The following is a 72,089-nucleotide window of genomic DNA, read 5'->3' as shown; positions in this document are numbered from 1 at the left end:
TCCACTGTAAGAAGTTCAGACAACTGAACTTGAGGACCATAAACTTCAGCCAGTATCTTCTCATCATCACTGTCAATCTGTACAGAAGGATCATCAGGGTGAATGACTCTATAAGGTTATGGTACAGACGCAGATGGTAAACCAGCAAAGTGACGGATGTAGTCAAGGCTCTCAGCCAAAGAGGTTGAAGTATAAACTGGAACCCCATCAAGTTGATCAGAGGAACGAGGGCTTGAGGGTCTGGCAGCCTCAATTTCAGACGACACCTTAGGAGAAACATCAACTGGACAAACTTCAATTGATGACTTTGCAGCATCAGATACAGGCAGAACAGGAATAGCAGATCTTGCAACATCAGCAGAGTACACAACTAGACTCAAATTGTCTACCTTATCATCTGAATCACTGTTAAGGACAACTTTTGTAGACTCCAAATTTTCAGAAGATACATGAAGAGGATCATCAGACACAGAAGATTTCACAGATAGAACAACATTCTCATTATCAGATTGTGCAACAGGCATAGTAGATTCAACATCATCAGAAATTAAATCATTGGGCTTATCAGGAGATATCTCAATAGGGGTTTCAGAAGTATTAGACCTGTTACGAAGAATGTCAAGATGGTGTTTGGCTTCTTCCTGTGCAGCTTGAAGATAGAGAGGTTGAGCTGCTATCCGTCGACGCGAGACTTCTTCAGATTCCAGAGCCCTCTGGGCGAAAAATTGGAGGAAAGCCCCAGCACAGTTTCCATCTTCAGGCTCAGGTATAGACGCAGGGCTAACATCATCACTTGCCTCGGAGGTCAACAACAAGAGATCACTTGTGTCTTCGTCGGACCAATCCGCATAGAACTCTGGGTAATCTGAGAGCACTGTGACCATGATTTCGTCGCGGAGAACAGGGTCAAGCTTCAACTTCTTCTTCATTGCGAGTTGGAGAAGAGTTTTGACGTGCTTCGTGGCTGTTTCTGGTGAATGAACTTTCCTTCCCAGCTTAATGATAATATTCCTCACAGCATCCGCCATTATCGTGTGATTTGGGAAGGAGAAGAGAGAAACCCTAAGTGAAATCAGTAAGCCAATAACAGAGAGCAAGGTAGAATTTCGAACTCTTCCTTCAAACGAATGAGACCCGATCAAATACACAATCCCAAGGGCGATGAACAGTATTTAATGCTATTGTCAGACTGCATGCAGTGGATGTGATTGACGAAATGGTATAGCTCCTTTTTAGGGATTAAACGGATGATTTGAATTTTTAAAAAGGCGAATTAATTTTGGTAACCAAGGTTAAGAAATAATCTTAACATAAACAGAAGGGAGATTAAAAAAGAAGTCAAATATGAAATTTTGACCCGTGATAAAGATTATCATACACTCCTTCTGTGTCATCATTCTGCCTTATAGATCAATCTTGCAGATTCCCAGAGCAGATCAGAGAATCTCAAACCAATTTGCGTCCAGAGGCTTAGTCAGTATGTCAGCCAATTGCTTATCTGTTTGAATATATTCCAATTCTATTTCTTTTGACTCTACCAAGTCTCTGATATAGTGATGTCTTATATCAATATGCTTCGTTCTGGAGTGTTGAACAGGATTCTTTGAAATGTTTATTGCACTGACATTGTCACAGTAGAGTGTCATAGTCCGTTGTGTGAGACCATAATCTAACAGCATTTGCTTCATCCAGACCAATTGAGTGCAACATCCTCCAGCTGCTATATATTCTGCCGCTGCAGTGCTTAGAGAGATTAAATTCTTCTTCTTGCTTAGCCATGAGACTAAATTCTTTCCAACAAAGAAGCATCCACCTGATTTACTTTTTCTGTCATCTATGTTCACTTCCCAATCAGCATCACAATATGCACTTAGGCTGAGTTCACTATCCTTGAAATACCGTAACCCATACTGAATTGTGCCCTTAATGTATTTCAAGATCCGTTTAGCAGCTATCAAATGTGACTCTTTGGGATCGGATTGATATCTTGCACACATCCCAACACTGAACATAATATCTGGGCGACTTGCTGTTAAATAGAGCAGACTACCGATTAGGCTTCGATAGACTGTGTTATCAACTGACGCACCAGTATCATCTTTTGATACCTTTGTGGAAGTGGAGATAGGAGTTCTGGGAGTTTTACATGATTCCAGATCGAATTTTTTTTACCAAATTCTTGGCATATTTTTCTTGTGAGATAAAGTAGCCTTCAGCACTCTGTTTGACTTGAAGTCCTAAGAAATAAGTCAGTTGACCAACCATGGACATTTCAAATTCTTCCTTCATAACCTTTACTAAGTCACCAGTATATTTCTGTAGAGTAGATCCGATGAAAATATCATGTACGTAAATCTGAGCTATAGTCACATGACTTCCAGTGGTTTTAACAAACAAGGTTTTGTCAACACTCCCTCGGCTATACCCATGATGTAGCAGATACTATGTCAGACGTTCGTACCATGCCCTTGGGGCTTGTTTAAGCCCATAGAGAGCTTTCCTAAGCTTGTAGACATGCGTCGGATGAACTGGGTCTTCAAAACCTTTAGGTTTTGCTACGTAGATATCTTCATGTAGATACCCGTTCAGAAATGCTGTTTTAACATCCATCTGAAACAGTGTGAAACCCAGAATACACGCAACTGCCAATAGAATTCTGATTGACTCCAATCTTGCAATAGGGGCAAACGTTTCATCATAGTCAATACCCTCAATTTGGGTATATCCTTGAGCAACCAACCGAGCTTTGTTTCTTGCAATATTTCCGGCTTCAATAGTTTTATTCTTGAAGATCCATTTTGTCCCAATTATGTTAACTCTCTCAGGTCTAGGTACCCGATCCCACACATGATTTCGGTCAAACTGATATAGCTCCTCTTGCATAGCCTTTTTCCATAGATCATCTTGCAAGGCTTCCTTCACATTTTTTGGTTCTATCTTTGAGGTGTAGCAGACGGATCCGGATATCTCTATCAGATTGCTTCTCATTCGACTTCTGGTTTTCATTCCATCAGTTGGATTACCAATTATGTTGTCTGATGGATGGTTTTTCTGAGTTCTGGTGGATTTATTCTTACCATCATCATCCGAGAGAGGGTTCTCCTGTTCAGAACTTACTTCATTTTCGTTTGACGCATCATGAGTGTCTGACAGTTTTGTTTCCTCAGTAGTTTTTAACGACTCATTGATAGGGAGTTCTGTCTCTGGATCAGGTATCGATGTTTCATCTGATTCTTCTGGATTGTCATCTATAACAACGTTCACTGATTCCATGACTGATTGAGTTCTTTTGTTGTAAACTCGATAGGCTCGACTGTTTGGAGAGTACCAAGAAATATGCCCTCATCACTCTTTCGGTCAAACTTCCCTCTTTGTTCCCTATCAATTAGTAAATAACATCTCGTTCCAAATACATGAAAATACTTTAAATTTGGCTTCTTCCCTTTCCATATCTCATATGGTGTCTTAGACGTACCTGGTCTGAGATGTACTCTATTCACAGTATGGCATGCTGTGTGTACTGCTTCAGCCCAGAAACGTTGTGGCAGATGCGATGCATATAACATAACTCTAGCCATTTCCTGTAAGGTCTGGTTCTTTCTTTCCACCACACCATTCTGTTGAGCTGTTCTGGGAGCTGAGAACTCATGAGCTATACCATTTTCAGAACAGAAATCCGAGTATAGAGAGTTTTCAAACTCTTTCCTATGATCACTTCTCAGCCTTTGGATGTTTATGATTGGTTCATCTTTTTCTTTCTGCACTCTTATGCATAGAGTCTTGAATGCATTGAATGCCTCAGATTTATCCCCCAGAAAGTATACCTAGCTGAATCGGGAGAAGTCATCTACACATACAAAGATGTATTTCTTTCCGCCAATGCTTTCAGTCTAAGTTGGTCACATGAGGTCTATATGAACCAGTTCTAGACATCTCTCAGTAGTTATCACTTTTACTGCTTTGTGAGAAGCCCTTATTTGCTTTCCAATGGCACATGCTCCACAGACTCCTTCCTGTTCTATTTTAAGCTTAGGTATCCCACGAACAACATCTAACTTGATCATTTTATCCATATCTCTTAAGTTTATGTGACCCAATCGTCGATGCCACAGTTTTGATTCATCTGTTTTAGATATCAGACATGCTGTTTCATTCGTCAGAACGTAACAATTGTCAGAGGATCGTTTTCCTTCCATTACCACTTGGTCTGCTTTGTCACTGACTCTGCAGCAGTCTCGATTAAAACACATGTTCCAATTTTGATCACACAGCTGATTGATGCTAATGAGAACTTCATCCAAATGTGATAGTCCTAGAATATTTAGGGTACCTTTTCCAACTATCTTTCCTTTTTGCCCGTTTCCATACGTAACTGATCCACTGCTAGGTTGAATAGACATGAGACACTCGACATTCCCAGTCATATGTCTAGAACAACCACTGTCAAAATACCATCTTGTTGCAGTCATAGAGGCGGTCAGAACGATTGTGGGGTAGCAGATTACTTCTGATTTCCTGACCCAAACTTGTCTCACGAAGGGAGTAATGAACTTGTTCTTATATTTCTCCTTCCTCTGATCTCTGTAGAAGAAGTAACATTCAGGTCGGGTATGCCCTTTTGTTTGACAGTAGTGACAGATAGGTATGTATTGTCTGACTTTTACAAGCTTGGTCTTGAACCTTGAGTATTGGGATTGTACTTTGAATCTGTCAGATTGAGAGTCAGTAATCCGAGTGTGTATGATCCCTTTCTGTTTTATCTGTGATGATTGACTTTGATCATAATTGTGAAAGGCCTTATCAACTAATGTTCCTTCTTTTATAAACATAGGTGCTCCCTTTGAGGACTCTACTCGTTCAAAACCAAGTCCCTTTTTTGTCATTGGGATTTCGACCAGAATCTAGGATTTTGTCTAATGTAGAGGTGGTATCCATCATGTTGAACTCTAAAGTGAAGTGTGTATATATATTGAGATAGAGAATACAATCACTTGAGTACAGAGAAAGCCTATGTTTATATACAAGCCAATGGAAACTCCTAACCACTTATTTCAAATTTCAAATGGGTAGTTAGGAGAATTCCTCTAACAACCTACTAACACTCCCCCTCAAGTTGGAGCATAGATATCAAACATGCCCAACTTGTTACATATATATGAAACCCGATTCTTACACAACCCTTTCGTGAATATGTCAGCCAGTTGATCACCGCTCCAAACATGTGTAAGTGATATTAGCCATTGCTCCACTTTTTCCCGTATAAAATGGCAGTCAACTTCAATATGCTTCGTCCGCTCGTGAAAGACCGGATTATTTGCGATGTGTATGGCAGCACAGTTATTACACCACAAATCTATCGGTAACTTCACATCAACACCCACTTCTTTTAGAATGTTACGCACCCAGACTATTTCGCTTGCCACATGAGCCATAGCCCGGTATTCTGATTCAGCACTTGAGCGCTACACCACATTCTGCTTCTTACTCTTCCACGAGACCAAGTTGCCTCCTACAAACACACAATAACCTGTCATAGACTTCCTGTCACCTGGTGAACCAGCCCAGTCTGCATCGGAGAATGCCTCAACACGCATATACCCGTGGTCAGCATAAAGAATCCCTTTCCCAGGAGCACCTTTCAAATATTTCACAATCCAAACCGCCGCTTCCCAGTGAGTCTGGGTCGGTGCACTCATGAATTGACTAACCACACTCACTGGAAACGCAATATCTGGACGGGTAATTGTGAGATAATTCAGTTTTCCCACTAACCTCCTGTACCTCTCCGGATCTTCAAACGGCTCCCCTTCTCCTGCCAATAACTTCACACCTTGATCCATGGGCGTATCACACGGTTTTGACCCAAGCAGCCCCGTGTCCCCGAGCAAGTCCAACACATATTTCCTCTGTGAGAGGAATATGCCCTTCTTTGAGCGTGCAACTTCAATTCCCAGAAAGTACTTCAACACTCCCAGATCTTTAGTATGAAATTCAGACCCGAGAAAGGACTTGAGTGCCTCGATCCCACTTGTATCACTGCCTGTAATTACAATATCATCTACATATACTATCAACAAAACACACCCATAGTTAGTATGTTTGTAAAAGACAGTATGATCATATGCACTTCTCTGCATTCCAAACTCAACAACCGCCTTGCTAAACCGCCCAAACCACGCACGCGGAGACTGCTTCAGCCCATATAACGACTTCTTCAGCTTGCACACCTGCCCAGACTCCCCCGGAGCAACAAACCCTGGGGGTTGCTCCATATAAACTTCCTCATGCAAGTAGCCATGTAAGAAAGCATTTTTCTCATCAAGCTGATGCAAGGGCCAATGACTCGAGGCTGCCAACGAGATAAATATCCACACAGATGTTAACTTGGCCACTGGAGAGAACGTCTCGGTATAATACGTCTGGGCGTACCCCTTGGCCACCAAGCGTGCTTTGAGTCTAGCCACAGACCCATCCGGGTTCATTTTCACCACATATACCCATTTACACCCAATAGCAACCTTACCAGGGGGAAGCTGCACCAGATCCCAGGTCTGGTTCTCCTCAAGGGCGTCTATCTCCTCTACCATCGCACACCTCCAACCATCATGGGACATAGCTTGACTCAAAGATTTTGGAACAGGAACAGACTCTAACTGGGACACAAAAGCACGTGAAGACGCCGATAAATTGGTATGTGACACAAAGGACCGAATGGGACGAACACAACGACGCGTACCTTTCCGAACGGCGATAGGAACATCTTGGTTTGTCGACGAAGATTCTGGTAAGGGAGGATTTACTGGTGGAACCTGTGGGGCTGCAAGCGTATCAACTTCTCTGGGCCGCCTATGAAAATCCTGCGTAACAGGAGGCCTAGACTCCACTCCTACGGAGTCCGGGATAGTATCAACATATGTCAGAAAATCATCTGTCTCGGAACTACAACCAGACGAACCAGGGGGCTCATCACTGAACAAAGTATTCTCGAAGAATGAGACATCTGCAGAAACTAAGTATCACCCCAAATCCGGGGAGTAACATCGATACCCTTTTTGAGTACTTGAATATCCCAGGAAAATACATTTTAACGACTTAGGATCGAGTTTCCCTCTTTGAGGACGAACATCCTGGACAAAACACGTACACCCAAACACTTTAGGAGGAAGGGAGAACAACGGTTTGGACGGATAGATGAAATGACAAGGACTCTGACCCCCAAGGACCCTTGTAGGTAGGCGATTTATTAAGAAACACGCCGTATGAACAGCATCTGCCCAGTAAACCCTAGGGACTTTCATTTGAAACAACAAGGCCCTAGCAACCTCCAACAGATAGCGTTTCTTACGTTCTGCCACACCATTCTGTTGGGGAGTGCTGACACAAGACGACTGATGTACCATCCCATTCTGACTCATATAACTCGAGAAGGAACGAGAAAAATATTCAGTCCCATTATCACTCCGCAAAACCTATATCATTTTATTGAACTAAGTTTTGACCATCGCATAGAAATTACAAAAGATCCCAAACAACTCATCTCTAGATTTCATGAGATATAGCCAAGTGTGTCTAGAGAAATCATCTACAAACATTACAAAATATTTAAACCCATATTTCGATACTACTCGACACGGCCCCCATATATCTGAGTGAACTAATTGAAATAAAGACTCGACTCTATTATTGACTCTAGGAGGGTATGGTTCCCGACAATGCTTAGCAAGCTCGCATGACTCACATTGCAAGCCAGACAGAGATTCTAATCCCGGACACAACTTCTTTAAGACAGACAAAGGCGGGTGACCATACCGGGAGTGCAACTGCAACGGAGACATATTTCCCAACAAACCAACCGGAACACTTCCAGAACCTTTGGACAGCTGTTCTAACACGTACGGCCCACCGACCTCATTCCCTTTACCAATAATCGTCTTCGTCAACAGATCCTGAAACATACAATATCCAGGGAAGAACATGACACAACAATTTAGGTCCCGGGTAACTTGACTAATTGACAATAAATTGAATGGGAACTTTGGGAGATATAACACAGAAGTAAGAGGTAACGACGAACTAACATTCACACTACCTTTACCTAAAACAGAGGTGGATGAACCATCTGCCAAGGTAACCGTAAGACCATATTTAAAGGAACAATATTCGGAGAACATACTTAGATTAACTGACATGTGGTCACTGGCTCCAGAATCAATGACCCACTGTCGAGACGAGGAGGAAACACAAGCAATAAGATTACCTGTTTGAACAAAGGTAGCTGACGGAGACGGCAATGACCCTGGACTGGCTGGACACTGTGAGGAAGACAGCTTTAACTGATTAAACAAAGCCATTTCTTCTTCAGTTATCACAACCGTCCCTTCCGGTCTCGAGGCAGAATTAGCAAATCTCCTATGGTCGGAGAGCTGTGGGCATTGGTTACGCAGATGGCCGGGATCACGACAATTATAGCAAGCCCTTTGCCCTCGACCTCGTCCGCGCCCTCTACCTCGTCCCCTGGACCGACCTCCTCAACTATTGGCACTATCAGTCCCACTATCTCCCTGTGAGAAGAAGACTTGTTTCTCCAATGTACTATCAGTACCAAGGTTCACTGACGCATTTTGAACCATAGAAAAAACTTGGTCGAGCGAGTCTAATTCCTTATTCCCCAATAATTGTGATTTCAAAACATCATACTCCTTATCCAACCCAGAAACCCAACTAAAAATATGCAACTGATCACGTTGTTTTTTCATTTGATCTACTTTATCAGTAATCGGCATAGCAGCACATAATGCCTCACTCACATTCTTGAAGTCATAATAGTAATCCCGGATGTCCCGCCCTTTTTGAGACGGTCGATGAACATCTTGGGATAACTGATATAACTTCCTCAAATTATTCACCCCGCTAAACCACTTATTCACTAAATCCCACACTTCTTTCGCACTCTTACAATGCTGTAAAGATAGGATTATCTTCCTATCAATACAATTTATTATACGTGAAAACAGGGCGTCATCATCTTTTTGCCACGCTTGGGCTTCGGTAGGGTCCGCCGGACATGTTCCAGTTAAATGTCCAGCTCTACCCATACCCTTCAAGTTCACTTCAACTAAGAACTTCCATTCCGCAAAATTGGACCCATCAGGTGCCAACACCAAATCAACCAATTTAGATTGTGTTGACACCACTGTAATGGTCCTATTTTCTGCCATAATAAACACACAAAAAAAAACCAACCTGGAGACACAGCTTCACTCCTATGCAGATTCCAAACCCAGCCCAGGCAGCAGACTCACGCAGCAGAGGTGGCAGATCTGGAAACAGCCCACGCGAAATCCCCTCAACACCGGATGGATATATTACCACAGGAGCGTCGGGCGCACGGAGACAAACCCAGCCGCGTCGGCGGCGACCGGAGGCGAGGTCGGAGGACGGCGCACGCGCCGGCGCGTGGCATCGGAGCCCCTGAAGTGCGGCGGCGCGTGACCCTTCCGATGACTGCTCCGTTCCTCCCGGCGGTGGCCCCTCCTCGTTCCGACCAAAGCCCACCAGCCACATCTATGGCTCTGATACCATGTTGTACTCTAAAGTGAAGTGTGTATATATATTGAGATAGAGAATACAATCACTTGAGTACAGAGAAAGCCTATGCTTATATACAAGCCAATGAAAACTCCTAACTACTTATTTCAAATTTCAAATGGGTAGTTAGGAGAATTCCTCTAACAACCTACTAACACATCATCTTGATTTTCTTCTTTAGATCCTCCAATTCCTTTATCAATTTTCCCTCTCGTGATCTTATCTGAGTAATGAGATCTTCTTTTAGGACGAGTTCAGTAGATAGTTTCTTCAGTTGTTCCCAACTTCCAACTAGTTTGGCAAATTCCAGTTCCAGTTGTGTATGTCTCTCTTCAAATTCATCTGATGATATGTAAGATTCTTCATCTGTGTCATTCTCTTCTGATTGATTTTTTGTTGCCGTAAAGAAAGCCACGAAGTTTTCCACATTTTCATCAGACTGATCATTTGTTGTTTCTTCTTCATCATCACTGAGGGTAGCCACCGACATAGCTTTCTTCCTTTTGAGAGAAGTTGCACATTCAGATTGTATATGTCCGAATCCTTCACACTCTCGACATTGCACTGATCTGTTTAAGGGTCTAGTTGTGTCAGTCGGATTACTTCTGATTTGTCTTGTTCGGCCACTTTGAGACTGACTGTTCTATGAGAAGGAGGGCGTTTCTGTTTTCTGATATGAGGAGGTTCCACTTTTGTACTGTGTCCTGTTGGGTTGTCCTTGACTCCTGCGGTTGAAACCTTTCATTATTTTCTTAAAGTTCTTTGTTAGTAGGGTCGAGGCTTCGTCATCAATATCGTCTGTGTCAGATTCTCGATCAGCTTCGGCAACAAAAGCTACTGACTTTCCTTTTCTACTGGTTACAGGTTCATCATCCGCTAGCACTTCAAGTTCATAAGTGTGTAAGCTTCCCATAAGTTCACCCACACTCTTTTTCTCCCAGCCTGAGTGTTCTTGAATTGCGGTCACCTTCATTCGAAAACGTTTAGGTAAAGATCGAAGGATCTTTTTGACCACTCGTTCATCAATAAATGGTTCACCAAGTACAATGGCTCTGTTCATCAAATTCTGAACCCGACTGTGAAAGGTTGATATCGTTTCCTCTTCACCCATCCTAAGAGATTCAAATTCTGATAGTACCAACTGATGTTTTGACTGCTTGACATCACTGGTACCTTCGTATATGGTTTCAAGAGTGTCCCATACACGTTTTGCTTCTTTTATTCCGGTGACGAGAGTAAAGAATGATTCATGCAGAGATCCAACAATAAAATTTAGAGCCTGATTATTTAAATTAGAGGACGTCATCTCTTCTTCAGTCCATGTCTCAATGGGTTTGGCCCCCGCAGTTCCATCAGCATTCTGAACTATCGGAGGACTCCATCCAGTGAGGACAATACGATAAACTCTGGTACCTTGTGCCTGAAAATAAATCTCCATTCGAGCCTTCCAGAAGGAATAGTTGTGCCCATCCAATTCAGGTGGTTTCATACTTGCATCCATCCTGAATCAAAAGACACACAGCCAAAAACACAGGCAGAAAGCAGACAAATACCCAACAGACAACAAGAGAAACAGCTTCTTAACGAGAGAAAAATGCAAAACAAAAACTTCCCGTAAGGATCAAGTCATTGTGTAGACTTAAAAGCTCTGATACCACATGTAATTTTGCATTTTCCCCGATTAAGATAATTATTAGCAATAAACCCTGTTGTAAACGACTGACTTATGTGATGACGTGAGAGGTCAGTTAGACAGATATATCGAAGATTGGTTTGTCGAGGAAAAAATAAAAGCAGACAGTAAAACCACACAAACGATGTTTACCCAGTTCGATACAGTGTGTATCTACGTCTAGGGGACGATCACCGAGGCGTCCAATCCACTAACTCATAATCCAATGTACAAAGGTAGAGAAACAAGAATCTCACCCAAGTATCCCACACAAGGTACGTTCCTAGTCTATAAAGGTTTAGTGGATTATTGAAGATGGAGAACCACGCATGCAGAAGTCCAATGAAATCCCTTCGGTTGGAGAGCTAACTCTGATGCAGTCCGCTTCAATGACACAGTCCCACGTTGTTCCCACAACTGAGTGATCTTCGCGTCCTTTCGTTTAAGCAACGATAATTCTTCTCAAGTTCTTCATCATATTCACCTAGAACATATATTCGTGAGAAGAGGCATAATCAAAGATGTAATCTTCTGTATAGCAAAGAGTGTTTTTTGTCTTATTAAAACGTAACCCTAATTCATGACCGAATGAGGGTACTTATACTTCCTTAGAAAAGCCACTCTCCAAAATATCTTTGATTGTAGATGGTAGGACGATTCGTGAAGAATGCAATCTTAGAGATTCGGTCCATACATTTCAAAATAGATCCGCTAATTTTCATTCCAAAAAAGTCTTCAAGCCGCGTTCAGTGTTTTGGAAACTTCTTCCATTATCAGATCTTCAGTGTCAGTGCGTTTGTTGATGTCTCTGATCAATCAGTCTTCTATAACAGCAAACAGACACCAAGCTAAACCCTATCTTAGTTTGCCATAATAATATTGCCAATCATATGTTGGGGTTTTTATGGAGAAAAATAAAACACTAACAGTTAATGTTGTTAAGTTTAATATGTGAGGTTTTTTTTTTTTTTTTTTTTTTTTTTTTTTTTTTTTGTGTAATCCAGAGTTTGAGATTTAAGGCTGCTCCATACCCAAAGTCGCTGAATTGTAGGCACCTCTAAGGATGGGACACCTGGCCTAAAGATTTAAGGTTGCTCCATACCAAAAGTCAAGGATTTTTGGTGAAGGATGGATGAGTCCCTTCCAATCAACTACACCCTCTAATCTAAGTTTAATATGAGATTTATAATAGAAATTCATTAGCTTAATGTTCAAATTAGGGATACAATTTGGAGGCTTATTCAAATTTTATCAAGAAAGTAAAAATATATTATCTCTTGAGCAATAAAAAGTTGTTGAACTAATGTAAATACTATAAAAAGCTCACTGGTCTTTGCTACTATAGTTTAAGGTTTCGTAATGTATGAGATTCTTAGCTTCCTGTCACAATGAATTTTATTGATTTTATATAATTCTTAATGCTCTCTTGTTTTTGTTTAAGTTTTGTTTTCCCTCAACTGCAAGGAAACAAGATGATCTGACATGTATCTATGAAATCATGAGTATTTCAACACTTCAGGCTTCTTACGGTGATAATTTTCAAATTTAATCTTTTGATTTTCACAAGAAACAATTAATGGAAAGAAAAGAAGAAATCATCAATGCAACGAACAGTGAAGGCTCTGTTTGGCAAACCTAGCTGAAAAGCTATAAGCTAGGAGCTGAAAGCTGAAAAGGAGCTGAAAGCTGAAAAGCTATAAGCTCGGAGCTGAAAACTGAAGAGCTGTTAAGCTAGCTGTTATGATTGAAAGTGTTTGGTTAAATTAGCTTTTTGATAAGCTGATAAATGTAAAAAGACTAAAAAGGACATCTTCATAAAATTTAAATTAGTTTGTTTACATATTAAAATTTAACATTTTGTCTTTAAAACAAATTTAACATTTTGAAATAAAACTATTAGTATCATGATCTAGCATCTCATAATGAAGTAGCAATATTGTTGCAAAACTCATAATAATAATAATAATAATAATAATAATAATAATAATAATAATAATAATAATAATAATAATAATAATAATAATATTTGCGGTGAAAGTTGTGGATAAAGGAGAAGAGAAAAGAGTTTTAATTAGGAAGGATAAATTATGTCATTTCTTTAAAATAATAAGGACAAAGATGGAAAAAAAAGTTAGGAAGCTAGGAGCTTATTTTGAAACGCTACCTTGGCTCTGTTTGGCAGAGCTTATTTAGGAGCTTATAGCTTATTTTAACCTCCTAATAAGTTATAAGCTCTGTATGGTAATGTTCTCAAAATAAGCTCCTAGCTTAAAATAAGAGCTTATTTTGGAAAACTACTTTAGGTAGCGTTTCAAAATAAGCTCCTAGCTTCCTAACTTTTTTTCCATCTTTATCCTTATTATTTTAAAGAAATGACATAATTTACCCTTCCCAACTAAAACCCTTTTCTCTTCCCCTTTATCCGCAACTTTCACCGCAAATATTATTATTATTATTATTATTATTATTATTATTATTATTATTATTATTATTATTATTATTAGATTTGCAACAATATTGCTACTTCATTATGAGATGCTAGATCATGATTATGCTAATAGTTTTATTTCAAAATGTTAATTTTTTTAAAGACAAAATGTTAAATTTTAATATGTAAACAAACGAATTTAAATTTTATGAAGATGTCCTTTTTAGTCTTTTTACATTTATCAGCTTATCAAGAAGCTATTTTTACTAAACACTTTCAATCATAATAGCTAGCTTAACAGCTCTTCAGTTTTCAGCTCCGAGCTTATAGCTTTTCAGCTTTCAGCTCCTTTTCAGCTTTCAGCTCCTTTTCAGCTTTCAGCTCCTAGCTTATAGCTTTTCAGCTAGGTTTGCTAAACAGAGCCCTTAGGTAGCGTTCCAAAATAAGCTCTTATTTTAAGCTAGGAGCTTATTTTGTGAACATTACCAAACAGAGCTTATAGCTTATTAGTAGCTTAAAATAAGTTATAAGCTCCTAAATAAGCTCTGCCAAACAGAGCCGAAATAGCACAATACTCTTCCACCATATGGGTAAGTTTATTCTTCAACTGGAATTTTAATTGAGAATAACTGATATTGGAAGATTTGTTATGATTATTTCAACTTTCAGCTTGAAAGGTTGTCTAGATCACTACATATTGCCTGCATAGTTTGATGAGTTTATCTCAACTTCCTTCTTTGTGGGTTCTAAAGCTTACAAATTCCGGAATGCATTTGGTGTAGAATAATAAATCAGAGGAGCCGGAAATATAGTTCAGAGCAAAGTTGACAACTTCAAATATCAGAATACAAAATTACTTACCCACCTAAGGACAATGATCTAACTTATATAGGAGTTTGAGAAGATTGGAAAATGAAATATTTAGGCCCTATTTGATAAATGGTTGTTAACTGATTGGGTTAGAGGGTATGACTAGTTGATAATATTAGCTGATTGTAAAAGACCGTTTAGTAAATTAGCTGTTAGCTGATAGTTGTTTGGTATAATTACTTTTTTTTTAAAGCTAATTGAACAAATTTCTTTGAGTAACTTTTTGGCCCTGTTTGGTAAAATATTAGCCAATCAGCCAATTTTGGTTTGTTTGACCACTATTAATTGTTTAACTTGGTTAAAAAATCAACTCCAAAATGCTAAAATTAAAAAAGCTGCTCAAATCAGCTTTTTCAATTAGCTTTTTGAGAAAAAAAATTATACCAAACAGCTAACAGCTAATTTTCCAAACACCTTCCTACAATCAGCAAATGTTATTAACTTGTTATACCCTATAAGGATGTAGGCACCTCTAAGGATGATTAATGTTGTTATGTTTAGGGAAAATGGCACTTTTCCCCCTTGAATTATATTATATGCTTATAACACATTTCCCCCCTCAATTATTCATGTAAGCATATTAGTCCTCTCAATTATTCTAAAAGTAGCGGTTCTTCCCCCTAATATATAAAATTGACATCTCTACCCTTAAAGTAGACATTTTATTTATTTTTCTTCTCCAACAAATTATTACTTATACGTAGGGATGACCATGGTTCAATTTGAACTGAACCGGACACTATAGCAATCGAATTGAAAGTTTCCGGTTATGATTCAGATCCAGAACCCAATATTTGGATTTCAGTTTATTCAAATCACGAATCAAAAAAATTGGATCCTGAACCGTGAACCGGCGATTTGAATTGGAACAACTACTAGCATTAGTTTAAAATTAGAATTATAATATTTACAAATATTGTACGTTCTTTTTTTACATTTATTCTGATTCTCACATATAAGTATATATAACCACGATTTGGTTTTGATTTTGAAGCGTTGGTTCATGGTTCCGGATTTAGTTTGAACTGTTGGTTCAAACTTTTTATTTTATTTTTAGAATAGTCTAAATTAAACAATAAATGTACTTTTTTCAGTTCAAAACATGCATCGGCCGTTCAGGTTCGCGATTTTAATAAACTCTAAATATCGAGTTTTGATTCTAAATTGTAATCGAAATATTTCAGTTTGGTTGGTATAGTGTCTTTTCGCTTTGAACCGAATCGTGGTCATTATTTGTTGGAGAAGAAAAATAATATTAAGGGTAAATATGTCCATTTAACATTTCAGTGGGAAAAACTGTCACTTAAATAATTTAGGTGGGAAAAGTGTTATAAGTATATGACTAAGGGGAAAAAATGTCATTTTCCGTTAAGTTTAATATAATTTTTTTTTTGGTGTAACCCAGGGTTTGAGATCTAAGGATGGTTGATGTTGTTAAGTTTAATATGTGAGGTTTTTTATTTTGGTGTAACCCAGAGTTTGAGATCTAAGGCTGCTACATACCCATAGCTGCTGAAATGTAGGCACCTCTAAGGATAAGACAACTGGCCTAAAGATTAGATTTAAGGTTGCTCCATACCGAAAGCAAAGAATCTTTGGTTAAGGATGGATGAGTCCCTTCCACTTAACCACACCCTCTAGGTTAAGTTTAATATGAGGTTTATAATAGAAATTCATTAGCTTAAAGTTCAAATTAGGGAGTCAATTTGAAGGCCTATTCAAATTTTATCAAGAAAGTAAAAATATATCTTTTGAACAATAAAAAGTTGTTGAACTAATGGAAATACTACAAAAAGCTCACAGCACTTTACTACTATAGTCTTGTTAGTAATAATATTATTGTCTATAGTTAATAGGTTAGTGGTGATAGTTTAATTGACTTTTCCAAGCCTATTCTGTATGAGCCTTTTGTGTTCCCTTCTCCTATAGGACTCTACTATTGTAACTGTATTGGTTAATTGAATTCAATACTGATCGACTTACTCTCATCTGGTATCAGTTAGCCAGAAACTCTCTCTCCTAAAAATTCTCCCCACCTCTAATGTCGACAAATTCATCCGAGAGGATGGTCAGTGCCGCCGCCGCTCCTTCTCCGACCACCACGAACTCCCTTTCTACCGCCACTACTACACAGCAGGCTTTTAACGTCGGCTAAATAGAGCTTTTAACGTCGACTAAGTTCCGTAGTTGTTACGGCCGACGTTGTAAATATTATCTATAACGTCGGCTATTTATATAGCTGACGTTATATATTATTTTAAAAAATAAATAAATAAAGTTTACAACGTCGGCTAATAGCATTTAGCCGACGTTGTATGGTATTTTAAAAAATAATTAAAACACTTACAACGTCGGCTAAAGGCTATTAGCCGACGTTGTAGGTATTTTAAAAATAATTAAAATACTTACAACGTCGGCTAAATGCTATTAGCCGACATTGAAGGTATTTTAAAAATAATTAAAACACCTACAACGTCGGCTATTAGCAATTAGCCGACGTTGTATGGTATTTTAAAAAATAATTAAAATACTTACAACGTCGGCTAAATGTTATTAGCCGACGTTGTAAACTTTATTTATTTTGGTTTTAAACATATTCAACGTCGGCTATTACTTAATAGCCGACGTTGTATATTTTTTTTTTAATATACAGTTTATTTGTCCATTTATACCCAAAAACCTGCTCAAATCTACTCACAACCACAACCACAACCACAACATAAACCTACTCAATTTCTCACAACCACAACCACAACCTAAACCTGCTCAATTTCTCACAACCACAACCAAAACCTGCTCAATTATTGCACCAGAACCACAACAAAATATGTAGAATCTAATATTTATAATGAAACAAGTATTAAAAGTAATAAATCTCACAATTTGATACTAATTAATAATACAAGTTAACATTATCAAAAGCTAATATCGATTTGTTTAATTTACATACTTAACCATACATCAATAAAGAAGTCAGCCCATACATCTCTTACTTGATCAATTTCTTGTTGAGTGTAGCTTGATCTACCAACTCTCTCAAGAATCTACAAAGTTGATAATTATTAAATAATTAGTAAGCTAGCATTTTTAAAATTAGAAAAAGAAAGGTATTATATTAAATTACATGCCTTATCCATTCCCGCACATGCTTCTTTGGAAAGAATTTCAAGCATGTATTTCATCACATAATATCCACATGCCGTACTTCCAACTTGTTGAGCACACTACATTTGAATTAAATTACATTTAAAATTTTATTTAATAAAAAACAATAAAATATATGTAGATTTACAAATGTATAAAATGCTTACCAAAACCTTAGTCCATTTTGGTGAACGAGTTGATCCACTGCTTCTCAACAACTTTGCTGAATTGACACACCTAAAATTATAAGAGATTAGTTTACATAAATACTTTATACTTTATTAATTATACATATTAATACTTATAAGTTCACATACTTTTCAAGAATATCTTTGATGTCATCACGTGGCTGGCCTCCAATTGAATCAAACCAATAGATTTCATTAAGTTGAGGACAAATTGCCATCAACATCCAATGATCACTACAAATCAATAATGTATTAGTTGTAAGTAAATATAATATATAATAAAAGTGTATTATATATAAGTTATTTTATTTTAAACAATTAAAACTTACTTTAAAATATATGGCGCTAGATAGCATTGTTTTTGGCCATATTGCATGGTGACGTTGATATACCCTGTCCGTTCATCTATAGTATTTGAAATTGGTTGAATGAAATGCGGATCTAAGAAGCCATATGTGGTCTTTGATGCCAATTCAAATTTGTCATAAAGACCCCTATTCAAAAATACAATCAATCATATATATCAGTAATATAATAAATGAATGAAAAATATTATATAAACAAATATAAGTAAAGAACTTAATTATTACCTTATAAAGAACTGCAATATGGAAACATCTAACGTCTCCATCCTTAAGAAACGCATAATCTCCAACGGGTCAAGTTGTAAGGGATAGTCAACATCGCCCACAATAGCACGCTCTATCTTTATCACAACATTTTTATCAAGTTTGGGAATAATTTTATATACCTTTAGACATCGAGGACTTAAAGAAGTCGGATCAGCTATATTCAGATCAGCAAAAGGTCGTTGCACACCGGAATCATAAGTCATTTGTACCTGTTCAATATAACTAACAATTACTATTTTTAAAAAGTAAATTAAACACTATTTTAAATTCAAAATTTTTTAAAATACATACCTCATCACCTTCGGTATACAACTCAACCAACTTCTTTGGCCAAATAATAAAGTTGTGTAATGCATCCCTTAACAGTTGAACCTCATCGGTAGGGAAGGGTACCCTTGCACTTGACACGAGAATTTCAGTCACGGTGACCTTCACTTGATCCGCATGTATTTGTATCCCGTGAACCCTTTCGGCCTTGTAAACTATCCCACGTGCAACTTTACGTCTAATGGGATCTTCCAAAAACAATTCACATCCGGCTCCTAACTGCATGAATTCATATTAAGAAATAGGTAAAATGTTTTTAATAAATAATAAGATTAGTTATAAATGATTACTTACGGCCGGTAAATCAGCAAAAAGGTCTGAAGAGCTTGCTTTTTCACTTTGACCATGTGGTTGGACAGCTACACGCATGTCTTCCTCCTGCCTTGATGGTACAGGTTGAGCCGCTGGAGTCCTCATACTACTAATTTCATCCCTCATCTCTCGAATGGCTGCTTGCAAGGATGTTTTATATTCCTCTCGGGCAACCGCTAACGCCTCAGCAACTGCTGTCTGAATCATATCTTTCACTTGTGGTGTAGACTGGCTTTGACGACGTTTTGCATGACCAAAGTAGCTTTTTAAGCCATGTGCTCTACCCATGGCTCTAACACGTCCGCAATGCTCATCTGTACCTATGGCAGTAGACAATATATCTTGTGTACCGGACTTAACAAACTCTCCTTGAGAAGCTTGCAATGATAGCAAATCCTAACATATAAAAACAATAATTAATAATGATTACTAGCTATCTTAATAATGTAGAAAATTTTAACATTTTACTTACAATCTTTTCCACGATCATTCTAGTCGCTTCGTTGTTGATATTTCCTGATTTGTCCATTCTTGCCCTCTTCCACTTTTCATGTCTAGCTGGCGGAGATGGAGGAACAACTACTGACGATGGATCTGATCTTGCAGCTTCTTCTTGTTCTTTCATCTTCTCATCCATCATAATCTTCTCCAATCTCTTATAGCCTCCTCGGGCTAAATGATGTGGATGAACATTCTTACTCCGTATTTCTTGATGTTTCTTTCTTGATTCCTACACAAAAAGAAAACATTAAGTAAAAATATATATCTTTAATATATTTGAGTTAATAAATAATTGATAGAAAAATTACAATATATACCTCAAACTCTACAGTTCTACGCCGCTCCACGTACGTTTTCCATGTATTTGGATCAACAAATGTGTATTTTTGACATGGAGTATTCTTTATTGGGTCTTCATTATGGAATATGTATTCCCTGTTCAATCTAGCTTTAAAATCTCTCCACCGTTCACCCGCATATGACATCAAAGAATCCTTCAGATCCACATCATCAGTGGGAATATCATAAACGCTCTGCAAGACAAGAGTACTTATTAGAAACAAATTAAATACAATTAATTCAATAGTTTTATAAATAAGTTGCATACTGTGATATCATCCCACACCAACGCTTTACTCTCTTCTGGGACCTCTTTCCAATCTTTATATGTGATTGGAACTTTTCTCCGTGCAACCAACGCAAAGTAACTTTTGAATTGGGTGATCCCTGGCCCAACAGCTTCGTGTTTTCTATTAAATTGAACCACTAATTTTGTGTCACCACGCCCAGAAATTAATTTTGTCATAACGGTGGCACCCCGCCTCTTCTTAGCTTTGGTATTAGTACCTTTAGCTTGGATGGTACTATCAACAGGGGGGTCATTTGATGAATCCATATGCCTGTTTAGCAAAGAAATTATTAGTGAATTGACAAAAGAATAATATACATAAATATAACTCTAAATATTTAGATATAGTAAACACAAGAAGAAGTTAAAGCATTACAAATAATAATAATCAATTCTCCCATAGCCCTTCATGATGATCATCACTTCATCTATCTCATTGTCTATAATAACTGGTAATAAACTTGAAGAAAAGGGTGGTATTTCCTCAATCTCATAACTAACATCTTCATTCCCTTCACCAGTAATTTGTCTCTTTCCATGAAGAACAACAGACCATTTTTTATCACTAGGATCAGTAACAAAAAATACTTGTTTTGCTTGAGATGCCATTATGAATTGCTCATTTTTGTGACCTTCCCTATTCAAATCGACAAGTGTAAACCCTAACTCATCAGCTTTAACACCGTGTTTACTATCTACCCGTTTACATCGGAACATCAGCACTTTGAACTGAACATAATCAACCTCCCATATTTCTTCAATCACACCATAATATGACAACTCTGCAATGACTGGATTTTTATCTTTCGAACTACTGAAGTGCACTGAATTTGCAACCAAAGAAACTCCACTGTTTTGCATAGTGTTCTTTTCATCTTCTTTTTTTGTATAAAAAGAAAATCCATTTATATCATATCCAGTATAACATATGACTTGCATACAAGGACCATGAGTTAACCATCGTACTGTTTCAGAATAGTTAGTAGCACTCAGAACTTTATTCTTGAACCAACTAATAAAAGTACGATTATGTTCGCTCACAATCCACATGTCTGTCTTTCTTGGATTTTGCTCTTTAATCAGTGCCTTGTGCTCATCTAAATATGGCTCGACTTCACTTGTATTATGCAAGATGTACAAATGTGTTTCATCAATATCTTCACGACGCATACCGGCTACTTTGCGTCCTCGAGTACCTTTCCCAGCACTTCTTCCTTCATGTCGATACTTAGAAAGACCAATAGCTTCTACCCCCGCAAATATTCAGTACAAAATTCAGTTACCTCCTCAGCAATATAGCTTTCAACAATAGATGCTTCTGGTCGGTATCGGTTCCTCACATAACCTTTTAAGACTTTCATGTACCGTTCAAATGGGTACATCCACCTCAAATAAGCAGGACCGCACTGTTTGATCTCTCGCACCAGATGTACAACCAAATGAACCATGACATCAAAAAATGACGGTGGAAAATACATCTCCAACTGACACAATGTAACAATAATGCCATTTTGCAATTCATCTAGTTTGTCTGGATCAATCACTTTTCCACAGATAGCATTGAAAAAGAAACAAAACCTTATAATAGTATATCTCAACTTTTTGGGCAATATACCTCTAACAGCCACTGGCAATAGTTGCTGCATTAAGGCATGGCAATCATGAGATTTCAATCCCACCAATTTTAAATCTTGCATATTCATAAGTGTTCTAATATTTGATGAGTACCATTGTGGTACCTTGACTCCACATAAACACTCACAAAAACTTATTTTCTCCTTTCTTGATAAAGTATGAGCAGCTGGAGGCAAATATGTCTTCTTATCCCCTTGGCGTGGAGCTAATGTTGCTCTTATGTTCATTTCAATCAAGTCTAATCTAGCATTGAGTCCATCTTTAGTCTTACCATTTATATCTAAAAGAGTTCCAACAAGACTATCACACACATTTTTCTCCACATGCATCACATCAATACTATGTCTCACATCTAATGTCTTCCAATATGGAAGATCAAAAAATATGGATTTCTTTTTCCAGGGACTCTTTTCATTTGGAGGTACCTCAACATTAGCTCTTGACCTCTTACCTCTTTGAGATTTAAGCTTTTGAGTTTTACCAAAAGTAACATTTATACCTTTCACACGTTCAAAAACTTCAATCCCAGTCATTCGTTGTGGAGCATCTGTATAGTCTTGTTGCCCATTGAAAGCCTTTTTTAATCTCCTGTAAGGGTGAGCTCTATCAAGAAACCTCCGGTGACCCAAGTAGACTGTCTTTCTGCCATGGACAAGTTGTGTATAACGTGTATTATCTTCACATATAGGGCATGCCTTATGTCCTTTGACACTATACCCATCCAGGTTTCCATAAGCTGGAAAGTCATTGATTGTGCAAAAAAGCATAGCATGCAACTTAAAATTCTCTTTCCGGTAGGCATCAACCACTAACACACCTTCATCCCACAATTTTTTCAAGTCATCAATCAAAGGTGCCAAAAAGACATCTATATCATTACCGGGTTGTTTTGGGCCAGAAATCATCAAGGACAGTAATATATATTTGCGTTTCATACACAACCAATGAGGTAGATTATAAATCACTAACATAACTGGCCACGAGCTATGCTTGCTACTTAGGTTCCCGTGAGGGTTTATACCATCTGTACAAAGGCCAAGTCTAAGATTTCTGGACTCATTGCCAAATTCAGGAAAAACATTATCAAAGGTTTTCCATTGAGTAGAATCAGCTGGGTGTCGAAGCTTGCCATCAGAAATTTTTTGATCTGCATGCCATGTTAAGTTTTTCGCGTCGCTTGGATTTGCAAACATATGCTTAAATCTTGGAAGAATTGGGAGATACCACATAACTTTAGCTGGTGGCCCTTTCGAACTTGCCTTACCAACAACATGCTCTCTTATTTTGTACCGAGATGCCCCACAGATCGGACATGCATTCAATTCTTTGTAATCATTCCTAAACAATATGCAATCGTTAGGACAAGCATGTATCTTTTCATACTCCATACCCATGGGGCACATAATCTTCTTTGCATCATATGTACTCTTCGGGAGTCCATTATCTTCTGGAAGCATATCGTTTATTAAATCAAGTAAAGCAGTAAAGCTCTTGTCGCTCCATCCATTCCCAGCTTTTAAGTTGAATAATTTCAAAACAGCAGATAAGCGAGTATATTTACTACACCCGGGCCATAAAGGCTGTTTTGAATCATTTAATAATTCATCCAACTCATTTGATCGATTTGTGAACTCTTCTCCAACATCACGGAACATTTCGTCCAACCTATCTTCAGACTCATCATCTTCATTTGCTTCGTTGTCAACATACATGTTAGATGTACTAGTCTCTCTTCCTCCTTCACCGTGCCATATCCATTTTGTATAATTTTGATTAATTCCATCACAAATTAGATGATCATATATGTCCTTGGCACTTAATAGTTTTAGATTACAACACTTCTTACAAGGACACCAAAATGTTCCATCATTATTTGGAAGATGACATTTTGCAAACTCTATAAATTCTCTAACTCCGGCATCATATTCCGTACTCAACCGAGAAGCTTTCATCCAACTTTTATCCATCACAAGTCAATCTAGGATAATATTAATTCCAATTAAACTTTTGTTAACATTGATTCAACTCTATCTAAAATAATTGTTGTGGTGAAAATAGACTAGTAATTACAAATATATACAAATGAACTCTAAAATGCAAATAAATTGACTAAAATTCAAGTATACACTCCACAAAAGTGAGACATATGTCATTAGTGTGACTTAACTAAAAATTTACTCTTAGTCATTGTATAATATCTTAAGTAATTGAAATCCTTATTAATCATATTCAACATTCAACAATTTACTCTATCAAATATATAAATTATATATTTTGTTGAATAATAAATTATTTAATTTTATTGACACTCAAAGAAATAAAAGCGTAAATTTTTAATACGTGAAATATAGTCTTTTATTAAGACTATAAGTAACATATTCATAAACAAATAAAATACTTTTTAATAATTGAGAATCAAATTTGGTCGATTTTAAATTTAATATTTGAGAGATGAAAACTAGAAGTATATCTACTTTTGATGTAACATTTCACTTTTGTTTGCCTGTTTGTTTGGGGGAACTGTATCAACCAAAGTAGAATTTTATGTACTTTTAAAAGGTAAAAAGTGGGATTAATTCTTAAATTTAATTTAAGAATTTGTTTCTACTTTTTATTTTGTTATTAGTGTTGTATACGGAAAGGGAAGAAGTCAGGAAGACATATAGCACTATAGCAGGATGATGTTATATATAGATTGCTAATTTATTGATCATCATGGTGAATGAAGTATATATATACAGTTAATATCCTTCTTATTATTATTATTATTATTATTATTATTATTATTATTATTATTATTTTGTGTTAATCTGTCAAAATTTTGACTTCATAATTAAGAAATGCAAATAAATTGACTAAAATTCGAAATTAATCAATAAAAATTACAAATATATACAAACAAACCCTAAATTGCAAATCAATTTAATAAAATTTGAAATTAATTAATAATAATTAAAAATTAAAAATATATATATATATAAAACTTACCGCAGTCCGTGTCTCCGTCGACGATGGTGTAGCGGCGGAGGGAGGCTGCCGGTCTGCGGCCGCGGGGAGGAGAGGTTGAAGCGGCGGCGGCAGGGGGTTGCAGTTGCGGCGGCGGCGGTGGGTTGCAGTTGCGGCGCGGCGGAGGAATGAAGCTGCAGCGGCGGCCTCGGAGACGACGTCGGCGGGGATGGACTGTGCGTCGGGGACGACGGCGGCGGGTTGCAGCGGCGTCGGCAGTGGTGGCCTCAGATCGGGGAAGAAGAGATGGAGGAGATGGAGGAGAGGGGAGCAGATCAGATCGAAGAGATTGGAGGAGGAGTACCGCGTACGAATAGTCTGAGGAGGTTTAATTTATTTTTATAAACTTTATAACGTCGGCTACAATAGGTAGCCGACGTTATAAAGAAAAAAAATTAAAAAAAAAATATTAAAAGTATACAACGTCGGCTAGATAGACAGCCGACGTTGTATTAGATTTTTTTTTTTATTTTGTTTTATAACGTCGGCTAAGGCATTTAACCGACGTTATATATAAATAATTTAGAAAAACAAATAATAAACGACCTACAACGTCGGCTATTAGTATAGCCGACGTTGTAGCTTACGTATTTCTTTTATATTTTTATGTTTACTTTATAACGTCGGCTATTACTAAATAGCCGACGTTATAAACATTTAACGTTGGCTATTTATATAGCCGACGTTAAAGACCCGACGTTGTATGTGAATTTTGTAGTAGTGCGCCCATCACTACATCTCCATCAAGCTCACGGCCAGAAACTTTCTCTTTTGGCGCACCCAACTCAGGCCTTTTCTTCGTCGCCATGACTTGCTCGGTTAGATTGACGGTGATCTGTCGCCCATCACTACATCTTCACTGTTGCCACCACATCTCTGAATCCGGTGTACACCGCGTGGTTAAGGCAGGACCAATCCATCCTCTCATTACTCATCTCGTCACTCTCAGACGAGGTGATGTGCCTGGTAGTTGGATGCAACACCTCTCATGAAGTTTGGCTCTCCATCACGACGACCTTGGGGTCGTCTACGCGCGCTTGCTGCCTCAACTTACTCGGCCAGTTTCAATCCCTCTGGCAAGGAAACCAATCGCCGGCGGAGTACCAAGGCCGCACCCAGTTGATCGTCGAGGCCCTCTCACTGGCTGGTCGTCCGGTATCGTCCGAGAAACAAATTCTATATGTTCTCCGAGGTCTTCGGCTGGAGTTCTGGGCACTGGCCGCGGCTCTCACCACCTCAAGTACACCAACCACTCTACCTCAACTTTCTGATCTGCTGTAGGCTCAGGAGTTCATATACTCCGATAAACTCCCGGCGGTTGATGGTCTAGAAGCGACGGGTTCTCCAACCGCGTTGTACGTTGGTCGAGCTCCGAACTCCGGCGGACGGCAGACGACAAACGGTGGCAGAGGCGGTCAGGGGCGTACTCAGGGCTAAGGAGGTAATGGACGTGGTCATGGAAATCACAGGTGCCAAATTTGCAGATCTCATGGCCACACGGCAGTTCCTTGTTACAGACACTACACCGAGCCCCAGCCGCAAGCCAACGTTGCTGTTTCCAGTGAGGTCCATCCGGCGAATTCTATGGATGCATGGTATGCCGATACGGGGGCATCGCAACCCCGGATGATCACACGATGAACCAGTTAGAAATGTATACCGGCGGAGACGTCTTCAAAGTCGACAATGACACTGGTTTGGGTGTTTCCTGTATAGGACATGCAATAATCCCTTCCAGTTCTAAGTCTTTAAATTTGTCAACTATATTACACATTCCTAAATTGTCAATAACCGTTTTGTCGGTTGACCGTTTCACTAACCACAATAATGTGTACTTTGAATTTCACAAGGATTTTTTCACTGTGAAGGATTGCACCACCAAGGCGGTTCTGCTTAAAAGGACCGACCTCGGGTGGTTTATACAAATTGTTGGTCCTGAGGTCACACTTTGCGTTCATAAGTACCCGGGCATCATCCGTCATGTGGCATCAACGGCTGGGTCACCCGCATAGTCAAGCCATCCAGCGAGTCCTCCGGTCCTGTCCCGTTACTACAAATAACACCAGTTCGTCAACGATGTGTACGGCGTGTCAATTTGGCAAATTGGCACGGTTTCCATTAGATAGGGTCTATAGGTCCAGTAAAAATGTGCTTGATTTATTGTACACGGACATTTGGGGTCCGTCCCTAATTATTTCTTCATCTGGTTTTTGTTATTTTATTTTATTTGTAGATGATTGTACTAGATTCTGCTGGTTTTATCCCTTACGGCTAAAATCGGACATACAAAGAAATTTTTGATGCGTTTTGGGTGATGGTAGAACGACAGTTTTCACGTTCTATCAAAGGCATACAGTCTGATTTAGGGGGTGAGTACCACCGTCTTCATAGAGTTTTCGAATCCCTTAGTATTGTGCACAGGCAATCGTACGCCTATACGCACGAACAAAATGGGCGAGTTGAGCGTCGTAACCAACACATTGTCGAAACCGGTTTAGCTCTACTAGCTGAAAGCTCGGTCCCTCTAAAGTTTTGGAATTATGCGTTTGAAACAACCACCCACCTAATAAATTGTCTCTCGTCATCTGCATTAAAATTTGACAGTCCACATATCGTCTACACAAATCTCTACCCACATACACATTCTTTGGTGTCTTCGGGTGCCGTTGCTTTCCCTATCTACGGCTATACAATCGGCACAAGATAGAGTTTCGGTCGGCACCCTATGTCTTCTTAGGTTACCCAATTTCATTTAGGGGATATTGTTGCATGGACCTAACCACGAGAATGATCTTTATCTGTCGGCATGTTCGGTTTGATGAATCAGTGTTTCCATTTTCTGCGCACTTGCCTTTGCAGGTTACAGAGTGTTATACGCCTACCGCCCAGCCCTGGGGGTCCAGGCCCGTTGTGGTCCACACACAAACAACGCCAGTAGCCACGGAACTACCATTGGCTCAGGAACCGGGTCCCTTGGCTTTGGAACTTGCTACACCGTCCGAAAGACCCAAGGCTTCCCAGGGTCAACAAGAACGACAAGGGCACACCATGCGCACACGCCGTAAAACTCAAGGCACGGGTGAATAGTTCTTTGCACTTACTGCAGCTGCTGATCCCACCTGTTACTCACAAGCTGTGGGACACCCTCAATGGCGTGATGCAATGGACCAAGAGTTCAACGCCCTACTTCATAACAACACCTGGCGGCTAGTACAGGTAGACCCGCGTATGAATATCATCGGCTGCAAATGGGTGTACCACACCAAAGGCAAAGCCGACGGGTCAATTGAGCGCTATAAGACGCGACTGGTTGCTAAGCGGTTCAACCAAGTAGCCGGAGAAGATTTTTTTGATACTTTTAGTCCCGTAGTCAAACCGACTACGGTTCGGTTATTGTTTTCTCTTGCAGTGTCTAACAACTGGACATTACGGCAGCTGGATGTCCACAATGCCTTCCTCAATGGGCACCTATCTGAAACTATTTTTATGAAACAATCTCACGGCTATGAAGACTCGACTCATCCAGACCATGTCTGTCACTTACAACTATCCCTATAAGGCCTCAAACAAGCACCTTGTGGGTGATTTAATCGGCTCCATGAGTTTCTCATTTCTGCAGGTTTCTTGGCGTGTAACACCCCTAATTTTTAAAACTTTTAAAGCTTATGGAATAAAGGCAAATCTATTAATAATTCCCAAAACAGAGCATAACTAAACATAGTAGTCGGGGTGCTATGCCACATCTGACCTAGAGAACTCAGATGCACAGGCTAAACTAACTACCAAAGCATAAACCATAACTAATACCTAAATACAAATCAAGGCACGCAGGCCATCACATCAAGGCTAGAACTATCTAAACTAAGTCCACGAGTCCCACTAGCGCACTCTAAAGCTACTCAATTGTCCTTGAAAAACATTCGGTGTAACAACTGTCAGCGAATAATGTTGGTAACCCACTCCAACGCGTTAAGTACAATATAGGTAGATATAAGAAACTCATTTTGAAACTGGAATACATATATACTTACGAGACTCTTGTTTAAATCCAAGATCAAGACTCAAGGCATATTAACAGACCCAATATCATAGAATAATCACGAGAACTAATAGGCACCCTAAACATGCAATGCAAGACATAACGGACAGATAAGCATGCAAATAACAAGTAGAGGCAACTAAGGCATTCAATACAATTAATTAGCAACTAGTCAACAAAGCACACAATTCATCCTCCACCCTTATACCAAGTTCCAACCTTGTAGCTCCCTTCCGTCCTTATATTAGTTCCAACCTATACCTCCAGGCCAACCTTATATCCCCACCCCTTATGCCTCCAGGCAACTACATGCCCCCACCGACGAACCCACCTTTCAACCACCAACATATCAAGATGGTGCCGCAGTGCCATTCAATGATCTGCACCTCTAGTGCCAATATCAAGGGGTTAGTGCATATAGCTCTAACATGACACCGCAGCACTTATAACCTGACCCATGCTCAACGGCAAGCAAGTCTAAGGTGGGTGTGTGCCTTTAGCACAGTCACCGCTATAGCCTGTACCTTTAGTACAATGACCAGGCACAAGTGGTGCCAACCGCCAACAGTTTATTTTCCACCAATCACAATCTCATCATTATCATCATCATCATCAGTCACACTGGCCATTGCGCAATGACCACGATACTCATCATCATCCTATCAATAAACACATAATCACATAACAAGCAAGACACAACAACAATGACACGTATTACACATAGAATCTTAAAAAGATGCCTAAAACACCAAACGAGACTCATACACGGCACACGGGGTACAACGGGACACGGGGAAAAACACCACGAACCACGCCGGAATTCTAGCGGGTAGGTGGTGGGTGGAGGACCACCCGCCGGCGGCCGATTACTATTCCAGCGGGTGGTCGGCGGGCAGACCACCGCCCGCCGGTTTCCCGCTGGAACAGTATTGCGGGCAGCGGGTAGGTGGCGGGTGGTCAGTCTCCCCACCTACCCCCCACTGATACACAGGCAACTTTTGGGTTCCGGGATCCCTCGTGGAAACTGAAACCATGTCCAAACACATTCAAACACATAACGACAACACCACGTATTCAAGTAACGGAATTAAACCAAGAATCACACCAAATACACCCTAACACGATTCCTAAACATTCCAAGACTCAACTTAAATCACATAACGATCCAGGGACATCTGGAAACACAAGAAATCTATATGCAAAGTCCTAAACACAAGTCCTAGGCTAGACTCAACACCCGATCATGCAAAATCCCACCCAAACATACCAAGAATATCATAATACGAAATCCACGTTATAACCCTAGGGCTCTAGACATAATCAAAATACAAGATCGTTCATATAATTAATCATAGAATCAAGAACATCAAGATTATCACATAAACTCCAAGATTATCACATAAACACAATATAAACCCTAGGAAAAGCTCTACCAAGACTCAAGCACAGAATCATATATCAAAGGAGCCAATGAATAAGATATAGGAAGGAAAATAGATTTTGTCGAGACATGGGCTACCTCTTAGCCTTAATTAATCCTCCCTTGGCTATTAAGGTTCTTCTCTAAGATTTCCATCCGATTGATCTCCCTAGACTTGGTGGTGGGGAATCTCCAGTGAATATTTTCGTGTAATATATCTATGGGTGGTAAGGGTTCTAATTGCTTTCTTATCCCCTATTTATAGAGCTAGGAATCCTAATCAGAGTCTGAATGGTAAAGACCTATAATTTATTCCTAACAGGTATATAGGTCTAGGATTCCTAATTAGAATCTGAGTAGTAAAGGCCTACTATTTTTATTCCTAATAGGTCTAGGATTCCTAATTAGAATCTGAATAGTGGAATGTCCACTTTCTTTATTCCTAATAGGCTTAAGACTCTAGTGCAGGCAAGGGTCCACAATCCATGGTGGACCACATTAATTAATTAAAGGGAATCCTAATCAAATTAAACTCTTTTTAATTATTATTAACGGAATTAATTAAATAATTTATCCAGGATTAAAGGCCGTAACACGGGGTCTTACGCCCTCCCTCCCTTACAGGAAGCTTCATCCCCGAAGATTTAGAAATCATTTTGGGAATAACGAGTCAAAATTTGTGCGGTAGTTCATGAGGACACATTTTACGTGGAAAAGTACATAAATATCCATCTACGTACACTAGGTTTTTGGAAGGATTGGGTTAAAAGGATAAAGAGAGTGAAGGATTTAGGTTTTAAACTTGAGGGCAAGGTTAATTAGGAATAGGACCAAAGTTTCCAAAGTTGCAACTTAGGTAATAAGGTTGCCGCCTTATATGGAATCATTTGAAATAAGGAATCTAGAATGAGCTTGGAAGGGTAGAAAGGGTTTTCATCAACAAAGTGGCATTTGAATGACAAAGGAGGGGAAGAATTTGGCTAGAATAGGGTTAAGGATTCTCAACTTTGAGTGATCATTATGGCTTGAAACCACGATTCCAACGTAATGACGAATTGATGATCCTCTTTACCACTTTTGAAGGGGTTCACGTGGTGAATTCCGTGCATACTTCTCCACAGTACTCAAAAGTCTTGACTGAGTCGGTTAGCTAGGCCAATCCTTTGTTACCCCTATTTTGCCTGTTGAGAATCCATCATGTTCTGTTCCAGCCTCACATGAATCTATATTGCATATATCTACGAATGTTGAGTGTGCTAAAATGATGAGTCTGTTGATCCATCTTGTTTGCCTAAAATTATTTTTCCTGAAACTGAGAAAGTTATGCCTGAAGTGTCTAAGACTGATGAGTCTGATAAATCTGTTCCTATGTCTGTCTCTGATAAGTTTGTTCCCATGTCTGTTGATACTAGTGGTCAAAAACAAGTTGTTGTCTCTACTGATGTTGAAATGCCTAATGATGTAGTCTCTAATGAACCCAAGTATAACGTTCATATAAAAACCTCTGTTTCAAATGAAGTCAACCCTACTGAATCCACTATAAATGAGTCTGTTATCCCACATTCTGAACAGTCTGATTCTATCCATCCATCTGATACAAATGTTGTTATTCCGGTGTATGCTTCTTCTAGTTTGGCTCTAGAACATGCTCGCTACTTTACAAATTTACCCACTAGTCTGTTCCTGTACCCTACAAAGTCATAATACCAAAACCTGTGTCTTCCAATCCAGAAGAGAGTGATGATGAGAAACTTCTTTCTGAACTGCTTGGTGCTACCTCATTTCCTGTTGGCCAAGAGGAGAGTCAATCTGTGGCTGAAATTGCTCATCCTGAGTCTTCAAAGTTTAAAATCGGAGAGGTTCAAAAAGTTATGTCCACTACTACTGTTATGGGCTCTGAAACAAGCCACTCTGTGTCACCTAGCGGATAAAGGATTATAATCACGCATGGCGCGGCTTTCAATTCATTTTTGAGCAATCTAGCTCTTTTCTGCCATGTATATATGCCTAAAAACTTTCCATGCATGTTGTGTTTGCATGCTGCCAATGTACATGTGCCCTCCAAAAATGGCAATTAAATTTTTCCCTTTGCATGGTTACTGAAATTTCCTGATTGTGAATAGCAGCCCATTGATTGACCATCCCATGCGCAATTATATTTGAAATTTGTCATAGTTAGGATAAAAAGCATCAAATACATACGTTTAAATCCCCGTATCTGTTTTGGATTGAGACCGTCGTGTTTTTCCTCATAGGTTTGCCATGTTTGCGGATGCATGCAAAAGTCAATTCCATATACAAGTGTGTTTTTGAAGCAGAAAACGTGCTTAACACAATGGAGTTATTTGCGTCAATTATGTCTTCCTTCGATGCTAGTTGTTTTATGGCCTTCTGCATATCCAACATCGGGGACACAATGCAGGTCCAAATTGGGACTCGATGTAGGTCCGAATTGGGAACTCTAGAATTTGGGGATCGGTGATCCTCCCAGCAGATAGAGTCAATGTTGGTTTTATGACTTTTGAGTAGTCCACGGCTCACCAACATCACCATTAAAATAGCGAGTATATAGGAAAAAATATAGAGAGAATATAGGTATTTGGTATTGATGGATATTGCTTGTGAATAGTAGAAATTGCTTCCCATTTTCCGCTATGGGGCTATTTATACATATTTTGGGCCTAGAGCCCTACAAGGAATAAAAATCCTACTACCTCATACTGGGAGTCACATTATGAATAATAAGCCCTAATCCTACAACTTAGAAATAATGACTCCAATCTTTATTACATTGTGAATAATAAGTCCAATCCTTATTAAACGGCAAATTATATCGTTCACTGCGCATCAAAACGACGTCGTTTTGTTTAATGAAAAGATACGGCATCTGTTTCCCGTCGTTCCGCACCCTTCCGCAAAAAGTAACTCTATTATTCAGTTTCATTTTGTATATACTGTAGTTTCGGTTCAACACAACTACAGTTTCATTCGATATTTATAGACTCAAATATGTGAAAATGTTACGGAGTATTTAATTTTATTTTATACACACTATAGTTTTATTAAAACACAACTACATGTGATGGGGTGTGAACCCCGTGGGCTCGGGGCCCAAGAAGAAAAGAGATCAAGCCCAAGAAGAAGAAGAAGAGAAGCCCAAGAGGAAAATGGAGTAGGCCCAAATGAGATACGAGCCAAACCGGGGAGTCGGGTCGACCTGGGAGTCGGCGCGAGTGTGGGATCGGCACGGGTAGAAGTTTGGCCTAAAACTAGCCGTTAGCCCTTATTAAACTCCTAATTATTACCCCTCAATTCCTAACCCCCCTAGTTATCTACCCTTAAAGTCCTATTAAAACACATATTTACTTACCTCATCATAACCTACCATTTACTACCCATCAATATCATACTAAATGGTCCAACGGACACTTGTTGGATAAGCTAGCTATAAGAAGGAGGGGAAGACAAGAAGAAGGGGATCCACTCGTTCATCCACACATGGGAGGACTCTCCCAAGCACTATTCCTACACACTAGCAGACTCCACCACTCTTCCACGCATGAAGAAGACTCCATATGAGAAGACTCCACCACCATTCCATCAAGAAGCATACTCCATCTCTCAATGTACAAAGTATAGCTCTCTCCCTACACAATATTTCCATATTACATGTACAAAATAGCCATATATCATGTACCAATAGCTACAAGAATAGTGAAAGTCTTGGCTTGGCACTGCCCAAAGCATTGAGTCATATTCGTTCTACTTGTTTTTCTATAAGTCGCTTGTGAACAGTGAACCCACCAACCACGGTTGTGTTGGACCTCCGAGAGCCCAAAAACTCAAAAACCAACACTGGCGCCGTCTGTGTGCATCGTGACAAAAGGTCGCGTTTACCTCTTTGTCTGAGCAATTTCGGAGAGCGTCCACTACGGACGGAAGATGGAGAAGGTTCACAGAGAACAATGGACCAAGAAGATGACTAGAGGAGAATCAAACAAATAAAATTGTGTGTTGAGATCTACAAGAGTGACGTCCTGCAGGCTGTGGGAAATTACCCATCTTACAGAATTAAAAGCAGATAATGAGGGGAATTCTAATGGAGCATACAGTCGATTGCGAAGTTCGAGTCAAGAATATTCAAAGCCAACAGTGGCGGCTCGGCAGTGATTGATTCCTCGGTGAAGTTTAGTTGTCGGCGGTGGGTGATGACTCCACCTGTTCCATTCGGTTCCGCCGTTCCTGTATCCAGAGTCGGAACCAGAGGCGACAACTTGGATGATCTTCTACGGAGAATGTTGCTTCCTGCCGCACCGTTGTCGGAGGAGGAGTCGCGGTCACAGGAGGTGATGGAGAAAACGACAATGGCAGATTCAGTGCAGAAACCTGATCGACCAAACCTCCGCCCACAATTACGGTTTCGCCGCTCAAGCCTTGCAAGGTGGCGCCGGTAAAGCAGCAACTGTTAGGAATATAGCGGAATAATGCAGAAGCGAAGAATCAAAAATTGAGAATTATAGAAGTTAAATCATAGGGAAAATATGTAAATAAAGAAAATTATATAAATGACAAAAAGAATAATATATATATATATATATATATATATATATATATATATATATATATATATATATATATATATATATATCTACACGTGAGGCCAAGAAGCAAGAAAGAAATAAGATGAATTCAAATGAATTGATGTGTATTACAAATGCAAATGCCTATCTATTTATACATTTCAAAAGAGAAATAAATGCATGAAAAAAGGGAGAACATGTGCATAGTAGCTACGTGGAAAGACAAATGCGGAATGCATGTTGGTACATGCTAATGGATTTGAGCCACATCTATTTTTTTTTTTTTTACAATCTCCACCTTGGATCAAATCCACTGTGGGAATTAATAACTAGAACAGCCGACTAAACTCAAGCACTACTTGAACTTAGCAACAGGAAGAACCTCAAAATAGCAGGATGGATCACCATCAACTTCAGGTGTGACTGAAAGAGCATAAGCAACCATGTTGGTTTCATCATCACTAGCATACCTAGCAGGTTTTTTAATTGCCCTCCTAGGACGATCCATAGCAATAGAATACTCTCGTTGTGGCTCGACGAGAGGTGTTGTGCTAGTAGATGCATTATCTTTAGTATTACCATCAGTGGTAGTAATACTGTCAATAGGCCTGAATTCAAACTCCACCTTATCACCAGTACTTTGCGTCTCACCTGTACTGGGAACTTTTCCAGAAGAAAGTAGTGCATTTTCATCAAAAGTGATATCACGACTCAGAATGATTTTCCAAGAATCAGGAGACCATAGACGATACCCTTTTTGACTCAGAGGCATAACCAAGGAAAATGCATTTGACAGCTCTCGAGTTTAATTTGCCCGTACTGGAATGAGCATAAGCAGGACATCCAAAAACTCTTAAGATAGAGTAGTCAACGGGATTACTTGACCAAACTTCCTCTGGAATTTTGAAATCAAGGGACAAATGTGGAGATCTATTTACCAAATAGCAAGCAGTAGAAACGGCCTCGGCCCAAAAATTACGCCGTTTCTATAACCCAGCATTAGAGAGCATACAACAAGCTCTTTCCAATAGAGTCCTGTTCAAACGTTCGGCAACACCATTCTGCTGGGGTTTACCAGGCAAGGTCTTGTGCCTGGCGATTCCATTTGCCGCACAGAAGTCATTAAAATCTGACTCACAGAACTCCAAGCCATTGTCTGTCCTGAGCTTCTTGACTTTTTTACTTGTCTGAGTCTCAACAAGTATTTTCCACTTCTTGAAAATAGAAAATGCCCGATTTTTATGTTTCAGGAAATAGACCCAGACCTTACGAGAAAAGTCATCAATAATAGACATAAAATATCTACAGCCTCCTATACACTGGAATTTAGTCGGTCCCCATAAATCATAATGTATGTATTCCAATACATCTTTGGTACGGTGTGTAGCAGTAGAGAAACTAACCCTCTTTTGTTTCCCAATAACACAATGCTCACAAAACTGTAATTTACCCGTACCTGAACCAACAAGGAGGCCTTTCTTGCTCAGGATATGCATGCATTTCTCACTCATATGCCCCTGACGCATATGCCATAACTGAGTGAGATCCACATTAGACATCGATGAGGATACCGCTACTGAACCTGTCACAGTACTGCCATGCAACACGTACAAGCTTCCAGAACGAGAAGCTTTCATGAGAACAAGAGAGCCTTTTATGACTTTCAGAACTCCACCTTCAGCTATGTACTTGCACCCCAGAGATTCCAAGGTGCCCAAGGATATCAGATTGCGTTTCAAATCAGGAATATACCGAACATTGGTAAGAGTCCTGACAACATTATCATGAGTTTTAATCTGAACACTTCCAATTCCACTAACCTTGCATTGCGTATCATTACCCATCAAGACAACTCCACCATCAACCGGTTCCAGAGAGACGAACCAGTCTTTGTGAGGACACATGTGGAATGTACAACCAGAGTCCAGAATCCACTTAGTCTTGCTCCATTTGTCATCGGAGCTAACAGATAACATAACATCGCCTTCTGAATCACTTTCAAAAACACTAGCTTCAGCGTACTTCTTTTCTTTATCTTGCTTGTTCTTCAACTTGAAGCATTCAGTCACATCATGAACATGCTTCTTGCAGTACTTACAGGATTTGTTGGACTTTCTTCCTTTGGACTTGGATCTAGAATTTTTATTGCTACTCCCTGATTCAAGTGAACGACCCCTTACAGTCAAGCCTTCACCTTTGTCCTCAGACTTAATTTCAAAGTCAAACTTTTCTTTGAACAATAGGTTTGACTTAACACTGTCGGAAGTAAGGGTATCACTACTATTACCATACAGCATAATTTCTTTGAAATGCTTGTATAATTTAGGGAGAGAGACAAGCAATAAAACAGCGCGATCCTCATCTTCAATTCTGACATCAATATTTTCCAAGTCCAATAAAATAGAATTGAATTCATCCAAGTGAGATTTAATAGAAGTACCTTCCGTCATACGGATTGTGTACAAATGCTCCTTCAGGCGTAGCATGTTCGCCAGAGTTTTGGCCATGTAAAGCGTATCCAGCTTGGTCCATAAATCTGACGCAGTCGTCTCACTTACTACCTCACGTAGAACCTCTTTAGACAGACACAAAAGAATGGTTGAACGTCCATTGTCATCCAAATCTTCCCAAGTTTCATCTGTCATTGTAGCTGGTTTCTTCTTCTTCCCAGCTAGCGCTTTCTTCAAACCGTTCTGGGTTAGAACGGCTTCCATCTGAACCTCCCAGATAGAGAAGCTAATTTTCCCGTCGAACTTCTCGATATCGAACTTAGTAACAGTCGACATCCTTGAAAATAATTCTCAAATAAACCGCTCTGATACCACTTGTTAGGAATATAGCGGAATAATGCGGAAGCGAAGAATCGAATATTGAGAATTATAGAAGTTAAATAATAGGAAAAATATGTAAATGAAGAAAATTATATAAATGACGAAAAGAATAATATATATATATATATATATATATATATATATATATATATATATATATATATATATATATATATATATATATACACGTGAGGCAAAGAAGGAAGAAAGAAATAAGATGAATTCAAATGAATTGATGTGTATTACAAATGCAAATGTCTATCTATTTATACATTTCAAAAGAGAAATAAACGCATGAAAAAAGGGAGAACATGTGCATAGTAGCTACGTGGAAAGACAAATGCGGAATGCATGTTGGTACGTGCTAATGGATTTGAGCCACATCTATTTTTTTTTTAACAGCAACATTCTTGAAGAGAGAGCATGCATACTCCCGTTTTTGAAAGGGCGACGTTTAAACAAAACTCGTAAGCTACATTTCCCTGCAAATCATTAAATGGTGACCTAGGAAGTAGCTGATGAAGGCAGTCGGCAAGGAGTGGTCGACTAGAAAAAGGGCGGACTCGGCGGAAAAATCTGATTAGCCGACTCCTTTTTCAACTCCTTTTTCACCGCAAAGAAGAGTGGCCGCCGCTTTCGGAGTGAGTCGCAGAACAACAAGGGAAATAGAAACACTACTGGAAATTCTGAAATTTCCGACCACCTAAAAGTGATCTTAAATCAAGTTGAAAGTCTTGTTCCGACCACTTTTGGTATCCGAAAAAATCTTTGTTGCTATTTCCGACCACTTTTTGGACTTTTTGGTATCAACTTAATTTAAGATCTTTTTCAGGTGGTCGGAAATTTCAGAATTTCCAGTAGTGAAAGCTCCAGAACCTGAAATTAAAAATCGCAAATCTTCCTCTTCATGATTACGCTATGTTCGCGTAAATAAAGAGGAATAGCCAGACTGCTCCCGCCACCGACTGCGTGTGACCGACCATTTCAGACCGCAATCCCCGTGCGACTAACCAAAGTTCACAAGAAGTTGGGAGCAGGCGATGATGGACTCGGCGCAGCGGTCTGATTAGCAAGTCGTCGACCGTCCGCCTCACGATAACGATGATTAGCCTCCGACTAGGCGTTTGTACCAATATTCTCCTTGCCGACTCCTACTATAATCGGCTGAAGCCTCCGTGGGTATGTAACAATCGAGAAACGCGCAGTCACCCGCCTGACCAAAGGACTAGACCAAGCAGAACAAAGGGCCACCGACTTGGTCTCTCGTTTTACGCGTCCCAAGAAGATCAAATGTAGGGAGGTTTATTATTTCATCGTCTTCCCATCAGAGCGTGATTCTCTCTACCTCACTCATGCCCATTCTCCCGGAGTACCCCGAGTGTGAAGCCGGTTGAGTCAGGAAGGTCGACCACGTGAGAAAGGAGGAATCGCGGACCGGTAGGCAGCTCAAGAAGTTCTTAGTTCGCTCAGTGATCATTGGTACGCACAAGTTTCTTCTCTGTTCATGTTCGATAAGTATCTAGGCTCCGGGAATAAGGTACCATCCCTCAAACAAGAGAATAGTTAGTCAGCCGCAGAATATGTACTCAGCTAAGAGACTTGCTAATCCGACTCGTGCCTGGTTGAATTATTTCATAGCATAGGCACATTCTGGAAAAATTTGCTTGAGTGTCAAAGCAGTAAGTATGCCTGGAGCGAAAAGGGAGTCTGATGCAAGCCTGATGGTTTTAGGCCTAAGTTCACTCATTTTGATATAACTACTGTTTCATTTGATAATATAAAAATAATACGTGAGGCAGTATCGGTTTATATATACTGTAGTGTCAGTTGGTAATTAACATACAAAAAAAAATGCGCGCTCCGTTAAAATTAACGGCGCGCCGTTTCTTTACTTAAAGAAACGACGTCGTTTTGACCGCGGTCCACGAATTAACGACTATTATTAAATTACTAAGTTGTTCTATTCTGTGTATCCTTCTTTGGCTTCCTTGATTTAGTCACTTTCTTGGGCCGGTCCATGTGGCTCAAGCCCAATATACCATCCATCACAATTCATGGAAAATTATTGTGTGGACCATGGTCCACACAATGTTATGTAGACCATAACAAAAAGTACATTTTTAATATACTAAATGTACATTATCTTTGTACTAAATGTATATTATACAATATAATGTAATTAAGCAGGATATATGGTAGCAATCTACTGTACGCGAAATCTGTATTATACATATGTGGTTAATAGGATGATTGGAGGAATTAATGTTTGAAAATATTGGTACAAAGGTTATAGATATATGTGTGAAGTTGAATGAGTTACTTTGGCATAAAGACGTACTTTTGGAAGAGACTGAATGATATGATAAAAAAAACTTGCATAAACCATCCGTGGGATTTGGTATTATAGGAGATGAATGAAGTCAATTTGTGATTACCCGCATGTCTGAAGACTTTAAGGTAAACTCAAATGATTTGGGTTTTTTCTTTTTTGACTATGGTGTGAAATTATTATCTAGTAAAAATTTAGGTATGACCACGGTTCCGATTCTAGAAATAGACGAATCGGTTGTTCCGGTTAGAACCGCCGGTTCTAACCGGAATTTCTTTTTTATTTATTTTTATTTTTTTTAATAAATTGTATGGTATGTGTATATTGTTTGTTGCATGTGGCGATGCCAATAGGCCACTGGCCTAGTGGCTTACTGGCCATTTTATTTTATTTTATTTGTAAATTTTACGGTTCCAAATCGGAACCGGCGGTTTCGATTCCTAATTTTCTATAACCGGAACTGGAACCTTAGAAAAAATAACTGTTAAAAATCGTTGTTTATGTGCATGACTTTTAACAACACTGGTTTCAATAACACTCAATAGACAACGGTTCAAAAATCTTTGTCTTTTCTAGAAAAGACAATGGTTAAAAATCGTTGTCTATGTGCGTGACTTTTAACAACACCGGTTTCAACAACACTTAATAGACAACGGTTCAAAAAGCCGTTGTGTTTTCTAAAAAAGACAACGGTTAAAAACCATTGTCTAAGCGCAGGACTTACAACACTGGCTTCAACACCAGAAATTTTACTCCTACGACAACGGTGAAAAACCATTGTCTATGTGCATTTTTCTTGTAGTGTTGCCTCTACTTTCATCTAAGAGTGCATCTACTTTCACCTACAAGTGCATGCAATTTTACCTTGTTAACATTCATTGATCAGGTGCACCTACTGTCACCTACAAGTGTACCTACAAGTGCACCTACAAGTGTGTGTGTTTTCAAATTTCTGATGATCTAGCCATAAAAAGATATATTTTTCATTTTTTTATAATGAAAAAAGTACATGAAAACGTTTAGAAATATATATAACACCGTCAATTTCAACGAAAATATTTTGTTCACATATTTCAAGAAGAAAAGTTATTATCCCAGCGTGTACAATGTACGGAGTAAATAGTACGGAGTATTATCTTAAGAAAATAGTATTATCGACAAACAGTATGATTGATGATGAATAGTATAATTAAGGGGTAGTTTAAGTACGTCAATATAATAAATCATAGAGTCACGTGTAAGTTCGTAACTCTTGCAGAAGAAGCAAACTCGACCGTAACTCCGTATTAATAAAAATTAGATTTTAGGTGCGAAGCCGCTGTCACTATATGCTTTTGTTTGTATAAAAGAACAGCAACCTAACAGCGAGCAAAAATGTGCCTTTTCTTCTTCTGACAATTAAATTAAATTTGACGAAAATGTTGTTGGCAAATCTTTTGCGACGAAGATGCTCCGGTTCTCTTCCCTTGCTTCTAGGAACCGTCGTTGTTTTATGGTTTTGCTCTTCACATCATGTTGCAGCAACAGGCTCTAAGGTGGAGTATCTCCCAGGGGTTCGACCTGAAGGGCCTCTTCCATTTGAACTTGAAACCGGGTACAACTTTCATCTTATCATATTTAAATACTTTGAAGAGTAGGGTTCATTTTATAATAATTACAAACTTGAAAATTTAGTAATATGATCCTAATTTTTTATTTTTCACGATGGAGGGCGTGGATGTGTTTACGCTTTCAATTATCCGCGAATACATCGTCAAGCATTTCTATTTTTCAATGGACATCGTAATTATTGAAAATTATAGAAATGCCATTATATTTTTCCTTATTTTTCATTAATTTTTAACCTTTGATCATCTTAGATGGACAGCTCAGATTTGTCCACAATTCTTGCTTTGATATCTCAATATTATATATATATATATATATATATATATATATATATATATATATATATAATGAATTTAATGTACTTTGGTGTAGATATATCGGTGTTGGAGAAATAGAAGATATACAACTTTTTTACTATTTTGTAAAGTCTGAATCAAATCCAAATATTGATCCTATTGTGCTTTGGATCACCGGTGGTCCCGGGTGCTCTTCTTTTGTTGCAATGACGGAAGAAATTGGTGAGCTTTAAATTTGTGTTTTTTTTTTTTTTGTATTATTATTATAGGTTTTTTACATGCACAACTTTGATGTGTTAGAAAAATATTTTAAAATTAATTTTATTAGTAATTATTTTTTTTCTTTAATTGTTTCAACAGATTTGTTATGATTTATTTTCTAATGTGACATTTTGTGCTTAAGAGAACATTTAATTTAGTCTTTAGATATGTAAAGTTTATCCACTAATAGTAAATTAAATACTATAATAAAATTGAATTATAACTAACTTGATTCAAGTATAATTATATAAACAATGACTATAAATTCTTCCAAAAGGCTGAACCCCAACCCTAAGGGCCCCCCACACCCCGACCCGACAGAGCATTTGGGAGGATATAAATCATGGTAACTCAACTAAACATGAACCATAGAGGCTAGACCGTGCTCACTGCGCACAAGAAACCCCTCTCACTTTGAGAGGTTGCTCCCACACTGCCGCTGGTGAACAATGACTATAAATTGTTTCAAGGAATAATTGACAGTAATACAAATATTGTGTCAAGGAAATAATTTCTAAATTAAATTAACCATATGCACAGGGCCATTGTTATTTGATCTACCAAAGAATAACTGGACTTTGCCTACATTGTCACTAAATCCTTATTCATGGACAAAGGTACTTTACATTGTGCTTTTATAGAACATTATTAATAAATGTTAAGGTCAATTTCAATTGGCTAATATATGAAATGCATAAAATTATTGCTAGGTTGCAAGCTTTATCTATCTAGATTATCCCGTGGGAGCAGGATTTTCGTATGCTAAAAGTTCAAAAAATTATACTGCGAATGATGTAGAAGCAAGTTATCATGCAGCTGAATTCATTCGCAAGGTAAACACTTTTCAATTTTCATTGTGATAGGCACACATGCACACATATATATATATATATATATATATATATATATATATATATATATATATATATATATATATATATATATATATATATATATTGTGAAAATTGCATTAGTTAACTAATACTTGGATTATTCTATAGTGGTTAGAAGATCATTTTCAATATCAATCAAACTCATTCTATGTTGGTGGAGACTCATATTCTGGTATTACCGTTCCAATGGTTGTTCAAGCAATATCATATGGTAAGTCATTAAGAAATATTCTATTGAAATTTATGTGATTCATTAAAAAAAAAAAAAAAAAAAAAAAAAAAAAAAAAAACATGATAATTAAACTTGTATCAAATATGAATATGTAGTATTGAATTTATAGACTTACAGTAGTTACTCAATGAATATCTGCTAGTAACTTTATTAACCTAGAATAATTAATTAATTAATAAGTTGTAGTGATTTTATGAACATATAGTAACACATGCATTACTGACTTAATGAACCTAGAACAGTGACTTATTGAACAAGTAGTATTCACTTAATGAACATACAATAGTAACTTAATTAACTTGTTGTAGTGAATCTATAAATATTTAATAATGAACCAGAAACAGTGACTTTATGAGCCTATATATTAATTTAATTTTTTTTAAAGAAAAAATATGATCTCATTTTAAATATCTCAATTAGAGTTTTTAATGATATTTTTTATACAACAATTTTATTTGTATATAAAAAAAATTAAGTTTGAAAACAAATTTAATGCGAAGTTTGGAATTATGTGATATATTTTGACTATGACTTGGGTTAATATTGTTATATGAAAATTTGTTCATGATATAATAAGTACCCGTGAAAAAAAAAAAAAATTGAGTTTCAATATGTTCCAAACACTATCCATCATCAAATGTTTAAATATGATGAATCTTTATTACTAATTTAAATTTTTAGTCAATATAACATATGTACTTCAATAATTGCTCACTTGTTAATTTACAGGGATTGATGCAAGATTTAAGCCACACGTTAATCTTAAGGTTGGTAAAGATTTTAAGTATGAACATGTTTCATTTACAATATATATATATATATATATATATATATATATATATATATATATATAGAGAGAGAGAGAGAGAGAGAGATGCATTTTTACAAAGAATTTAAACTTTAATTTAAAGTGCAACTATCAACATTATAAATTAAAGTGCATCTATTAACTGTACTTATGTATATGAAAGGTGCACTTTTTGGTGTTGTTTGTTAAACTCTTGATACTATTAATTGCACGTTAAAATTTGAATTATCTCTTCCCAGATTCATTGTTTTGAGTAATTCCATGTTCTATCATATTAGAATGTTTTAATTTCATTCTAATCGTACATGTATATATGTAATACGTGCATTAGGGCTACGTCATTGGCAATGGAGTCACAACTCAATATGACAACTACAGCGATATTTTTCGAACGGCTCGCGGATTTAGTCTTATTTCAAATGAACAGTATATGGTAATTGTTCTTGACTGTTCTTCTTTTATGTATTAGGTTTGTAGAAATTTTACAATACTTAAAGCATATCATGCCTAATATTATACTCCGTAAATAACAAGGGGCAATAAGTTTTTTGTCAATAAGACGATACTTATTTAGATATAACTAGTTTTTCACATGCATTACGCGAATGTGATAATGTCCAATAATTATTTTTAAATAAGTACTTCAAAGTATATCAATGTAAGATTATACAGGAGATGTTCATGCATAGGCAATTGAATGTTGATTTTTTTTTTATTTAAATCAGTAATTCAAAGTATATGAATTCAAGATAATATAGGAGAGATTGATTATAATTGTCAATAAAATAAATGTTTGCAACTTTGTAATAACGATAGTCTAAACACCTACCCTAAAAACGATAGCTAGTCTAAATAAATACTACTTTTTGTTTTAATTTATTTAAGTCTTTCTTAATTCTCTTTTGGGTAGCATTGTCATTGTTTTCATCTTTAGTAGTACTAGTCGTCTTCTTTTTTATTGAAGTTTTCATGCATTGATAAAATTTTGAAAATGATGTGTAAACTTGTTCAATTTGAGCCAATGAAATGTCAATATTATCAATTCTTTGGACAATGGTCCTACCGTTTAGAGTCTAGGTGTAGTTGTATTTCTGGGTAGCACAAGTCTAACAATGATGTAAGAACAAATTTGTCCAATCAAAAAATAATAGTACAATATTTGTAAAGTAATGTACTGCTGTATTATTATATTATAGAAATACATAAAAAAAAAAAAAAATATACCATAATGACCTAAATCATTCCAATATTGCAAAAGCATAATTAAAATATTGAGTCTTGTTCTAAATAATCAAAAGAAGATTAATTAAAGGAAAAAAAAACTTAATCTAAATTTGTTTTTTCAAATGAATAAGGATCAAAGAGGCCATTGAACTGCACGCAATAATACAATTAGGCCACTGAACGTAAAAAAAAAAACTACAACTGGATATCTAAACTAACTAGTTTCATGCAATTAGTCCAATTTGTAAGTTTTTAAGATTTCTAGCAGGTCATCCCTACTTTAAAATATTTTTAAAAAATTATTATGTAAAATAATTATTTTATAATTATTTAAAAAAAAAAAAAAAAAAAAAAACCAGCCGCGATTGGCCGGAGATGAAAGGGTTCACTTCGTCTCCAACTGTTTTTTTTTTCTTTAAAAATTTATTTTTTATTTAAAATTATTAAAATAAAATTTAAAAAATTATTTTTAAATTCGGTAACCAACACAACAGGTAAACAGTCGTTTTTGGTGAAATTGCATTCATTGGTGTTGTTCAGGGACCTAATTGTAATTTTTTTAGTTTGGTGGCCTAGCTAATTGCATTTTGGTATGTAGTTTGATGCCTATTTGACCCTTATTCCTTTTTTAAAAATGCAAGAAAATTGATTTTCAACTTTGAATGCTATGGATTTAGTCAGTCTAATTATTTGACCAATGTTTATGTTATATTATTCATAGTATATGTTTAATAATTATGCCAATTCTGATTAGGATGAGGTTTGAACCTAATACCTTTATTATAGAAATTAATGAATAAGTTAAGAATAATAAATAGTTAACAACATATATATTCTGTTACTAAAGTTTATACAAACGGAATATGGGGTTATTTAAGAGAAGAAAATAATATAATAGATGGTAAAGAAAAATAAAAATACTAAAATCAAAATAATATGTATCATTCATTTCAAAAAACAATTACACTAACATTTTGTTGTTCCCGTTAAAGGCCTAACTTTATTGATTCTTATTAGATTTTTAGATTTTTACTAATTGATTTTTGTACTCTCTACCCAATTTTTTGTGTCTTGGTTAATGGAGGTTTACTAGAGTTATTTACAATTCAAATTTTTAAAATATTAAGTTTAGTGTTAGTATATACTCCATAATATATATATATATATATATATATATATATATATATATATATATATATATATATATACTACATTCAAAGTACTATTAAAAAGTTATATTTAAAAATAATAAGTAATCAAATTTATATTCAAATTTTTAAAATATTAAGTTTGTCAAATCAATGTTTTTTAGTTATTTATATGTTTTAGTATTTCCTTATTATTTTTTTCCTGTCAAAAAATAATAAGGAAATACTAAAACAAATAAATAATGAAAAAGTTGATTTGACAATTAATAATAAGTAAGATGGTTAAAATGGAACAAAGTGACTAATAGACACGTTTTTTTTTTTTTTTTTTTTTTGGTATTGTAAATTTTTTTAACTTTATATAAAAAAAAATATAATGTCAAGCACATTGTGCTCAATTGACATCTCTGTAGTTCTTTTTGGACTACAACTGATAGAGAAAGTATATTGAACAGATACTATATTGTAATAAAGTCGATAATACTCATAAAAAAAATTAAAGAATGTGAACTATTTTATAATCTAACAAAAATAAAATAATTGAATTAATTTTGTTAAATTATAAAATAATGTATCTCATCTTATAGTTATTTATTTCTTTGCCATTGGATATCATTACAATTCAACATGAAAACAACTTCTAAGGTGTTTGGTTGAATACTTTTGTGTCCTACTATTAGATTTATTCCTATTACAATGTTTCTTTTGCATGCTTTTGGTACTCCACTATTGTAATCACAAATGTTACTCATCTTCTTCTCCGATACCCTACTTTTGAAAAATAATAGAATTAAAATAGAGAAAGAGAAAATAGAAAAAATATACATACACACACAGTGTGTGTGTATATATACAAACTTCAGGCAATTATTCTAGTTGAGGACAAAGCTGACACTCTAGGATGGGTTAACAAGTTAACAAGTTATCAAAAGGTAACCTGTCAACATTGCTTACATGACATGCATTTTTTATGGAATCTTATTTTAAAAAAAAAATTTTAAAAATTATTTTTAAAACTAATTAAAAAAATTCCAACTTGATGAAGAAAACTGGACTTCTCCATTAAGCTTCTTCGTCTAAGCTACCATGGATGATTGCCAGGTAGCCATGGCGGGCTTCTCCGTCGAGGATGGAGATACCCGCCAAGATTCTTCGTCCATGACAAAAGCGTCTTTGGCAGCCAAGCTGCCGTGGACGATTTCCGTGGCAGCTTAGTTGCCATGTTTTTTTTTTTAAAACTTATTTTTTTATAAATAAATATTATTATTTTAATTTTTATAAAATATAATTTTTAAAAAATGTTAATCTAAGTGGCATCCTACGTGGCAGGTAACTTAGGAGTAATATATTATTATAGGTCAAATATGTTAATTGCACAAATTTAACAAGTTTAAGGTCGTCAAGCACCTTATGCTCTGATGGTACCTATGTGGCTCTCCTTGAGGGAAGGTCACAGGATAATACCTCGGTGGTGGGGTATTGACTCTTTGGACTGCAATAGATAGAAAGAGTATATAACAGATACTACCTTGTAATAGAGTCAATAGTATTAAAAAAAAAAAAAAAGTTTAAAGATCTAATTAGAGGTTTTTTTTTTTTTTTTTTTTAGTTCAAGGGTCTAATTGCACTTTGGTATATAGTTGAGGAATTTTTTTTTACCCTTATCCCTTTTTTTTTTTTTTTCAATTTCTATTTATTACCAAATATTTGTTCTACTTTTTCTTAAATCCATAGCTATTGCTAATTATTTAATTTATAATATTATTCAATTCTCATATCCCAACTAAACATGACCTAAATTTATAAACAGGATATGTTTTTTTTTAAAAAAAAAAAATTAAGTACAAGTGATGACTCTGTTATAAACTAGATATGTTAATTGGGTTCTAATGACTTAATGACATTCACGTGCAGAGAACGAAAGATTGTACGGGAGATTGCATAAATAGGGTAAGCAATCATTTAAATTATATTTTTATCGTGTATAAAATATATTAAAGATACACACACAAAAATAATAATAATAATAATAATAATAATAATAATAATAATAATAATAATAATAATAATAATAATAATAATATTAACTGGAGTATAAAGTACAACCATTGCTGCACAATATACTTATATAATTTGAAAAACAAAACCATCAAATCTTAAATGAATAAGCATAAACCTTATATTATTTTATTTGTTTAAAAAGTACAAGTTAAAGGTTTTGATTGAGATAACATATTCAACTAATTTTAAGATATATATATATATATATATATATAAAGTATAATACTATAATAACAAAATAAATTATCATTCATATACTTTTTTTTAATGCTACTAGCTCTATTACAATGTAGTATCTGTTCATATACTTTCTCAATCTACTGAAACACAAAGAACAAATACGAACTCACAACCTTCCAAATGAAAGTCCAACCCGGGTACCATTAGACCACATAGTTTTGGTGTTGGATTTCTTTTATAATTAAAACTAATATTTTATTTTGATTATATATATATATATATATATATATATATATATATATATATATATATATATATTATTTGTTTATTTATACTTAAGGTATTATAGTACAATTGTACAATATAAGATTATTAGTATATTTACCAAATAATAATTATTTTTTTTTTTTGAGTACTACAGGCTCTATTATATTGTAGTATCTATTTTCATTACATACCATCTGAGCACAAGGTGTTTTGCAATTACAATTAAATTATTTATCCTTTTTTCCTATATTTATTTTAGTAATAATATAATTACATAAAGCATATTACATATTGATTTTTTTAAGATAATTGTAGACAAGCGAGTCATATATTATTTAATTAATTGAGTGATAGTTTTACACCAATCTTATAATCAAATAAATGTATATTTTTAAATATTGGAATTATTTATAATTTCATCTCTAATTTTATTATCTAAATATATAATAAAAATTTATATTTGTGCATAGCACTGGTAAATATGGCATTTATTTGCTCAAATTCAAGCAAGAAAACATCGGAAAACATAATCGATCAAGTATCCAACCCATTTCATCAAAGACCCGCACTATTTAATATTCATTGTTATAATTTATATAATTGTATCTCGATCCAATTTTTAAAATATTTAACAAATCCATTTCGTGCAACGCTTGTGCGAAAATATTAGTTTTATTAAAAATCTTTGACTAATTGTATTTTTATATTAAAAATATATATGCCTTGGGTTTTATAAATTAATTTTTTTCCCGTTTTTATCAATTGTAGTATATTTCAATATAAACATATTTTTAATATTTGACAAATAATCATATGCTTATTTTTGCAAACCACACATATATTTGCAAATACATATATATGGATCATGAACATAAGTATATAACAAAGACTCAAAATGTAAAGTGATGCATTTTAAATCAATTGCACAATTATTTATTAAAGTTGCACATATATTATCGACACTTTCTCTAAGAGTATAATATTTTTACCATCCGCATTAAATTTAAATTTTCATATATATATATATATATATATGTGTGTGTGTGTGTGTGTGTGTGTGTGTGTGTGTTCTTTTGTCTTAATGGGGCATGTCCAATAATGTGCAGTTGCGTTTACTGAATACCGGGCCACATTTTTATTGGCCTAATGTTATTGGAGAAGAAAATGATGCTAAAAGGTTTCGTGGATACAATATACATGCCTTTGATCGTCATTTAATATTTAAGGTAAGATCTTATTTATTTAAACTATTAATTTGTAACCCAATTTCTTTTGTATGAGATTGCCTCATCTGTAATAAATTTCAAAATATTTAATATGTTTTATAATTTTTAACAATAATAATATAGAACAAATCACATATATTTGGAGGAAAAAATTGATTTGTTTTTTTTTTTTTTTTTTTTTTTTTTTTTTTTAAATCCATAAACATCCAAAATCACTTTTCGTTCTAAATTAATTAAATCTCCACATATCTAATACTCGAAAAATATTGAGCTGCATTTTTTTTTTTTGTAATTTCATAATTACTTTTAAAATTCAACCTCAACTTTTTTGTTCTTTCATCTTAATTTTTCCAAAGAGTAAATTAATGTTCCTAATTGGGATATTAAATGCAACATATTAGGCTGCAGTAATTGCATCTCATTGGATGAATCATGATGATAACGTTCTAGAGGCCCTGCATGTTCGGAAGGTAATAATTTCCTTTTTCTTTTTCTTTAAATTTTCTTAATAAATGGAAAGTGTAATGACGGAAGGTTTCTCTCCACAAAATAATAATAATAATATTAATAATTAATAATAATAATAATAATAAATAAATAAATAAATAAAAGATTTTAAAATGTTGTTGATAAGGACTGATTTAATGCCACTTACATAATGTTTAAAAAAAAAAATACCACTTGCACAATAATTTTAAAATTGCCAAGGACCTTGTGGACTGTGGTCCAATGGCACTAAGTTGCTCCTTTATATGAGAGATTGTAAGTTTGAGCTTTAGTGAAGGTGATATTGGCTCTTTGTGTTTCATTGTATACAAATATATTACAGATTTCTTCCTTTCAAACGGGTCACCCAATTTAAAAAATATATATTTTTAAAAAATAATTAAAATAAATAAAAAAAAAAAACCTCGTCTCCGGCCATGGAGACGAAGGTCGTCTCCAGCCGGAGACAAGGAAACCTTCTTCGTCTCTGGCCGGAGACGAAGAATGCATCATCGTCTCCATGAGTCTCCATGGCTAGAGAGGAAGAGTCACATCTCCATGGCCAGAGACGAAGAGACTCTTCGTCTCCGGCCATGGAGACGAAGGTATCTTCCGTCTCCAGCCAGAGACGAAGAAGGGACCTTTGCCGGCTGGAGACGGAAGATACCTTCGTCTCCATGGCCGGAGACGAAGTGTTTTTTTTTTTTTTTTTTTTTTTTTTTTTTAATTTTAGTTTATTTTAATTAATTTTTTTTAAAAATTTATTTTTTAAAAATATTTTAAATTGGGTCACTTGTTAGAAAGGGGAAAAATTTGTAAATTGGACAAATTGTTTGAAATTGGATGGTTTAGGGACTTAATTGTAGCTTTTTTGAGTTCCGTGACCTAATTGCATTATTGTGTGATGTTCAATGGCCTATTAATTTGACCCTTATTCCAAAAAAAAAAATATTTTGTATGGAATGTTTTTAAGAAGTTAATTCGGACGTATAACCATAGAGTTAATACCCAAAATCGTCCTCGACTATAGTGGTTTTTCTCAATTTCGTCCTAAACGACTTTGGTGACCTAATATCGTCCCAGACTTTTGTGTTTCGCTCAATTTAGTCCTCCATTTGTTATTCCGTCAAATTGGTGTTAAATAAAGGGACAATTCAGTAATGTCAATATTGATCTCTCTTTACTTTCAACTTGTGAAGTGCGAAATTCTTTTTTCTTGTACGAATTACACCCAGAATTACTCCCGGACTTGCAAATCAAATTTTATATTCGCAGTTTTAGGAGTAATTCGTAAAAAAAAAAAAAAAAGGATTTCGCAGGTCACATGTCTATGAGTAAAGAGATGCCAATATTAAAATTACTGAATTGTCTATTTATTTAACACCAAATAGACAGAATAACAAATGAATGACTAAATTGAGCAAAATACAAAAGTCTGGGACTAAATTGAGCGAAACACAAAAGTCTGGGACGATATTAGGTCACCAAAATCGTTTAGGACGAAATTGAGAAAAACCACTATAGTCGAGGACGATTTTGGGTATTAACTCTATAACCATATGAGACATATATATTTTTTATATTTTAATTTTAGAGTTAATTCCATTTTTTATCCTAAATTTATAGGTGTTAGTCCATTTTAATCTTTTTTCTTTTTTTTTTTTTTTCAAAACACATCCTTTGATCCTAGTATTATTGTAAAACAGACTATATATCCTTCAATTTTGGATTGTTTTGACATATATAGGGATGCGGTGAAAAATGGGCTAAATGCAGGATACCTTTGCGATATGAAAGAACTGTGAAAGACACTAGAGCATATCATGCAAATCTTAGCACAAAAGGTTACAGATCTCTTATATACAGGTTTGTAAAATATACAGTAATACAAGTGTAGTTAATATGATATAATGTTGTGAAGTGTGTTATTAATTCTTTCTAAATGAAAATATTTATTTACTAATTGTTTGAATAAAAATTGAGTTAATAATATTAATTTAATATCATATGAGGTCCTCTGAGTATAGTGATTTTGTCATGTTTAGTCCTAAATTTTTAAATTGATCACTCATGGTCCTTCGACATTCAAATTGTTACCATCCCAAATTAACCACACATGGTCCTTCAACTTTCAAAATTTAACTAGCCGTGGTCCTCATGAAAAGACGCTGAGTGGGTAAAATTTGATAATTGAAGGACCATGATGTTTAACTTGGACCACCGATGATAATAATTTGAAAATCGAAGGACCACAAATAGTGAATTTAAAAGTGTAGGACTAAATATGGTAAAATCATTATATTCAGAGAACCCTAGATGGCTAGATGGTATTAACTCAATGATAATAATTTTATTTCACCAAAAAAAAAAAATGATAATAATTTTATAATGCCTTAGAGGCAGTTTAATTGCCGGCCTACTACTGTCAATCGAATGTGGTGTAATTGTATTTTTGTAAATAATTATTAGTTTGTTTACAAAATTGACCTCACTCGTTTCTATTTATAGTAGAATGCATGATACCTTTTTATATTATAGAATTTACTGTTGTTTAAATATGATGATGTAATTGGGCCGGCACCTTAAATATAATGTGGCTAGCACTTTACCTGGCAAATTATATTATGCACCGTGGTGCATAATCGATTATGCACCGCGCGTCTTTTTTTTAAATGAAAATTAACAGTGTTTATTTCCGCCGTTTCGCACCCTTTTGCAAAAAGTAACTCTGTTATTCAGTGTCATTTTGTATACACTGCAGTTTCAGTTGAACACAACTACAGTTTCATTTCGATATAACTATAGTTTCATTCGATATTTATAGACTCAAATATGTGAAAATGTTATTTAATTTTATTTTATATACACTATAGTTTTATTAAAACACAACTACATGGTCATTTTGATATAATTACAACTTCATTGTACAATATACACTCAAATATGTGAAATGTTATTCAGTTTCAGTTTATATACACTGCAGGTTCATTTCACTATAACTACAGTATCATTTTGATATAACTACAGTGTCGGTTTGGATATACTGTAGTGTCAATTGGTGTTTAATATACCAAACAAACGGACTCCGTTAACTCTAACGGCGGGCCGTTTCTTTACTTAAAGAAACGGCGCCGTATATGGGCCGCGGTGCATAATCGATTATGCACCGCGGTCTATAATATAACAACTCACTTTACCTTTAATTAGATTGGTTCGGTACGAATGTTTATTAGTTTGAGTATAGTACGGGTTTAAAAGTGCTTCTTACAATTAAAGTATGCTTAGGATACTGGCAAATTATTATGTGGACCATGGTCCTCATAGTTGTGTGGACCATGAATATCATGTACATTTTTAATATACTAAAAATACATTATTTGTAGATTGAAGGTACATTATTTGATAGTATATATAAAATAATGTACTTTCAATACTCAAATAATGTATTTTCAAAAAATATACTTTACATACACAAATAATATAATTTTAATATATTAAAATGTATTTTTTATTTATGAACCACACAGCTGTGTGGACCATATAATCCATGTAATAATAATTGGGACACCTCATAGATTGACAAAACAAAAAAATTATGTAATTAATTAAGATATTATGGTTCAATTATTGTACTTACCATATAAAAATCTTAAGATCTCACAAGCACAACCAACATTTGCAAGGTATCTTCAAGATATCTACTACTAAGTATATGTTTTAATGATTATCTTTTTACTAATCTAAATAAATAATCATACCTATTTCTATTTCAGTGGAAATGCTGATTTGTATGTGAATTCATTTTCTGCTGAAACATGGACAAAATCATTGAATTATTCTGTCATTGATGATTGGCGACCTTGGAGGATGAACAATCGAATTGTTGGGTATGTTATAAAAGTCCTCAATAGCAGATTTATGATATATGAATTATAATTAAGAAAAGCTAATTAAAATGAAATCATATAATTGTTATGTAGCTATACAAGGACCTTCTCCAACAACATGACATATGCCAAAATTCTGGTGATAATTTACTTCTAGTATATTGGTTATTAGCTCAAAATATATATCTATATATGTATAACTCTTAGTTGATATTTGTAACAGGGATCGGACCACATTGCTCCAACAATAACACCTGCGGAATGCTTCATTATGTTTAAGAGATGGATATCACATGAACAACTTTAATATACGTTAGAAGTATGTTTCCTTCGAAAACATATGGTTGTACTTGAGTTTTATTTAGATGGTTTATGATGAACGTCAACAAATACAAAATATTGTTATAATATTATTGTAATGAATAAATTACTGTGGTGAAGCACATTGTGCTCAGATGGCATGTAGTGACTCTCTCATATGTGAGGTCATGAGATTGAGTCTCGGTGAACAGATACTACAATGTAATAAAGTGGTAGCTTTCAAAAAAATAAAATAAATAATAATTCTGTGGAGAATAATTGAATTGTATTAACATTCAATCCATCACACACTTCTCTTTATGTGGGATTGTCATATTTTATTTTTAACTTTATTATTATTACAATTACAATAATAATAATAATAATTATTATTATTTTTGAATGCTACAGGCTCTATTACAATGTAGTATCTATTCGTATACTTTCTCAACCTACTGAAACACAAAGAACCAATAACGCCTCCACTGAGGCTCGAATTCACAATCTTCTAAATGGAAGTCCAACCCGGGTGAATGCTACTGGCTCTATTACAATGTAGTATCTATTCATATACTTTCTCAACCTACTGAAACACAAAGAACCAATAACGCCTCCACTGAGGCTCGAATTCACAATCTTCTAAATGGAAGTCCAACCCGGGTACCATTATTAGACCACATAGTCTTGGTATTATTATTATTGTTATTATTATTGTTATTGTTATTATTATTATTGTTGTTGTTGTTGTTATTGTTATTCGTCATCGTCATCGTCATCGTCATCGTCATCGTCATCGTCATCGTCATCGTCATCGTCATCATCGTCATCGTCATCGTCATCGTCATCGTCATCGTCATCGTCATCGTCATCGTCATCGTCATCGTCATCGTCATCGTCATCGTCATCGTCATCGTCATCGTCATCGTCATCATCGTCATCATCATCATCATCATCATCATCATCATCATCATCATCATCATCATCATCATCATCATCATCATCATCATCATCATCATCATCATCATCATCATCATCATCATCATCATCATCATCATCATCATCATCATCATCATCATCATCATCATCATCATCATCATCATCATCATCATCATCATCATCATCATCATCATTTGGGTTTGTAACATGTGAAAAGAAAAAAAAGTAATCTCCTTGGAAAAAATTGATTCTTTTTAGATGATATTATAATCTTTTTTAGACATCACTCAAAGTATAAATACCTCAAGAGGATTACTCAAGGTTGGAAATTTTAGCTAAAATGACAATTTCGAGAGCTTATTTTGTGGCACAAATATATGTGGGATTTACATTCGATTTGAGTTAGGTCAAACTGGATTAAAGTTCTTTGTAGTGAGACGAAAGAATTGATATATTAGCACCGAAAGGCCGATGGTGCTAATTAATATTAAGACTTTGGTGCTCATGCAGCACCTTTCACGGAAGGTGCAATTTTAGCACCTTTTGAACACTTGACTGTTTGGGTTTTCGGAAACCGTGGTTGTTCGTGGTGCTGTGACATTTCAAATTAATTCCGAAAGGTCCGTAAAGTTAATTTACCTTTCGAACGTACCGACTTCTCAGACACTCAGGTATTTTGAAACAGGTTATTAATTGTCGGTACAAATTAATTATACTTAATTTCGTAATCACGAATATTATTTTAATATTAAGTATAACCATTTTAAATGATATAATTCGATTATTAATTTGAAATTATGAGCCACTTTAATGGTAGGATTTATAATCCCGTATATAAACCTTGTGTTTGGAAAGATTTTTGCAGTTAAGAAAATCAAAAATTTCTCTCCTAAAACGTGGTCTTCTTCCTCCAAATTCTCTACCCTTTCATTCCTAAAAATTACTTGTGTTCAACCCCGTTGTCCTAGTTTACCAAAGGTCTACAGTTTGAGTTCTCAAACTACAGTATCGTTGATCCATTTTAACTTGGGAGACTGACGGTAGAATGCTCCTAACACCCTCGGGAGGTAGCGAATCGATTTTAAGGAAATAATGTTTCGTTCGACTTGGATCCCTATCTTTCTTCTCCTCTTCTTAGGTACGTGGGATTATATTTATAAATTTATATCCTTTTGTTTATATATATATATATATATATATATATATATATATATATATATATATATATATATATATGTAATTAAGTTTCAGTGCGGGTGCATGTTTCCCGTGTGGTTGTGCGGTGAGTAATGTACGTGAGTTTTGTACTTAAGGTGCGTGAGACTTGTGCTTAAGGTGCGTGAGTTTTGTACTTAAGGTGTGTGGGTGTGTACTTAATGTGAGTAGTTGTTGAAACATAAGGTGCATAAATTGTGTGCTTAAGGTGCGTGAGTTTTGTACTTAAGGTGTGTGAGTCTTGTGCTTAAGGTGCGTGAGTCTTGTGCTTAAGGTGTGTGAGTTTGTGCTTAATGTGAGTAGTTGTTGAAACTTAAAATGCGTGTCAGCGTGTGTTTTTGTGCTTAAGGTGCGTGATTTTTGTGCGTGAGGGTTGTGCATAAGATGCGTGAGTTTTGTGCTTAAGGTGCGTGAGTTTGTGTTCTGAAGGTATTTTGTTTGTGTGCTTAATGTGCGTGTGTTGTGCACTTAAAGTGCGTCAGTTTAATGATTAATGTGAATCCAACAACACAACCGCATGGGAAGCCCCCTCTCGCACCCGATCCCTGCACATATACATACATATATATATATATATATATATATATATATATATATATATATATATATATATATATATATATATATATATATATATATATATAATCGCACTCAGGTGCGAATGCTTCGCCCAGGAGCGAAATAGGAATGGATTCTGTCCGTCCACGTGTCCAGATCTAATGGATGAGAAACATTGATTTTTTTTTAAAAAAAAAAAAACGTGGTGGCATTTTCGTAAATAATTGAACATCGAAGTGCAAGTAAAATGTATTACAAGTGCATGTAAAATGTATTATAGGTGCAAGTAAAAATTTACACCGAGTATCAATACTAAGTGCACCTATAGTTATAAGTAGTTGCACCTATAGTTCTAAGTAGTTGCACATATAGTTATAAGTAGTTGCACCTAGGTGCATGAATGTTTGCGGATGGTTTTCAGGGGTATTACTACCCGCTGAACTCAGATCAATGAATGTTAACAAGGCAAAATTACATGCACTTATAGGTGCACTACTACAGAAAATGGTTTTAACGTCGGTTAAAATACCCCATTTAACGTCGGTTATCTTTCGACGTCGACTTTAGAGACGTCGTAAGTAAATGATACGACGTCGGTTAAAATACCCGACGTCGTATGTTTTTTTAAATTAAATTAATTAACATACGGCGTTGGCTTTTAGCTAAAAGCCGACGCCGTATATATTTATTTATTTTTTTTTAAAAAAATAATTAACATACGACGTTGGCTTTTAGGGTAAAGTCGACGTAGTATATTATTTATATTTTTTTTAAAAAAAATTAATTAACGCCGACGCCGTATATATTTATTTATTTTTTTAAAAAAAAATAATTAACATACGACGTCGGCTTTTAGGGTAAAGCTCTTATCGCTCCACCCATTCCCAGCTTTCAAGTTGAATAATTTTAATACAGCAGATAATCGGGTATATTTACTACACCCTGGCCATAAAGGTTGTTTTGAATCATTCAATAATTCATCCAACTCATTTGACCGATTGGTAAACTCTTCTCCAACATCGCAAAACATTTCATCCAACCGATATTCAGACTGATCATCATCTTCATTGTCAACATACATGTTAGATGTTGTAGCCACATCGTTTTCACCGTGCCAAATCCATTGTGTATAATATGGATTAATCCCATTAACGATTAGATCATCATATATGTCCTTTTCACCTAACCTTTTCTGATTGTAACATTTCGTACAAGGACAGAAGAACCTCTGATCTTATTACTATTCGGAAGGTTATTCTTTGCAAACAGTATAAAATTTCTAACTCCATCTTCATATTCCTGACTAAGTCGATTAGCTTTCATTCAACTTTTATCCATCACAAGCCAATCTAAAATAATAATAACCCTAGTTAAACATTTGTTAACACAATTTTAACAAAACATCACCTAAATAATTAAACTACTACTCTCTACATCTCATTTATAGATAACAATTTCTAAAAATTAAAACTATATAAACAATATTTCATAATATTCCTAAAATATATATTCCTAACAATTTTTAAAAATTAAAACTATATAAACAATTTCTAAAAATTAGAACTTTAATTTTTATTAGTTAGAAGTTAATAGTAATTTTATCCAAATTAATCATCAACTATAGTGGTTAATATCTAATTTAGTTATTGACTAATGATTTTTCTTGATTTAGCCCTTGATTCTAATAGTTGGGACTCAATTAACTAATGATTTTATCAAAGAATGCTAACCCATGAATCAAGCTTTATTTTATTGTTTTATTAGGATCAATATTTTATTTTATAGGTAGATTCCCTCTTGTCATAACCATTTCACTATAAATAAATTGAGCTTTTAGGCATAGATATGATAAACAATTTCTAAGGTATTTCACTATAATTTATCTAAGGTAACATGTTAATCAATTTTATTGCATAATATGAAAATTGCCTCACCAGTGGCCCAACATTATTGTGTAAACATGGCAATATTTTGGTACCTGTTTTCTTGCTAACAGCAGTAAAGTAATTACTCCGTATTATTTAATTAATTATTGGAGTTGCGTATTAAATTCATGATCATTAATGTATCTTGGTCGTAGACAGTAGACATCATCGGACTACGTCTCTTGCTATTTTCCTGTCTCCCTAGCTCCTATCTCGGATAACTTTAATTACATTTTTCTTTTTTGAACTGCGAAATTAAGTTTAAATTAATCAAACTTTTATTTAAACTCTATTTTATTATGTAATATAATAATTTATTACTGTATGCATTAATACATCAAATGTTAATTATTAATTATCCTTCAAAGAGTAATTTTTCTTTTTTAAAGAAGGTTGACTATGATAATATATTGTTATGTGTATGTAGCTATTCGGGGATGAAAAATGTGATGGTGACATAAAGGCCAGACAGGCAAACATGTTTTGGATGTATGTATGTTTGTATTATACTATGGATAATGTTATTTTACGAAATTTCGTCCTAATTAATAAAATGTGTATTTGAACTTTTTTTTTTAAAAAAAAATTTAAGAAGAAAAAGAAGAAAGAACTGTATAAACAATATTCCTAAATATATATTCCTAACAACTTCTAAAAATTAAAACTATATTTCATAAAACTATATAAACAATATTTTATAAAATTTAAAATATATAAAAAACTAATTAAATAATAAAAATAAAAATAAATAAATAAATTTATATACAGTACGTACTGCGTCGCGTCGCGTCGGAGAGTCGAAGGAGAGAGCGAGCGGCGTCCCCGGCATCAGCGGCGACCTATGGCCGCGTCGGAGAGCAGGGCGACGACATCGGAGAGCAGCAGCGGAGAGGATGGCGTCCGATCTGAGCAGCGGCGGAGAGGAGGGCGTCGGATTTGAGCAGCGACGGAGAGGATGACGTCCGATCTGAGCAGCGGCGGAGAGTAGTGTTGGAAAAAAATAGCATTAAAATGATATTTTGAGTGATTATTTTGTGGTACAAATATATGTGGGATCCACTTCCGATTTGGGTCGGGTCAAGGTGGATTCGGGTTCTTCGTAGTGAGACGAAGAATTTGATATAATGTACGCTCAAAATGGGTAATAGGTGAATGAGAAATTGATTCTCAAAGTGAACCTATTTGAGAGAAATCAAATTAAGCTTAGAAAGCTTAAAGCTTAAAATTAAGCTTAATTAAGCTTAATTAGTGTGACAACATGAGCTGTCAAGCTTGTGATTAAGCTTTGGAAAGCTTAAAATAGTGAAATAGGAATTGGGACGAAAGTTTGCATGGACGAATGTTATGCATGGACGAAAGATGCTACATGTAATTAAGCAAGTTTAATTAGTGAATTAAGCTCCTTTCGTGTGAGCTATCTTTCGTGCTACACGAGTCAATGCTATGTGCATTGATTCGTGCCACACCGTTTCGGTACTTTGCGGACCATTCGGGTGTGGTTTTCGGTCCCAATTCGTTAACCTTTCGAGTTTGTACGGACTTCTCGGTCACTCAGATATTTGAAACGGGACGTTATGGTCGGTACGAATTAATCGGATATTAAGTTCGTGACCGTTGATATTATTTCGATAATAAGTACGACCGTTTCAAACGTTATAATTCAATTTTTAAATTGAATTTATGTTGGTTAATGTGTCATAATAATGCTATTAAGTACCAACCTCCTATATAAGAGTGTAGTGGGAGTAGAGGCTTTTCACCTGCATAGTGAGAGACAACAAGAGAGGGAAGAACGAGAGTGACACAACACACAAAGATAAGCATTTTTTCTTCTCAAAATTCTGCTCCTACTCCATTCTTGAAGCTGTGTTTTGCCCGTGCTCTAGTTCGCCGGGTTCGTTTGTTTGGGTGCTCAGACGTCGAACCGTTGTACGTTTTATCCTGGGAAACCTAGGCCACAACGCTCCTAGCACTTTTGGGAGGTGGCAAATAAGGTTTTAAGGAAAGAAAGGCACCTTGCCTAACTCGTACATTTCTTTCTTCCTTCTCCTTCTTTCTTGTTTTGGATTATGCTTTTAAGCAAAAATCCGTTCTTTCTTGTTAATTTGGAACTATAATCTAAGGATTATATTTTCTTTTTGGTTGATATATATTGGTATATCTTTTTCGTAGATATACATGTATATATAACCGTTGGGTCCATTTTATATATATTTGTGTGTATATATATATTTCGGATATATATCCAATAATATTTTATATATATTTCGTGTGTATATATATATAAATATTATTTTACGGATATTAAATCGATTGTGGTTCATTATCACCAACAATCTTAAAACCTTATTTGTTTTGATAATGAACAAGTCGGTGGATTCCAAAAGTGTTGGATCTGTGAATGTTGCTCGTGGTGCACATTCAAATGGTCGGAACGGCAACGATGTTGCACATTCCGTGATGCCAGTTGATGGCAGCAACGTTGGAAATAATATTTCCATGGGAGTTGCAAAAACACACGATTGTGCTCCGGAGAACTTTGGTTCACGATCTGGTAGACCTGTGGCTAATGACACACAATTGGTACCTATTGTGTTGTCTAGTGGATCGGCTAAAAGCCATGAAGGATCCTATGATGGTGTAATGACTACATGGTCGGAGGACTATGGTAGTGTTACCAATGACTTTAACCGTAATTGAAGGAAACTCAAGCGGAAGCTTAGCTTTCAAGAAGATTACGAGAAGAAGGAGAAATGCCACTACAAAGCGAACCGTCATCCTGGTGAAAAGGTTGAGGACAACTTCGCTATGTTTAAAACATGTGGATGGTTGGACGAGTGAGGTCACAACCATAGGTACCCTCGATGTGCGCTGTGGACCACCCTTCGTGGAGTGGACGGTTGGAAAATGGAACAAGGCACACGGGTTGAAGGATTACTACGAAATAGGAATAGTGGAAGTTAATTTCTAATGTAATTTTCCTATTTATTTATTTGGAATAAATGTAGTAGTATCCTTATGATACATTTTATTGTTGAATAAAATGAATTGTTCCATTTGTGGGTATTGAACTTTGTATATTTTGAAATATTCTTGTGTAATATTTTCAATATATAAAAGATTCAATACGGGTGCGTAGTGCATCACGTAGCATTATGTGGAAAATGCTAAAATGGCTTAACGGCCGGAACGAAATGTAACAAGCGTGTTACATGTTTGAAATCCCGTAAAAGGACTGCGGTCCTGGTTCATGTAGAACGATAAGGATTTCAAGGATCAATTTGTCAAAAATTGGGATAGCTATATAATCGTGAGCGTCACAGCTCAATTGTTGAATATTTTATTAATATTCTGAGAACGATTATATAAGCGTGATTCAACTAGTCGGAAGATTTGGTTGATTCGGTCTCGTTAATTGTGTTATAATTAACTTGATCAAAAATTCCAAATTATACTAGTATATTTAATTTGAGACAAATTGTGTTTTGGTGAATATTGCTTTTGTAGCACTAATGGAAAGTGTAATTTGGCACTTTGAAGTGCAAATTATAACACTGTAACAGTGCTATTAAGCACTAGGTAGAGTGCCTAGTTAGGCACTTTCGGCCACTTGGTGGTTGCACCTTTTGGTGTTGAAAACTTAAGCATTTGGTGCTTTAGTAATAGCAATAAAGGTGCTAGATTATGATTGGTCATAATGCTAATCTACTTAGCTTAAACCTTTCGTATAGTATGTGGCTAATTAAATTTAGCGTTGTAAAAGTGCTTTGTGATTAACACGAAAGGAAGTTTGGTTAATTGTGTAATTAACTAATAATCCTAGTGCCAGGTAGCACTGTAATTATAAATTAAGCAACGAAAGGTTGTTGTGAGTTTATAATTTAAAGCAATAAAGATTGCTTTGGAATCGATGCGTTAGTTTAGAAGCAATGATTCGTGCTTGGTATAGCATGTTTCGTGCTTCACTACTAAGCACTGATTCGTGCTTCAATTTCGGAAGCACTGATTCGGGTTTGTGGCCTTTCGGTCAAAACCGAATGGATTCGTGAGGGCTAATCTGTTAGCACATACGAGATGTGTTAGCGTGTAACACATGTTTATTCTTTAAAGAATAAAAAGAGAAAAACCAAATTAATCGTGGATTAATGCGGTTACGAACAATCGATGTGGTGGAAAAAAAAAAGAAACACCTATTGGTGATTTCAGCGCAAGCGTTAGTGTCGTACTCGAGCGTACGGTACGGTATTCACCTCAATCAAACGTTGTTGCCGAACATAAAATATCAAGACGTTGATAAGTTCGGGTCTACCTCAAAGTATGTGAGGTGAGACAATACTTTGGACAAGTAAGTACTTTTTAAATAAGGTTACCCGCATGAAATTCTTACGAATTGTGGGTACGTAGGAAATTTTCCTACTAATGCCTGAAATGTGGGGGTGTCTTGCCAAAGGCGTTTTGGTTCTTAGTACACGAGTGCTCTGGATGTACATAAGAACACAATAAATTGAATCAAGAAATTCATCGTTCTTTAGAAGATGCATTTCTGTGAAGGTTCAATAAAGGACCTAGCACGTTGAAAGGAACTTTCGGCTTAGCTATGGTTGTAGGGTATGAAAGAGAACCCGAGCTCAAAGCTAGACGTAGCAAGAGAGCTAGGATTGAACAATCCTTTGGTCCAGATTTTCTGACGTACATGCTAGAATGTGACGCGCATATTCTAACTTGTTTACTAGAAAATAAATTGGATTTTCTGACAAGGTTGTTAGAAAATGAGCCTCGAACATATGTAGAAGTGGTGACTTCTACAGGTGGACCAACCCGAGAGAGGCTATCGAGAGTGGAGTAGATTCTATCTTAAAGAATCACACTTGGAACTGGTTGTTCTTCCCCCGGGTTGTAAAACCTTCGGATCCTAAGTGGATCACTAGTCGGAAGATAAAACCGGTTGGTTATATTGAAGTAAAATGGCCAGGCTTGTAATTGTAGATTACATGCAACGTGAGTACCACAATTACTTCAATATATATTCTCTTGTGATGAGAACGAAATTCATTAGGATGATACTTCCAAGAGCTGTTTAGCGAGACTTGGAAGTTTATCGAAATGGATGCATCGCTTTCTTAATAGACATGGAACAACCCGAGGGTTTTGTGGTTCCACGCTAGGGAAAGAAAATGTGTAATTGGTGAGATTATTGTATGGTCTGAAACAATTGCCTTAGTATTTGGCATGTAGGTTTTGATCATACAATGATGTGTCACGAGTTTAGTATAAACAAATGTGATAAATGTCTACGTAATGCGTACGATAGACGAGGTTATCACTATTTGTCTATACACGATAAACTCAACGTGGGTAGTACCGATCACATGATCAATTCTACCGAGAACATGTTAAATTTGAGATTTGACATACGATCAAAGGTGTGCGCTTGGCAGATTTAATCCTTGAGATTAAAATTGTGAGAAGACCGTATGGTCTCGTGTTAAGCCAATTTCATTGTGTTGATTAAATCCTTGCAAAGGATGTTAATCAAGTGGCTTGGACACCGTTAGATACTAACGTACAACTAGCCAATAATCACGAGTATTGTACTTCTCATGGAGAATACATTCAGATTATTGGTAGTTTAATTGTATCCAATGGGTTGTACTAGGCCGGATATTGCCTTTGTGGTTAACGAACTCGGTAGACATACGAGTAACCCTAGTGTTGCGCACTAGAAGGCAATAGTGAGAGTTGTGAGATACTTAAGGTATGCTCGTGACTTTGGACTGCACTACGTGGGATATCTAGCCGTACTTGGAAAGTATAGCACGGATATCAAAGGACGCTAAGTCCATTAAAGGCTACGTCTTTACGTAGGCCAGTGCAGTCGGTTGGACGGAAATTCTCGAAATGAATTTGCGATAGCTAAAATCCGACGGGATCAAAGCTGAGAGCCTTACACTCGTGTCGCGAGCGAGTAGGCCGAATGGCTATGCCATTATTTCGAGAATGTTCCTAGTGGTGAACTCGTACCTCCAATTTGTGTGCATTGAGATAGTCAAGCCAAAATTGGTTAAGTACAGAGTTAAATGTGGAATGGTAAGTCTAGACTTATAAGTCGTAGATATAATACCATTAAACAATTTCTCACAACGGGAGTTATCTCTATTGACTACGTGATGTCAAAAGATAACGTAGCGGCCGCTAACTCGCTAACCCGAGGGTAAGCAAATGGTTGTGGAGAAATTGGAACGAGGAATGGGTCTAAAGCCCTTGGACTAAAAGTTCTATAGTGGATACCCAACCTAGCTAGAACCTAGGTTCAATGGGACAACTAAATTATGGAACGGAGCGTGTCACTGTGGGGGTCTTGGACTCCCCACCACTCCTCGTTAGAAACAGTGGCTCTCGCGCAAGGTTAGCATGTTGATGCTTTAATGATTCGAATGTCGGTTGACATGTGTGAGTATGCGGGATACTCAGAAAAGAATCACCTATGTGAGAGAGAAGTGAGGGTCGCTTCAAAGGAGAATTGATGGGCACAATTCTTCACAAACTCTTGCAGAACCAGGACGGTGACCCACGACCAAAATGGGCACACTCATGAGAACAGAGCATGGTTGGGAGGTTCCTGTGTGAGATATGTCATCGTCTACACAAACGGCAGTCGGTTCAAAGACATCGCGTTCTACCGTACAGCAAGTAGAGTAAACATGTCTTCACAAGGGAAGGTTCAAAGGGTATAGTGATCCCTACCTATCCTATGCAGGGATCGACCGTTAAACACAGTTGTTTCCGATTTCAAAATACCCTGAAAATCATTTTTCATTCATGTGGGGGATTGTTGGAAAAAACTAGCATTAAAATGATATTTTGAGTGATTATTTTGTGGTACAAATATATGTGGGATCCACTTCCGATTTGGGTCGGGTCAAGGTGGATTCGGGTTCTTCGTAGTGAGACGAAGAATTTGATATAATGTACGCTCAAAATGGGTAATAGGTGAATGAGAAATTGATTCTCAAAGTGAACCTATTTGAGAGAAATCAAATTAAGCTTAGAAAGCTTAAAGCTTAAAATTAAGCTTAATTAAGCTTAATTAGTGTGACAACATGAGCTGTCAAGCTTGTGATTAAGCTTTGGAAAGCTTCAAATAGTGAAATAGGAATTGGGACGAAAGTTTGCATGGACGAATGTTATGCATGGACGAAAGATGCTACATGTAATTAAGCAAGTTTAATTAGTGAATTAAGCTCCTTTCGTGTGAGCTATCTTTCGTGCTGCACGAGTCAATGCTATGTGCATTGATTCGTGCCACACCGTTTCGGTACTTTGCGGACCATTCGGGTGTGGTTTTCGGTCCCAATTCGTTAACCTTTCGGGTTTGTACGGACTTCTCGGTCACTCAGATATTTGAAACGGGAAGTTATGGTCGGTACGAATTAATCGGATATTAAGTTCGTGACCGTTGATATTATTTCGATAATAAGTACGACCGTTTCAAACGTTATAATTCAATTTTTAAATTGAATTTATGTTGGTTAATGTGTCATAATAATGCTATTAAGTACCAACCTCCTATATAAGAGTGTAGTGGGAGTAGAGACTTTTCACCTGCATAGTGAGAGACAACAAGAGAGGGAAGAACGAGAGTGACACAACACACAAAGATAAGCATTTTTTCTTCTCAAAATTCTGCTCCTACTCCATTCTTGAAGCTGTGTTTTGCCCGTGCTCTAGTTCGCCGGGTTCGTTTGTTTGGGTGCTCAGACGTCGAACCGTTGTACGTTTTATCCTGGGAAACCTAGGCCACAACGCTCCTAGCACTTTTGGGAGGTGGCAAATAAGGTTTTAAGGAAAGAAAGGCACCTTGCCTAACTCGTACATTTCTTTCTTCCTTCTCCTTTTTTCTTGTTTTGGATTATGCTTTTAAGCAAAAATCCGTTCTTTCTTGTTAATTTGGAACTATAATCTAAGGATTATATTTTCTTTTTGGTTGATATATATTGGTATATCTTTTTCGTAGATATACATGTATATATAACCGTTGGGTCCATTTTATATATATTTGTGTGTATATATATATTTCGGATATATATCCAATAATATTTTATATATATTTCGTGTGTATATATATATAAATATTATTTTACGGATATTAAATCGATTGTGGTTCATTATCACCAACAATCTTAAAACCTTATTTGTTTTGATAATGAACAAGTCGGTGGATTCCAAAAGTGTTGGATCTGTGAATGTTGCTCGTGGTGCACATTCAAATGGTCGGAACGGCAACGATGTTGCACATTCCGTGATGCCAGTTGATGGCAGCAACGTTGGAAATAATATTTCCATGGGAGTTGCAAAAACACACGATTGTGCTCCGGAGAACTTTGGTTCACGATCTGGTAGACCTGTGGCTAATGACACACAATTGGTACCTATTGTGTTGTCTAGTGGATCGGCTAAAAGCCATGAAGGATCCTATGATGGTGTAATGACTACATGGTCGGAGGACTATGGTAGTGTTACCAATGACTTTAACCGTAATTGAAGGAAACTCAAGCGGAAGCTTAGCTTTCAAGAAGATTACGAGAAGAAGGAGAAATGCCACTACAAAGCGAACCGTCATCCTGGTGAAAAGGTTGAGGACAACTTCGCTATGTTTAAAACATGTGGATGGTTGGACGAGTGAGGTCACAATCATAGGTACCCTCGATGTGCGCTGTGGACCACCCTTCGTGGAGTGGACGGTTGGAAAATGGAACAAGGCACACGGGTTGAAGGATTACTACGAAATAGGAATAATGGAAGTTAATTTCTAATGTAATTTTCCTATTTGTTAATTTGGAACTATAATCTAAGGATTATATTTTCTTTTTGGTTGATATATATTGGTATATCTTTTTCGTAGATATACATGTATATATAATCGTTGGGTCCGTTTTATATATATTTGTGTGTATATATATATTTCGGATATATATCCAATAATATTTTATATATATTTCGTGTGTATATATATATAAATATTATTTTACGGATATTAAATCGATTGTGGTTCATTATCACCAACAAGGAGGGCGTCTGATCTGAGCAGCGGCGGAGAGGAGGTGCAGCGGCGTGGCGGTGCAGCGGTGAGGCGAACGGCGAACGGTGGTGAAGGCGAAAGGCGGTGAGATGCGGTGAGATACGGTGAATAACGAAATGCGAAGAGTGAATTTTTTTTTATCTTGCTGTAAGGTTAAAGTAAATGCGGAACATACGGCGTCGGTTTTGTATTTAACCGACGCCGAATGTATTATAATAATTTTTTTTAATATAATACGACATCGGCTTTTTAATTCGCCCGATGTCGTATAGTAATTTTTTTTTTTATATTAAGAATACGGCGTCGGCGACGTAATCAGCCGACGCCGTATGTATTATAATAATTATTTTTTTTATTTAAATAGAATACGGCGTCGGATTTTTAATTAGCCGATGCCGTATCTTATTTTAATTCCTATTTTTTTTTATTTAAATAGCTTACGACGTCGCTAATTAATTAGCCGACGTCGTATGTTATTTCAATTTCATTTTTTTATTTTAAATTAGTTTACGACGTCGGTCAATTAAGTCAGCCAACGTTGTAATTATTTTACTTTTTTTTTTTTTAATAATTTTTGATTATATATGACGTCGGTTATAACAAATAACCGACGTCATATGTATTTAAAAAAAAATAAAAAATAATTTTAAATATTTAACGTCGGATTTTCTAAAATCCGACGTTAAAATGTTGACGTTAAAATCGTTTTCTGTAGTAGTGGTGAAAGTAGGTGCACCTATAGTTATAAGTAGTTGCATCTATAGTTATAAATAGTTGCACCTATAGTTATAAGCACACCCAAGTGCATGAATGTTTGCGGGAAGTGAATGCTAACAAGACAAAATTACTTGCACTTATAGGTGAAACTGTGAAAGTAGGTGCACCTGTAAATGGTTTTACTTGCACTTCGATGTTCAATTATTTACAAAAATGCCACCGGGTTTTTTTTAAGCTATTAAATTTGGACACGTGTCGCGCGCTGATTCGTTCGCATATTCCTTCCTGGGCACTTATTCGCACTTGAGTGCATCCCTATATATATATATATATATATATATATATATATATATATATATATATATATATATATATATATATATATATATATATATATATATAGGGTTGAGTTCACATGAGGACCACAATATATAGAGGACTCTGCGGACTGATTACGGGCACACAACAAATTAGTATCATGCGCACAATTTAATACACAATGACACACAAGAATACATGTAAACATCAGGTTTTGAATCCAAGCTCTCTTAATTAACAAACCTATGCACACAACATACAAACTGTGGCACACGACTACACCAGACCAGACACACGACATACAGACTAATGGCACACGACTAGACCAGTCAGTACAGTCCTCTATAATGTAGTAGTCTCATTTGAACTCAACTCTCTCTCTCTCTCTCTCTCTCTCTCTCTCTCTCTATATATATATATATATATATATATATATATATATATATATATATATATATATATATATATATATATATAGGCTTCGAATCCGGTGCACCCCTATGATACATGAGTTCATGAGCTCTCATGATATCCATTGATTATTTTTCCTTGAATGGCTAAGATTATAAGAGATTTATAAATTAATTAAGGATATATAGAAAACAAAAGGATTAAATCGTAATTGTATTTATGTGTTTAATTATGGATATAATATTAATGGAATCTTAAGCATTAAATTAGGGATATTATGAATGGTAATTGAAACCATTGATTGTTAAAGCTATTTTGCAGTCACCTGTTAAAATAAAAACGCGTGGAGAAGACTGGCAGTTTTGATGAACGGGTGGGAGTAGAGGGCGAACCAAACAACACACTTCAATAATGGCTTGTAGCATCACAGGTAGGTGCATATGCGTGTCTAGGCATGTGCGTATGCCGTTTTCCCCCCTCTCGTACTGTTGCTGTTGTGTAATCTTGGAGTTAATAAATGACGGTTAACGACTAAGTGGATGCATTATACGGTAAACAAGAGCTGTTAATAAATACTAAAATGGTGCATATGCATCTCCGTGTACTGCTCTGTGCGTAGCAGGTGACCAGTCAGTGCATATCATTGTGGCTGAATAAAGGCATGTGTCGTCGGGTGCATTAGTGAATACAAGTTACTACATAGTACTTGTTGGGTTTTATTTATTTGATTTAGGTTAGTTTTGTGCTGGCACCCATGTTTGCACGACGTGACAATTGTTTTGTATTTGAAATTATGCTTTGTGCGTAGTTGTGAATAGGTGAATGCATTACATTGTAAGCAAGAGTTATTATCAAATAATAATATGGTGCGTATGCAACTCTGTGCACCGTTAGTGCGTAGTATGCGACCAGTCTGTGCATAACGCTGAGGCTTATGCATGCATTTATCGGTTTGTGCATTAGGGGATCGAAGTGAGTGCATAGTGGGGGCGTTATTCTTCTATTTTGGGTTAGTTTTCCCCTGGCACACATGTTCGCACGACCGTTAAAAAACTAGAGTGGGGAAAAAACCACAAATTGAAAGTGAAATATGGGAAACATATGTAACACGCAATGTTGACATGAAAATTCGTAAACCAAACAAACATCCAGGAACACACAAACGATGCCACTAAAAAAATTATCCTTTGGCAAGCATTAAACCGCTTCATCGGTTTAACCAGATGCTTCGGAGAAACGCGAATCTTCAAAGGGGAGAACAATGCGTCGGTGGTTGTTGTTTAGAAGTCAGTGGTTGTGTTGAGGCTAGAGTTCTTGATGCTCAATCTATCCGTTTGTTAAACTCTTGCCAATCCTTGAATTTATAATGCTTTCTTTCTTGCTTGGAATACTTCTTTGCCTTGGAATTCTTGTGAGTTCTTTTTGGAGTCATTGACCGAAAGAGTTTGTTCTTGAACTTCTTGTCACAATGTCGTTTCCTTTCACCGTTTGCTTTTAATTCGTCGTACCCAAGCTTCGGGGACGAAGCTTCTTCGAAGGGGGAGAGGATGTGACACCCCAAAAATCCACATTCAATCCATGGATTAATTGAATAATTAATCCTATTTTATTTGAGGAATTAATTTCAAAAATCCTGATTTTTAATACTCAAGGACTAGTATTTGAGTAGTCAACCTTAAAGTTGTGTTGTACCTTGAGCTTTGAGGGGAGTTCCCTTGTTCCTTACACTTTCTAAAGGTTAGTAAGGGTATTCTTGACTTTTCACCAAGATTTAGTATTGTAACCTAACCTAGAAGACTTCTTCATTTCATTCCTTACATTTCCTAGAAATTAGCTCTACCTTCTCTCTAGAAATGTGAGTAGCTTATTCTCCAAGCTAAGTTGAGACCCTTGTCAAGATTCCAAGATTTGCTACCAAGATTC

At 36.1% G+C, this 72,089-nt stretch overlaps 1 protein-coding gene and 1 long non-coding RNA gene across 2 annotated transcripts; one reads left to right on the top strand and one right to left on the bottom strand.

Moving 5' to 3' along the window:
- Positions 1–18,038: 18,038 nt before the first annotated feature.
- LOC109148737 lies at positions 18,039–18,565 on the bottom strand. The gene is made up of 3 exons (XR_002048861.1): positions 18,481–18,565; positions 18,220–18,295; positions 18,039–18,124 (listed from the first exon to the last, which is right to left on the bottom strand). It is a non-coding gene; the product is annotated as an uncharacterized LOC109148737 (long non-coding RNA).
- Positions 18,566–41,505: 22,940 nt separating this feature from the next.
- Positions 41,506–55,143, top strand: LOC109148563 (serine carboxypeptidase-like 11). The gene is made up of 14 exons (XM_019296296.1): positions 41,506–41,724; positions 42,111–42,256; positions 42,836–42,912; positions 43,006–43,128; positions 43,297–43,399; positions 44,150–44,187; positions 44,560–44,661; positions 48,515–48,550; positions 50,215–50,334; positions 50,736–50,804; positions 52,568–52,686; positions 54,594–54,707; positions 54,801–54,846; positions 54,931–55,143. Exons 1-14 carry the CDS (start codon positions 41,549–41,551, stop codon positions 55,012–55,014), a joined length of 1,353 nt encoding a protein of 450 aa, XP_019151841.1. The 5' UTR covers positions 41,506–41,548; the 3' UTR covers positions 55,015–55,143.
- Positions 55,144–72,089: the final 16,946 nt, after the last annotated feature.

This window comes from Ipomoea nil, unplaced genomic scaffold (genome assembly GCF_001879475.1).
Source record: "Ipomoea nil cultivar Tokyo-kokei standard unplaced genomic scaffold, Asagao_1.1 scaffold2144, whole genome shotgun sequence".
NCBI lineage: Eukaryota > Viridiplantae > Streptophyta > Magnoliopsida > Solanales > Convolvulaceae > Ipomoea > Ipomoea nil.
The sequence above is the reverse complement of the archived record's forward strand: the minus strand, read 5'-3'. Positions and strand labels throughout refer to the sequence as shown.

Coding starts and splice junctions, on each gene's coding strand:
- LOC109148563 (XM_019296296.1), top strand. CDS start 41,549: ATGTTGTTGGCAAATCTTTTGCGACGAAGATGCTCCGGTTCTCTTCCC. Junction 43,400..44,149: donor TGTTCAAGCAATATCATATG/GTAAGTCATTAA, acceptor GTTAATTTACAG/GGATTGATGCAAGATTTAAG. Junction 50,805..52,567: donor AGGCCCTGCATGTTCGGAAG/GTAATAATTTCC, acceptor TGACATATATAG/GGATGCGGTGAAAAATGGGC.